Below are 69,486 nucleotides of genomic sequence, written 5' to 3'. Positions count from 1 at the left end.
GAAGATACTGTGTGTTTCTTGGTTTGATCTCTAAGACACATATTACAGAATGGCTAATGGAACTTTCTGAAAGAGAAGAAGTGGTTAGCTCTTTTTTTTTTTTTTTGTATAATTGCGCCATCACATTACTTGCACTACTAGTTTTGATCTTTTCCTAGCTTGAAGTTTTTTTTTACTTGGGTTCTAGTTTAGAATATGGTATACTGGATAGATTTGAATATGAGGTTCTTTAAGCAGCTCAAACTTAGTAAGATAGGTACTTCAAAAAAATCAACCAGAGAACTGAAAGGTCCTCACATTTCAATTCTGCCTAATATAATCTCAAAGCATTAACGATAGACAGATAACCATTAGAAGCAGTAAGAGTATAATTATCAATCAGCTTCCTTCGTAGTCAATAGCAAAATAATTATTCCTCAATCCCAAACAAGTTAGGATCGATTATATGAATCCTCAATGACAATATTTCTTCCATAGTCAATATTTAGCTTAAAGTTGTAACCTTAAATATCAACTTACAACAATGCATAAATTATTTATTTGAAGCATTTTGAGCTCCCTCATCAGTGAGTTTTCTTCCTGGTACAATTTACACTAATTAATATCTCAAAACTTCATCTAATTAGTGATTCATCTAAGTGACACTAATTATATTCGATTTACTAACTTTAAGAAAGCATTGTGCTACTAGATTAAGATTAAATTAGTTCAATCATAATCTCTAATGCCTACTAATAAGCATTGTTATTGATGAAGTTTTGAGCTCTGAACAAATAATTGTTTTAGGTTCTCTTTCTTAAATGCAACAGGTTTTCAAGAGAGTCCATTCTAATTTTCAGTTCATTATTTTTTCATACATAATTCATGTTTCACTATCTAACCAAACAGAATAACCTAGTTAGATAGTTAATCTTGTTATAAACATTCGAGACAAGATATTTAAACTAAAGTTTTTCAGAATTTGATAGTTTTTTCTATTGAATTCGAAATTTAAGTTGGTTGCTAATTTTACCTTATTATTTCAGAATCAATATCAACATTCAAAGGCGGAGTTTCTTCGTACTCAACCACCCAACACACAGCTGACAGAAGAACAAATAGAGGAAAGGTGGCTTGAGAGTGTTGTGGATGTTTACGAGGGGTGAAGTAGTCTAATGTTGTAGACTAACTTAGTGTAGACTAGTTTAATGTTTTGTGGATGTTTACAAATGTTGAAGTAGTTTAATGTTGTTTTGATGTTTGCGAGGGGTGAAGTAGTCTAATGTTGTAGACTAACTTAATGTAGACTAGTTTAATGTTTTGTGGATGTTTACAAATGTTAAAGTAGTTTAATGTTGTTTTGATGTTTGCAAAGGTTGAAGTAGCTTAAGTCTCTTGTGAATGTTTGATTGATGTTTTTATTCAACTTTGAAGTAGTTTCAAATTGAATTTGATGTATTGGTGGTTATAGTATATGTGTTGTAATAGTAGTTTAATGTTTTATGTATTTATAGTGGTTTGGTGTATTTTTGGCAGCTATTTGAGCTGGTTTTAGTTGAAAGTAAAATTATTTTCATCTTGACAAGGGAGCAGCTGGAAAAACAGCTAGGTGCTGCCATTTTTCTTGCAGGGTACCGACCTCATGAGGTCGGTTTTCTGTAAAATTTTCCAAGGAATTGCAAATTACCGACCTCATGAGGTCGGTTTTCTACAAAATATTTCCAGAAATTACAAATTGCCGACCTCATGAGGTCGGTTTTCTGCAAAATTTTCCAGGGAATTGCAAATTACCAACCTCATGAGGTCGGTTTTTTGCAAAAAAAATCCAGAAATTGCAAATTACCGACCTCACTGAGAAATACCGATCTCACGACGACTGAAATCTAAAACAATATATTATATATTCAGATAACTTACCGACCTCAGGAGGTCGGTAAACTAATATCATTATATTATTAATATAATTTACCGACATAATGAGGTCGGTATTTCATATAATTAATATCCGACTAAAAAAATATTACCGACCTCATGAGGTCGGTTTTTGGCGACCTCATGAGGTCGGTAATATTTCCGACCCACTCTTTTCCGACCTAATTTTGAGGTCGGTTTTGAGGTCCGCTTTTGCCCAAAACCGACCTCATGAGGTCGGAAATGACCCTTTTTTGTCGGAAAATACAGTTTTTTTAGTAGTGGGTGGGAAGAGTTATCTGATAGTAGGTCACTTGTACTAGTGGGAGTTAGCCAATACGGAATAGACTAGTGAAGGTGCGTACAAGTTAGTAACTTTGAACACCTGTCATTAGGGGTGGAGCTACAGTTCTAATTACGGATTCGACAAAATCTAGTAACTTTGATCAAAACCTTATGTTTATATTAAGAAAATCCACTTAATATGTATAAATAATTCATCCGGAACCAGTAAGTTGCTTTTTCTAGAATTTAGAAGTCATAAACTCAAATTTGTGAATCGTATCTACTAGGTGAAAATTTAATGGGATATCCTATTTAAACACCAAGAAGTCACGGGTTTGAGCCGTGGATACAACCTCTTGCATAAATGCAGGGTAAGGTTGTGTACCCTTGTGGTCTGACCCTTTCCCAGACCCCGTACATAGCGGGAGCTTAGTGCAGCAGGTTGCCCTTTACCCTGTTTAAACACCGTCATTTGAATTACACCCACTTTTTAAAGATTTTGCATATCTAACCACAAAGAAACACCTCTTCTCATTGCCACCTTTGGTCTAATACACTGAACTCTTCTCATTAAGAAGATAACATACAAATAATGTTAGGTAATCGTGACATTGATGCATTTTTAGTTTTTGATATTTTTCTCTCTACATAAAGAAAGCGGATAACTTTGCTCAATTCTGCTAATATAAAATTATAAAGCGAGATTTAAAATTAAAAAATTGAAGTCACTTTCAATCGGTCTTTTCACAATGGGGTCAGTGACCAATTAATTGAATTCAATTGATTTTAGTGGATGTCCACCTAACTATAAAATTAATTAACAAATATAATGCATGCACTACATTAACTCCATAATTTCTCTCTCAAAACAAGCAATTAAAAGCTAAAGAGCATGTGACCTTTCTGAAACATAATACAATCAAGTTTTAGGTGATGTTTCTTTTATTTTTAATTTACTAGTATATCTGGAAAGCGTATTCAATATAAATGAGTATAAGATTTAAAACTTACATATTTATTATTGAACAATGTATTAGGGTTTATAAAATAAAAAATCAGCTATTGTCAATGTATAGCTTCATCATTGATCCTATACATCGTGTTTTATTTCTCTTTGAATACAAGAGGAAGGCGAAGCTTAGCAAGTTTTTCATAAAATTGCTACGTACTTAATTAGTACAGTAATATTGTCCTTTGATTTTGTGTTGGTTGAACCTTGGGAAATTTAGTCCATTCCTTTATACAATATCATGATTTAATTTATTGATCTGTTTAATAATCTACTGCACTTTGCAGATTAACTAGAAAATCGAAGCAAGTCTAAGATTTTTTGAAAAAGAGGGCTAAGATTAAACTTTTATGGCTCTGCCATTTTGCTCCACCAATTTTGTTCTCAATGAAATCGACCATTTTATATCCTCTTTCTTCTGCGACGGATACGAAAGAAAAGTAATGAAACATGTGAGGGATACCGAATAACCTCCTTTTACCTTTTCAGTAATAAAGCCTTCGTCACTCCCGGAACTTTTTCGTAGTGGCTTCCTTATATCCTTCATTTCAGAGGGGACCTTTAACTGACTCTATTCTTCATTTCAGAGGGGACCTTAAACTGACTCTATTCTATTATTTTTCATTCATATTCCAATTACATTCATTTAATATCCCTTTGGTATCATTGACATAAACAGATGTGTATGCATGATTAAATAAAAGTAATTTTAAGGACATCTTAGGTTTGCTTTAATAATAACTGTAGTAAAATAAATGGCTTGACCAAAAATATTGAAAAGAAATAAACTTCACAAACGACGCCAAAAGTGAAGCAATAATTGTCAAGTATTGAGATTTACCTTTGTATTAACTAATTGTTGCTTAAATTCTTTCGTGTTGAAGAACTAATCCCTAAAAGAAAGGATTTATCTCCGTAGAATTTTATTAAATTTTATAATATTAATAATTTCTACATTGTACAAATAAGAAACAATCTTAGCCAAAAAATGAAAAGAAATAAACTTGACAAATTACAAAGAGACAGCAAAAAAGAGTACAAAACAAAATTTTCACAAAAGCAGAAGAAACAAAACGGTACACGGATACTTGTTGATACAAACCCTTGAAAGAAGCAATCATTCTCAAGTATTAAGTTTTTTGCCTTTTTATTTACTAATTGTTGCTTAAGTTCTTTGGTATTGAAGTACCGAACCATAAAAGAAATGACTTGTGTAAGTAAAACTTTATTCGATTGTAAATTTACAAATATGACCTAATTTTTAATTATATAATTCAAAAAAAAAATTACATTCAAAAAGAAAAGAAATAAACTTCACATAGAACAAAGAGAGCGATAAAGAATACGAAACCAAAATTTCATAAGAACACAAGAATACAAACATTCCAAATAAAATAGTAACACGGCCAACTGTTGATACAAAAACTTAGAATACAGTAATAATTCTCAAGTATTAAGATTTACCTTTTTATTAATTAATTGTTGCTTAAGTTCTTCGATATTGAAGTACTTAATCTTTAAAAAGGGATTTATAAAGTAAAATTTTACATTGATTTCAAATTTCTAAATTTTAAGAATTTCTCACATAGTCACTATAAACAAAGATATTAATAGTTAAAGCTAAAATTACTCTCAAATTTTAAAATATTAAATCATAAATTCCTATTGTGAACTTATTTTTAAGGCTTAAAATGATCGATCAACATTTATACTCGACATATTGTATTGAAGCTTGGTGTCCTTCTATTAGTATAGATCATTAGATTGATAATCGAGAAATCCGCAAAGGTTAGCTGGTGCACAATTCGAACTTCAATGGATAATGAACTCATCCCTCTACCCTTTCTCTACTTAAGTATCAACCTTTTGTCACGGTAAACCAGCTACGGTTCGAAATTCAACAGATAATGAACTCGTCCCTCCACCCTTTCTCTACTTAAATATCAACCTTTTGTCGTGGTAAACCAGTTGCGGTTAGAAATTCAACGGATAATGAACTCGTCCCTCCACCCTTTCTCTACTTAAATATCAACCTTTTGTCGTGGTAAACCAGCTACCGTCCCTCCACCCTTTCTCTACTTAAATATCAACCTTTTGTCGTGGTAAACCAGCTACCGTTCGGAATTCAACGGATAATGAATTGGTTCCTCTACCCTTTCTCTACTTAAATATCAACCTTTTTGTCGTGGTGAAATTTGAACTCGTGAAGTACGTCTAGCGCACATGTTAAGAACCTACTCCTACCGCTGAACCGAAATCCTGAACGCATTCCACACAAAAGAAAGTCTCAAAATAGCATGTCTTTAAATGGCCAATATATATGTCTTTTTACGCATATCTTTAAAGATGTGTAACAATATCACAAAACTATTCTATTATTGCCCAATTAATAACAACACTAAAGCCATTTTCTTGGTCACTATCACTTGATGTGCAACTCCCATGATCACATATGAAAAGTTCTACATTCAATTTCAGATGCCCCACAAAAAGAAATTTTCTCAATTGTTGTCCCTTAGTTAATTAAGAACACCACTTGATTAAAAAGACAACCGAATATTCCTCTTGTCCCAAAATAATATCTCTGAATAGAGTCCGTTTTTAAGTCAAAAAAACATTGTCAAATTTAACATGACTAGTAGTTTCAAATAAGTGTACTACATGTGTAGGTTTTCAAGGATTTATGCTCAGAAACCCAATGGGAAAATCTCATTAGTGAAGTGATTGCCCTTTTCATGTAAAAAACAAAAAGCAATATTTTTTTTACAAAATGTAACAGTATTTTTCTTTCAAAACGTAGCATATACACTATGGGTGCGCATAGTCTCAATGTACATATATTGATACATTGTATATGCAAATGTATAAACACTGACGGCATACACACAATATGCACGCGCATACAAGAATTGTGCCTACAATTTAGGAATACGTGTATCAATATATATCAGCTATAAAATGTAAAATATAGCTATGTTTTGTAATTATTTAAAAGCACCACTATAAAGTGCAATTATAGAGCATAATCAATTACATGGTGATTCTTCCTTCTTTCATTTATAACAATTAGATTAGGGCCAATTTTATGTGTTGAAATCGATAAGTGAAAGTCATAAAAAGAGCGAAAAGCAATGAAGTAGCATCAATAAAGCAAAAAGAATTGATCGATCTAATTTCTTTCTTCATTTGTTATAGCCAAATATGAACTTAAACTAGGTCCGTTAACGTATGTACAAACCATATAGTATTATAAAACAAAAATGTATGGGCACGTGATTTCGTGGAAGAACTCACATTATTTCTACAATTATACTATCTATCATCTTGGACTTAACACCATAGAAAATCAAGAGACATAGACAAACAGGAATATCTACCCTTGATCTCCACCAACTCCAGTGAGGGTCCCAAAAGAAAAGAAATTAGAAAGAAAAAAATACACACATCAAGCACTTTATGTTCTATCATTTTTATAAACAAATTAAATCCTGTTTAGACTATTAAGACAAAATTATTATAGCAATTAATGGGGGAAAGGGTCAAAATTTGGCTGCACATGTACACAATAGATTAAAAGGAAAGCAAGCCAAAACAGAAGGGGGCACCAGTACCCATAAAAACAAAAGGCCAAAGACACATTTAAGTATGAATAAGGCTCTATGGGACTTGAAAGTGAAAGTAGTGGACTGTGGGGGGTGGGTACCCTTGGTACCAGTCAAATGGTGTCAGTAGCCCATGTGATAGTATGGCCCTTAAACCCTTTCATGTCCACCTAAAAGAAACCACAAAATGAGACAAGAGTTCCCTTAAAGTAGCCTTCGATTGCACAAAAGAACACACTTTTCTTTAACCCCACCATCCCCAAAAACCCCTTCCTTTTGGTAGGAGTTTTGTCCAAACCAACTTGCAATGATCATCAATGTTGCTCGGACTCTCCAAAAATGTCGATGAGTGTGTGTTGGATACTCCAACAATAGTACATTTTTAAATAATCCGACACGGCTGCTAGCTAAACAGATGATAAGAAATCACCTAATGTTTATCTTTGTATATAAGAATTCAATTTTATTTCCCTTTTGAGTTCCTAGTTCAACCAAGTAGTAGATGGAATGCAGTATCACCTCAATCTTGATAATTTAGGAAGCTAAATGTGGAACCCATTTGGGGGAAAGTGAGATCTAAAAGACATTTTCATTTTTCAACTTTAACTTTTTACTTACATCATAGCAAGTTACAACAGTAAAAGCAGAGAAAAGATGGGGAGGAAGGGGAAGGAAACTACTATTATCATACTAAGGGTTACTGCTAGTCTGCCTTTTGATTCTTTTGCTATTGTTCAGTGTGGTCCAACACACAACTACAAAGAAGGTACACAAAATAGAGAGATAGAGAGAGATACCCCACTCCCATTAATCAGTTCATCTGTCTTTTACGTATACATTATGTATTTGTTGTAAGTAGTATGGTATTGATGATGACAACAATCTTGAGGAGATCTTCCTTACCGATCTTTTCTTCTATTGTTTGGCTATACAGCTAGAGGACTTATACTTCCTTCTTCTATATGGTAGTACCACTCAAACGTTTCTGCATAAACAAACACAAACAACATTAGAGAATCTAATTTAGATCAAAAATGGAAAGTTGAAACCATTAATAACAATTGATTCTTTCACAAACCTAAGTTAATCCCTCCTAGCTAGCCATGCACACCTCTTAACACCTACATTTCAATGGCTTCTTGCCCAGAAGTAAACCTGGTCAATGACCACCTCAAATTAACTTCTTTCACTCTACTTTAAAACACAAAGATAGTGGAAGAAGAAGAGAGGTGGTGATTAAGAAGTACCTCGGCATGTGGAAGTAACATGATTTAAGAGAAGCCATGTTGAGGGTAGAAGTTGCGGGAAGCATAGGGATATTATTGTTAGAAGTAGCACTAGTTATTGGCGAACTAACGCCACCTTCAGCTGAATCACTGGAGAATGCAGCCTGGTGTTCTGCAGCTGATTTTGTAGGAGAAGCAAAAAGGTTATCAGGAAGGATGTGTTCCATGCTGCTTCAACACCAAACAAAAGTCAATAACATTAGATAGAATCCAAAAACACTAATTAGCAATAGGTTAGAACCAATCCCAGCAAAATTTGACATAATCAATGGGGAAAACAAATCACTTGAACTTGGAATTTATGCTGTTAATAATCTTGAAATTCCAATAAAGAAATTGCTGTAAGTACCTTTCATGAAAATTAGAGTTGTCGGTATCGGTGGTCTGCTCTTTGCTGCCATTTTCGTTGTCAATATCGCTAGGCAGCATTTCTTCAGGCACCTTCTCATCAGCTGCAAGAGGGGGGGTCTTGGTATCTTCATGGGTATCATTACTTTCTGTAAAATGAAATAAAATCAGTAAACACTAGATCTATTAAGCTAAAGTAGAAAACTAAAAAAAAAATGTCTCAAGGTTAACCTGCAGGGATTTCTTGAGCAATGCCATTCGACACAGGAACAAAACTATGACTGTTTTGAGAGTGAAACTGCGGAGAGAGGTTGGGTGGGAAGGGATCATTGCGATGTTGATTCTTCAGGTCGAGCAGTTGCAAATTCATTAACCTTCTGCCTTGGAGCTCAATGGCTTGCTGTAATTCAGCCTCCTGCTCTATTTTTCTTCTCAACATCATCTCATGTGAATTATAGAACATTCTTCCTCCTATATATGAAGATAAGTATCAAACAATCCATCCTACTATCGACAAGAAAAATAGAAATTTAGTTCATCTTCTTACCAAAGGGAAGGTCATATGGCTCCCTAGATTCAAGCCCAGATGGGCTTAAACAGGTAGACATCTCTCCTCTATCAATTGGATGCTTCCTTTAGTTCAATAAAAAGTGAAACGTTAGCCATGAGTAAAGGAGATGCAATAACTTGAAATAACATAACAGGATGATAATCTCAACATACTTGTCTGCGATTTTTCCCTTTTCCTTGTAGGGCTTTACAAGTACCCGAGAATCACACACAAAATGAGGGTTTCCTTTAGCCAAGATCAGCTTTACAGTTTCTGGGTAGACAAACGTAACGAATCCAAACATTCGCTTCTGCTGATACGGAATTCTAACATCTTGGACCAGCCCATACATACTTCACCAAAAAAAAAACAGGCGATTTACCATCAATTTTCATCCCAATTTCAAGATTTTCAAGAATCCATTCTACAATAAGCACTTACCTAAAGTAATTAGACACATCCTCTTCCTTAAACGTGCTATCAGCAGGAAATGTTAGGTAAATTTGTCGCATACTTGAATTTGAAATACCACCTAATGCCATTGCTGAAAAATCATTTCTATCAGAGCGGCACCTACCAAATTTTTGGAATTCTTCTCCCATCATAAATGCTGCAGCGGCAGCTGATCTGCAATTCAGACTATACATCAAGATACCTTAAATATCCAACCAATATTCCAAATCTCAACCTCCAAATAATGTCCCAATAGAGTATAACTACCTAACCTTCAAAAAAGAGTTGCTATTGAAATGTTTTTTTAACACAAGTACATGCCAAATCAAGCTTAAGATTAGACCACAAAGAGCAGCATAATACCAAAAATACATTCAGAACACCAAAAATTGGTTTCCAAAAAAAAAGTCAATTTCAGGAAAATTACTAGCAAGACAAAAACATTTACAAGTTCATAACATGGTAGATTAAAAAAAAATACTCCAGATTCAAGGAACTTGTGAAGTCAATAACTTTCCTTCAAGAAACAAACACAAGCAAACATACCTTTGTTATCATCCAAGAAACAAACACAAGCAAATAGAGTATAACTACCTAACCTTAGAAAATGAGTTGCTATTGAAATGTTTTTTTAACAAAAGTAACATGCCAAATCAAGCTAAAGATCAGACTAGAAATAGCAGCATAAGCACATCCAAAAATTGGTTACCCAATAACAAGTCAATTTCAGGAAAATTACTAGCAAGACAGACATTCACAAGTTCATAACAAGGTAGAGTGAGAAAAAAAATTACCCCAAAGTCAAAAAAGTTCTAAAGTCAATAACTTTCCTTCAAAATACCTTTGTTTACCCAAGAAAAAGAGTAAATTGCAGGAAAATTACTAGCAAGACAAACATTTACAAGTTCAAAACAAGGTATAGAGTAAAAATAATACTACCTCAGAATTCAAGAAAGCTCTAAAGTCAATAACTTTACTTCAAGAAACAAAAACACAAGCAAAAATTATACCTTTGGTTATCATTCAAGATATTCATACACTTGTTGTAAGCAATAGGATGATGATGAGGAGCACCAGAAGCCATAAGAGAAGCAGCAGCAAACCTTTGTTGTTGTTGTTGTTGCTGCTGCTGCTGCTGTTGTAAGGCTTTCATCCTTAAAAAATGATCAAAAGAGTCAACTTTATTACTACTGGGAGAACCAACAACAACACTAGACCCTCCATCAGGTGAAGAACAAGAATCACCACTATGCATAAACTTGCAAGTATTCCCATTCTTACAAAACCCTCTAGCATAATACATGCAAGGTTTCCAACCACCAAACCCCACCACACTAGTATTATTATTATCATCACCAAAAACATCATTAACTGAACAACTCCTCCTATGAAGATGTGGGGTTTCCTCAAAATTGTTCCAAACTAAAGAATCACTTCTTCCACTTGGACTTATAATTGATTCATCAAGAAATGACAAGTCATCATTATTTTGGTCATTATTATTATTACTATAAATAGAACCATTATTCACAACAGCAGCATAAGAGAGGGAACTATTAGTAGACCAAGGTGAAGTAGTACAAGGTGAATGTGGAGAAGGAAAACCAACAACACCACCATTGTTGGGAATCAAGATTCTTGAACTAGTTGCAGATGAAGTGTTTGATGAAAGTCCTAAATGAGATTTGGCTTGATTTATTAGTGAAATTAAATGGGTTTCAGGACCAAAAGCTAATCTTATCATTTCTTTATCACCTTGGTCTTGTATCAAAATATAACCCATGATTTTTGATGCATTTTCTGGATCTAAATTTTGAATTCTTGATAAAACTATCTTTGTTGCTTCATATGCATCCATGCCTAAAACATTCACCACTACTACTATAACTATACTACTTCACTTGTTTGTGTTTTCCCCAAAGTTGGAACCTTTTTTTTTTGTAGAAAGAGAAACAAGAGAGAGAGAGAAAGAAAGGACAATGATAGAGGATAGTGGACTTTTAAATAAAGATTTTACAAAACCTTTTATCATTTGTGGATTTATTAGAATGGCGTGGGTGTCAGGGGGTGCGGGGGGAGGGGGGTTGGTTATTCTGGGGAATTATTAGAATGGTGTAGAGCGGCGGAATCAGAATTTTTATCGTGAGGGCTTAAAAATATGGCGAAGAAATCGAGAGAGTTCATCATCTACGATATACATAATATAGAGTGTAACTTTCTGCCCAATGAGGTTCGGATGAACCTCTTCAACCCTATCTACCTCCGTCCTTGGGTGTGTGTGTTTTGTGGGTGGGGGTGGGGTAGTTTATTTTGGGGGAATTATTAGAATGGGTGTGTTCGGTGGCGGAGCCAAAAAATTTGTTAGGAAGGTTCAAATTTTGGCGGAGAAATCGAGGGTTCTGCATTTATTATATATGGATAAAAATAAATTTTAACTCTATGTATACAGTGTAATTTTTATTGAATGAGGTTCGGATGAACATTCTTAACCGTACCTAGCTCCAAGCCTGGGTGTGTGCGCTTCGTGGGTGGGGTTTGGGGGGTGGGGGTGGGGTAGTTTATTTTGCGGAAATTATTAGAATGGTGTGTCCAGTGGACGGAGCCAAAAAATTTATTAAGAACGTTCAAAAATATGAAGAAGAAAATACACGAAGAAGCCGAGAGTATTCAACATGTACTATTATACATAAAAAAATAATTTTAATCTTGTATATATAGTGTAATTTTCTGCGGAATGAGGTTCGGATGAACTCCCTCACCCTACTTAGCTTCGGTTCGTGGGTGTGTGTGTTTAGTGGTTGGGGTGAGGTAGGTTATTTTGGGAAATTATTAAAATGACTTACTAGGAGAGTTCGAAATATGAAGAAGTCAAGAGTATTCAACATGTAATATATATACATAAAATATAATTTTAATCTCGTATATATAATGTAATTTTCTGCGAAACGAGGTTCGGATAAACCCTTCAACCCTACCTTGCTCCGTTCCTGGGTGTGTGTGTTTGGGGGGTTGGGGTAGGGTGGGGTAATTTATTTTGGAGAATTATATTAGGAAGAGGTGGCAAAGATACAAACGATGTTTATAAAAGGTAATGATAGGGGTTTGTTTGATGTTATATTTGTGCAATCATTACGTGCCTTATTCAACGTGACACTTGAGAAGAATATAATAGACCTTGGAAGGAAATAAGTGAATTCATTTTTTGTCTCAATTTAATTGTTTTTAATTTGGTATTCATAAAGAATTGTTAATTTCTTTCGGAGCGTTAGTGTTTACTGTTTACCGTCTTGATTATTTTCTCGAAAATTTATTATATTTTTGGCTAATACAAATGTAAAGCGGCTCTAACCATCAAGACTTATATATATCTTTAAAAAAAAAAAAAATAGTATAATTGAACCTTTGTCATTTATGATTTTCACAAATTTTATGGATAGTTAGGTCACACCTTTGAGGTCAAAATCAGTTGCATATTGTGTAAGATTTCATTATATATGAGGTTTACTATTTTATTTTAAATATAAAGGCTACTATTGATATTTGTGTCAGTGTTACATTTTATATTGGATTTAACTGTCTAATTTAATTATGCACGAGATGTATCTGCCATTAAGCATATTATAATGATGCTTACGAAAATTGGCAGTTGACTCATTTTAAATTACCTTCATATTTCGAAACAAAAACTTTAAAATGTATTTAGAAACGAAAAACTTTTTTAACTCTGCTGATAAATGTTACTTGCAAATATAAATGCATGTACTGATACAATCTTTGTTCCAAAATTTGGTCAAATTAATAATGGACAAGTCCAAAATCGACAGTAATTTTAAATATTAAAAGTTGCGGGCTAAAAGTAAACTCGTCAATCGGTTCAAATCCGTAACCGGACCGGTAAAATTGAAATCGGTTAACCGAATATGAACTACCGGTCCGGTTTCTACTTTTTTGGAACCAGAACCAGTTAAACCGGTAAAACCGGTCGAATTAAAAAGAAAAAAAATAAATTGTAGCCGTTGGGCTGCTAATTTGGACCGTTGGCCAACGATCCATTTGCAAAAATGACCGTTGCCAAACGGTCCCAAACCCATATTTTGGCCCCTCAACCCCCCAAACTTTTTTTTTAACACTTTAACCCATCCCCCACCCCTATATAAATCTCTATCCATTTCCATTTTAATCCACACCAATTCACTCTTCTCTTTCTCTCAAATCTCAATCTCTCAATTATAGTTACTTTGCAACAATTAGCCACTTTAAATTTCTCTCAAATAAATATTATAAAGTCTTATTATAGTTTCAATTATTAATTTTGCAATTATAATATTGTTGGTGGAGTTGGTGATTTTGCAACAATTCGAAGTAGCTTTGGTGGATTTGCAATTCTAGCCGCCTTCACTTTGTTGGAAATTAGTCCGGCAATTTGGTACCTTCGCTCCAACTCTATCTTTATTTTTCGCAATTTAATTCTAGCAATTTAATTTGTTGCAATTTATTTTGTTGTGATTTATTTGAGTGTGATTTAAACTATTTCTATTTAATAATGGCGAAGAGATTTAGACATGGTGCCGGTGGTAGTGGTATTGTTGGGGGTGGGCTTAATGAGGAAACATTTGTGGAAGAAACACCTAATTTAGGTATTGATGTTGGTGGAAAGAATCCACTTTTAGGTCATGAGGCAATGCAACAACATTATACCGACACTTTTAATGAAATTGATGATGATGGTAATGATGATGAAACACAAGCCCCCGAAAATCTCATAGGAGATACAGGTCTTGCACAATCACATACACAAGATAAACCACCTAGAACTCGTAAGCCAACCGCTAAAATTTGGAATTTTATGACTAAGGATAAGGAAAGTCAAACAGTTAAATGTAACATATGTAAACAAGTATTTGTTTTTAGGCAAAGAACTAGTAAGGATGGTGGAACGGGTACACTAAATGGTCATATGAGAAAGAAACATATGGATGTTTGGGGAGAGCAAACGTGTTCAAATGTGGGGGGTATTCAAATGACGATAGACCCACGAACCGGTAAAAATTTTATGTATGACAAGAAAAAAGAGCGTGTAGAAATAGCTAAAATGGTAGCTTATGATTGTTTACCATTTTCCTTTCCTTCGGGTTTGGGGTTTGTTACTTACACTCAACGTTGTTATAATCCGTTATTTGAGGGTATTCCTAGAAGTACTTGTAGAGCGAATGTTATAGATTTGTATAAAAAATATAGATTTTATTTGCGTCATGTATTTAATTCTTTAAATTGTAATGTCTCTCTTACCGCTGATTTGGATTTTAGTCTTAACAAGTTAGATTTTTTTGCTATTACATGTCATTGGGTTGATGATAATTGGGTTATGCAAAAAAGAATTATAGCTCTTTTATATGATGGAGGGAAAGGTCGTCACGATGGAAAAATTTTAGTAGATTCAATGTCTACTATTATGAGATTTTTTTAACATTTATAGAAAAACACTTTGTATTGCTTTAGATAATGCTTCTAATAATGCAAAGGCGATTGGTCTTTTAAAAAGAGAATTAAACCCTCAGCTAAAAAATATTTTTCATGTGAGATGTAGTTGTCACATTTTAAACTTAATTGTTAAAGATAGTCTTGTATGTTTTGATGATTCTATTCAAAAAGTTAGAGATACGGTTGCGTTTCTTTTTTGTAATGCTAATAGGGGAAGACTTAGAGATTTTAAGAATTGTTGTGTGGAAAATAACCTTAAACCTAGAAAAATTCAAGTAGAAATTGAGACTAGGTGGAACTACACTTACATTATGCTACAACAAGCATATGAGTACAGGATTCCCATACAACAAGTTCATAACAAATATAATATTAATAATGATGATTGGTTAAATTTTACGCATTGGGAAGATGTTAAGGAATGTGTTGAACTCTTAGAATTTTTTTATAATGCAACTCTTGCATTCTCTAAACAATTCTATCCCACGGTAACCGGAATTTTAGCCTACTTAGAGGAAATAGCTAGAGTTTTACAAGAGTATAAATATAAACCCGGTTATCAAGCGGCTATTTTTGATATGATAACAAAATTTAAGAAGTATTTTTTTTCCCATCCAACTTTATTTATATTGGGTTCTCTTTTAAATCCTTGTTTAAAAATGTCTTATACTAGAGCATTGGTTGGTCAAATTTATATATTTTTAGAAATTGAAGAGGGAGTTCAACCATCTTTAACTGAAGCCGAACTCGCTATTGATGCCGAGTTTAGAAAAAAATTTAGTCATTATTCTAATTTGGAAGAACATACTACACCCGTTGCTCCACGCCCTACTACTTCTCAAAGTAGCAAAAAGGGCTTGTCGGGTTTGTCGCATTTAAAAGTTTTACATTCACATCCAACTCCTTCTTCTAATGCAAACTTTGATGAATATAACTTTTATTTGATGCAGCCAAATGTGGATATCAAGGAACTAGATGAGTTGGACGTCTTAGCATGGTGGAAGAAATACAAGGCAAGTCATCTGATACTCTCAAGAATGGCTCGAGCTATCCTTACGGTTCAAGTATCAACCGTGGCTTCGGAGAGTGCATTTAGCCAAGGAAGACAACAAATTGGAGACCATATACGCTCATTATTCGGCTTTAGCTTGCAAGTACTAGTGTGTATTCACGATTAGATTAGATCGGAGCGACGCAACCAAAACTTAGAAGCGGAGGAAGGCGAAGAGGAAGAGATTGAAGATTTGATAGCAAGTGGATCAGACCAAATGGAAGACTTTGAAGATATCTCCATGACCGAATATGATATGGGGGAAATTAACCAAATGATTGAGAATTGGTGATTTTATTATTCTACTATTTCTTTGCAACTCATGTATTATTTGCAAGTTAAAAAAAACTACAACTTGCAAATAAATGTTATCCAAGAATGAATAAAATATATGGCTCATTGAGCTTTCTTCTATTTACTTGTGTTCATATTTTTACTTACATTCAGTTAGGAATATATCTAAAATATACTAAGAATATACTTATAATATACATCTACTTAAATTAAAAACTAGAAAGTTATATACTTGAAAAATAACTAAAATATACTAAGAATATACTTATAATATAAATATACTTAATTTATAAAATACGAATTTATAAATTTAGAAAAAACTTAAGCTATAAATAACTTAAGTTATAATATATAAGTTATAAGTATACATATAACTTAAACATATATATATAAGTTATAAGTATATGTAGTATACTTAAACATATATATATATATATACGTATATACGAATTTATAAACTTAGAAAAAAAATAAGCTATAAATAACTTAAGTTATAATATATAAGTTATAAGTATATATAGTATACTTAAACATATATATATATATATATATATATATAACTTATAACTATATATACTATACATATAACTTAAACACACACACATATATATAAGTTATATAACCTAAGTATATTGATATATATAAGTATATTTTAGGTATATATAGTATAACTTAAGCATATAACTTAATATATATATATATATATATATATATATATATATATATATACACACGTATATACTGTATTGCTGACTTGCTGTTAGCCTATTAGTCAGTAAATATATAAACTTTACTTATAAACTTATATAACATATGTAAATATACCTACAATATACTAATAAATATTATAATATATATACACTATACAAAAAACAAAAAAAAAGAGGTTTTGGACATGTTTGAACCGGACCAGTCCGATTTCGAGTTTTTAATCGGTAAATCGGAACCGGTGGCCGGTTCCGATTTTTGAATCGGAAACCGGCTGGTTTGTTAACCGATTACCGGTCCAGTCCAGTTCAAACCGGTTAACAAGCTTAGCTAAAAGAGCTAAAAAACCGTCGTCTTTCTAATTAATTTAAATGGTATAAATACTTATGAATAAGTCTTGTTTAGCCTTTTGAGTTACTGCAACTTTCAAAAGGTAAAAGAGAATGCGGTATAAGATCTTCCATTTAAAAAATTTATAAGGGACAACTGCACTTTTGATTCCTCAATTAATGATAAATTTTATTATTGATTCTTCCTGTATATGACTTAATATATTTAATTTTTAACTAATTAAAATTTATACTGGGGAATATGTTAATCTTCTCTATATCGCTCCAACTTTATCGGATGTCCCAAAGAGACAAAAAACACACATTTTAACTTTCTTTTTTTATTCAAAGTGAATTTCCATTGTTCATTGATGTGCAAATAGTTACAATTTGAGTATAGGGTAACCCACTTTGAATTTAAAGAATGTGTGATTTGGTCCCTTTATGAAGAAAATATGTTATATTTGAACTATTTAGAATTACGTACATTACGTCAAACATGGTTAATAGTTTAAACTTAATATAACATATGTACAATTAAGTGGTGGAACAGTTAATAAATTTGAAAATATTCACAAGCAAAGGATCAAACGTGCTCATTTTTATTAATTAAAGTTTAAATGTGTTTAGTCAGATATCATAAAGACAAAAAAAAAAAAAAAATCAATAACTAAGGGACCAAAAGTGTTATTATCCGTTTTGATAAAGTTTTGAAATTTGGATCCAAAAATAGCATATAAGAATAATATTCTTTCTTAGCATCAACTAACTATTTTTTTATAAGTTTAGTTGTACGCGATATTTACACTGACTCAGTGAATAAACAACACATATTTTCACAGACACACTTATCCTTAAACCATAATTAATTAATATGTATTCTTACTAATGATTTAATACAAATACTGAATGCGAGTAAAAAAAAAAATTATCTTTTTAATTGAGAGTGTGAATAAAGTCTCACATTGATAGCTGAAAAAAAAAAAAAGGTACATATAAAGTGTTGTGATACTCTTAATTGCATGAGTTTTTTTTTTTTTTTTTGGGGGGGGGGGGGGGGGGGGGGGGGGAGAGGGGGGGAGGAAATCGTGCAAACTTGGCCTGAAAGGGATAACATTATATCATGTTAAGAATATCTTTAATTATTTTAGTCTTACAAATGGTATGAGAGCTCATAGTCAGCAAGACGAGTGTTGAGATGACTTAGTGCTTCTCTCGTCTACGAGCCGATTTACTACATTTATCCGTGGCTTAGTAGGAGTTTGGACATGCGATTTCATCTCATGAAATGAAATCCCAAATCATCCAGAAAAGCATAATTTGGGATTTCAAATATGATTTTAAAAATTTTAAATGTAAAACTTGACCTATAAGTTTATATTTTGTAAAAAAAAGACCCATAAGTTGGTAGATATTTTTAACAATTATTCCCACCAACCATTTACCAACCTCATTAACTTCTACCATCCATTATTTATGTTTGTACCATGTGGGAGGATTATATTAAAGAGTAGATACATTATTATTCATGTTAAATTTTCTTTTTTATTGAACTAAAGTTTGATCAATTGATGTTGTTTTTTAGAAAGGCCTTCTAATAGCGTATTAATTTTGTTATGAACTATGACTTGCTCATTTGCTAAGATTGTATAAGAATTGGGAAAGTTTTGATAATTTTCACAACTTGTGGGGTTTTTACGTTTATATAAAAAAATACAACTTAAGAAATTCAAATTGCACGTGCAGACATGATTTCATCTCATGATTTCAAATCATGTCCAAACGGCTCCTAGTGTAGACGCATACATAAAGAAGAATCAGCTGGACTTTGGTTCTTAAGAATACTTGGTTCATTTAGGCGGCACACATTTAATCTCCAACTAAGTTCATTAGGTGATGAGTCAAGTGGAACTTAATTTGAGGGAAAGATTGTTGGGTGTACGAACAAAGTCTTACATTGATAGCAAAAAAGAAAAAGAAAAAAGTTACACATATAGCGTGTTTGGTATTGGGGAAAACTTTTTCCATTTTTTACGTTTTGGTTGGTCACAATGTTTTGAAAAACATTTTCTCTAGGAAAACAAATTTCTTAAAAATGAGAAAAATCACTTCCCAATAAAAGTAGGGAAAACAAGTTCCACAAGTAACATTCCAAGTTGATTATAGCCTCCCCACGCACCAAACGCCCCAACCCCTACCCCTTGACCATCTCCCCCCCCCCTCCCCCGCCAACCCCACAGCATCCCATCCCCATAGTGTTTTGCTAGATTACATGTAAATATTCCTGAAATAATACTTTTTTGCTTACTTACCAAACAGTAGAAAATAAATAAGAAATTCAGTTGTTTTCCAAGAAACATTTTCCTTCGTACCAAACACACCCGTGAGACATAGTAATACTTTGAATTGTATGAGGCTTTTTCGAAAAAGTCATGCAAGTTTAGCCAAAAACAAAATATACAATGGAAAATATTTTCCAGGATACTAAGTGAATTTCTTACTTATTTTTTTGTATTCGGTACGTAAGTAGAAAAATATTATTCTAAAAGTATTTGTATATAATGTAGACAAAAACTATGGGGGTGGAGGTGGGAGTGGTGAAGTGGGGTTGGGGTAAGTGGTAGAATGTTACTTGTGAGACTTGCTTTAATTTTTCTACTTCCATTAAAAAAGTCATTTTCGTTATTTTTAATTATTTTTCTAAAGAAAATATTTTCCAAAATTTTGACCAACAGAATATAAAGAAGCCTCCGTACCTAACACACTCCATATATTAAAATCATCTTTGAATTATTCCAACCCAACATTTTCTTCCAAATTTCCTTCGATCACTTGCAAGAGCGAAAGCCTTCATGGTGTGTTTGGATAAGAGGTGTTGGTGGATCATGCACTATACTTACTACTGTTCCTAATGAAAAATTATTATCGTACTTAAAATATCATTCCCACCATTAAAATCCTACGATATTTGTCTAGAATCGAATTTGCAAAAATTATAAATGTTGAAATAAATAGTTGTGCTTCGTAAGGTGAGCACAGGAACCGCATTCTCATTTACCAGGAGCGTATAACTCAATCCTCGGAGAGAAACGAGTTATTTTGAGATTGTAGTGTCGAAATTATATGAAATTAAACAATAATGAACTTAGGTAAGATATAGTTTTCATTTATAGATGATTAGATTTTTTAAAAAAAAAATAGATGCTTAGTTTATTGGACTAGAAGTGGGATATGCTAGGTATAATATAAAATATGTGCTAGGTATAATATAAAATATGTAATTGGTTTCAACTGAATAAATTGGTATAAGCATTTCTAATTTTAACCTGATCTTTCTTACGAAAAAACTTTAGAATAAACGACGCGAAGAAGGGCAAATATGTTATTTGATTTCGAAATTGTTATCTCACATAGAGTGTGGTATAAAAATAATACCATAATTGTGATAAAGAGCCCGAGATTGTTAATCCTAAAATAAAATATTGTATCAAACGTGAGATAAAATTATCCCTCAATTCATCCTGTGATTATAATCTCTTATTATATCAACCAAACGATCTCTATAGATATTGTCCTCTTTAAGTCTAGGTCAACACAATTTTAAAATGTGTCATTATTGATGAGAGTATTACATAAAACTCCATATGAACTCAACGTTCTCGTTGGATTTGCCCCATCATCATCTCAAAGTATGAGATTTGTCTAAATGCAATTGAACGCTAAAGTTTACCCACCATCGCTCAGGTTACGCTTGAAGTGCCAATAATATCATATGCAACAACTTAACCCGTTGGCGATATTGTTCGTTTTGAATCTAAACTAACACAATTTTAAAACGTGTCATTGGGATTTATTGAGTTGTTTCGTTATGTGACTAAGGTGGTTTGCCATTGTAGGATTTATTCTCTAAGAAAGACGTTTAATAGCATCAATCTAAAAAATTATCTGGTTAATTTAGTTAACCTTATTTCTTCTTAAATATTTTGTTTAATTAATATTTCACTAATTGAAACAGTGAAAATACATCTAAAAAAAATAATCGACTTATTATTTTTGTGAAACCTCAATATCAGAAAATAAATTAGTCTGATAAAACAACTACTTTTTGAGATTCAATATAGTTTCAAATTAAAAAAGAATTCAAAGAATATATAATTGCTTTAAACTAAACATAAAAAAATGGTGGAATCGATGAGATTCCTCCAACCTTCTAGGGTCGAAATTTGTAATGAAGAAATTTTTGGTAGGAAGTATTTTCTCGTTAAGTAGGCCTTACATAGAGCCTGTTTGGATTGACTTATTTTAGGTGCTTTTAAGTCAAAATAGCTTTTAAGCACTTTATTTATAGTGTTTGAGTAAATTAAAAAGTGATTTTAAACACTTGTATTTGAGCTAAAATGACAAAATAAGCCAAAAATCATAAGTTAAAATGATTTATGACTTTTCACGTATAAGTCAAAAGCCATAAATTTATCCGACCGTTCTTATAATGTTAATTTGACTAAGTTGGAAGTCGAATATCAGATGATTAAACTTAAACAGTCTTCCACTTTGGCTAACATAAATAAAATAAGGGGTAAATAATTGTGTTTGAAGGGGGTGGGGGTGCACTAGGAAAAACAATTTGCCTTGATGATGGTGCAGCACAGGTAATGAGAACCACAACTTTTTGTAGCATAGGGGAAAGAGTAAATGACCTTTATTTCTCAAGTCTAGTCTTTATCTTCCCTTATATTTTGTGGGGCTCTTTTTTTCTTTCTTTTACAGAAATGGACAAAACAATGCTGAGTATTCAGAACTGCTTCACAGGGAAATGTTCCCTCTTTCCCACCTTCAAATTTCTTTATTTTTTTCAAACTAATAAATTGTTGTTCAATTACACTGTAGACCATGGGTCGGGTCAAAACATTTTGGATCCTACTAACTCCGAAAATTTAAGTAAATGTGACTTTTAAGTTTGGAATTATAGAGGTGACTTGTAGGGACCACATCAAGTCAAAACCCAATTAAATTTGGGATTAAGAAAATTAGGGTTGAAAATATATTTTACCAAACTTGTTAATCTTTTATAAAATACAAAAAAGACCCCAAACCATTTAATCCAACCCCCTATTTATTTCAAACTCAACATCGGTCCAATATCAAACCACACGAACTTCATTCAAAACAAGAACTGATCTCAATTGCTCCTTCAAACTTTCAACTTCAAACCCACGAACTGATCTCAACTGCTAATGTGCTTCTTGAAACCGTCTTCAACTTCTTCAAAAGCTGACTCTCATACGAACTGCTGCTCTCCATTTCTCTCAGGTAAAATCGCTCAAATTTTTCTTCTTTTAAAGTTAGGATTTTGAAATCAAAGTGAGAAAATGATGATTTTGGTCAGAGAAGAAGAAGAACAACATGGGTTTGTCTGCAATGTTGTTTATTTTGTTGTTCAATGCTTGAGAAATCCTTATTTGCTGTATTTGTTCGAGTTGTTGGGTTTGTGTGTTTGTAAATAGTGTATGTGGTTGTGAAATTCTGGTTTTTGGTGTTGTTTGTGTTCTCGTTCTCCTTAGGAGTTCGAAAAAAGGGCTTGTTGGGCTTGACAAAACCCGTATTTGCTCTATTTGTTCCACTTGTTGGGGTTTCTGTGTTGTTAAATAGTGTATGTGGTTGTGAAATTATGGTTTTTGGTACTGTTTGTGTTCTTGTTCTCCTTGGGGTTTCGAAAAAAGGGTTTGAATTTTTTTTGGATTTTTTCCAACAACTGAGTAAGTTGTTGCAGCAACTTCAGCACTTGTTTGACAGTTGAGGTTGGTTTATTTTGTTTAACTTGTGATGGTTGTGTGTTTGTATTGAAACAAATGTTTTTTCTGGTTCAAAAGTTAGGGTTTTGAAATAAAAGTACGAAAATGACTAATTTTGGTTAAAGAAGAAGAGGAAGAACATGGGCAGGGTGTCTATGCAATGCTGTGTATTTTGTTCAATTTTTTACTGTTGTGTGTTTGTAATATACTGATATTGCAGCCTGATAGTAAAATAGATGTTGTTGTCCTATTGTTGTCCTTGTAAGGCTTAGGAAAAATGCCAAGGGCATATTTTGTTTTTTGTTTTTACCCAACAGCTGAGTAATCTGTTGCAACAGATTTCTAATCTGTTAGTAAAAATCCAACAGTTGCTGAGGTTGTTACAGCAAGTGAATATGTTGTTGCAACAGATTTAAAATCTGTTGAAAATTGTTAAAACAGTTGCTGAGGAAGCTGCATCAACTGTTCTGATGGTTTCCAACAGATTAGTCTGTTGGAACAACTCAATCACATGTTCCAACAACTTTACCAGTTGTTGCAACAAATTATCCATCTGCTGGAATTAATCAATACAGTTGCTGAGGAACCTGCAACAACTGTATTGATATTTTCCAATAGATGTATAATCTGTTGCAACAACTTATGAAGTTGTTGGAACATATGATGGCGTTGTTCCAATATATTACACACTTGTTGCAACATATGCTTCAGCTCTTGTAAAAATTCATTATTTATTTACTTTAAATGGTGCACAAATCAATTGAAAGTGTTTTTGCTTATCTCCTGTGTGCAGATAAAATGTCTTCACAAAAAAAAAAAGGGGAGGAATCATCTACAGTTAGTAAAAGAGCTAAGGGGGCATCATTAGATGATCTTGCTGAACAGGCAAATATTCTTTCTGAACAAACTGCTGAACAGGAAACCTCTCAAGTAGGAGTTTCTGGCCAAGAAAGTAAAGAAGATCAAGTAGATGAACAAGATAAAGAAGAAGAACAAGAAGAAAATAAAGAAGAAGAAGAACAAGAAGAAGAAGAAGCCGAAGAAGAAGAAGAAGAAGAAGAAGAAGAAGAAGAAGAAGAAGAAGAAGAAGAAGATGATGATGATGATGATGTAAATAATGATGACAATGAAGAGGATAAAATTGCATATTTTGAAAGGTCGGCGACCGGGGCTGTTGATTCTTCTATTGGGACTGATATTGACAGACCTTCCACTGATGAAGTTGTCAAAACTTTCAGTATTGAGAAGTTCCGTGTGCAGATGCCGATGGATAAACTAGGTGATTTGAATGGTGATATTGTTGTAAAATCAGTCATGGGCAAGCCCTTTGATTACTTTAGGAAGCTACTTCAGGAGGAGGACTTGGAGGATTTCTTCAGGGCCACATGTTTTGGCATGTATCTAGATTTGCCTGAGGACAACAATTCAAGGTTTCAAATGACCATTGTGTATGGTCTTCTCAAACGAAGAATTATTTGCAGCAAAACTGATGAGATATGGATAAACTACCACGGCATGCCAGTTTGTTTTGGCATCAAGGAGTTTGCCATAATCACCGGACTGAGGTGTCATGCTCCTTCTCAGCCTCTTCCTACAGTTACATTAAAGAAGGGAGCCATGACACCCAAGTCATCTAAGGGAGCCAAGACACCCAAGTCATCCAAGGCAGCCACGAAAGGCAAGAAAGGCAAAGACAAGGTTGATGATGATTTGGATTTAGTGGATGTTTGTGGAAAGAGCTACAAGGCAGCGGATTTGCTAGCAGACTTGAAGTCAGAAACTATGTCAAGAAAGCACAAGGAGTCATTGTGCTTAGTTTGGTTTGTGAATTCTATTCTTTGGGCAAAGGATGTAAAGAATCATCTAGAACTTGGTTTGATTAAACTGTCGGAGGATCATGAGGCATTCAATAACTATCCACAGGGTCATAAAGGTTTTAAGTTGACTGTTGAATATTTGTGCAAAGCTTGTAACCCTAATGTGAAGACTTCCAACATCTATGGCTTCCCTTGGGCCTTCATGGTAAACTTTCTTTCTTCAATGTTTTATCTTTTTAATTCTTTCCCTTCATTGATTATTCTGATTTTTGGTGGAATAATTTTTTCTAGGCTTGGGCATTTGAAGCCATTCCTCACCTACGGAGTCAAGTCAGGGACTACTAGGAAGAAGTTTGTTTTCCAAGGATCCTCAGATGGTTGACTACCAAAAACAGCAACAAAAAAATGAATCTTGATCCTTTTAACCCCCCCCAAGGAAGCAGTAAGTCAGAATCTGTTGGAAAATATCCCTGAATAGTTTTATAACAAGTAACTACTTATTGCAACAGATACATTTATCTGCTGCAACAACCTCAGAATATGTTGGAAAAATCAAAACAGTTGCTGAGGAAGTTGCAGCAACTGTTCTGATATTTTCCAACAGATAGTGAATATGTTGCAACAACTCCTAAGATGTTGGAACAAGTTGCTCAGTTGTTGCAACAGGTTCACAATCTGTTGGAAAATATCAGAACAGTTGCAGAGGAAGCTGCAACAGCTGTTTTGGTTTTTCCAACAGCTAAAGAATATGCTGCAACAACCTAGGAGGTTGTTGAAACATATGTGGGGGTTGTTCCAACAGATTACACACTTATTGGTTGAATATATCTGTTTGTTTGTTGTAGGTTGTACATCAAAGGCTTATCCCGACAAAACGAGAGGTGCAGATGTCATGCCTTATTAGTTTAGGGCATAGGGAATCTGTGCATGATGAATTGATTGATCAGATAAAAGAAGAATTGGCTGAAGCCACAACCATCATAAGGGCTGGTGTTGTTGATGGTGGTGGTGATGGAGTTGGTGGTGGTGATGGTGATGGTGTTGGTGATGCTTTTGATATGAATACTGTTGTTGATGTTGCAAGACAAGCGGTGGAAGGTCTTGCTGATAAAAGAAGAGATGATGATGGTGGTGGTGACGGAGTTGGTGGATATACTACCCAAAGTGGTGGTGGTGGGCAAACCACATATATCCCTTATAGGTTGGGTAGATATTCTTCAGTTGGTGCCGGTTCCTCCAAGGTGTATTCTTGTGCTTGTGAATGCAGTACTTGCAGGCTGAAAATGGAAGGTTTGATAAACAAGGTTGGAGAGTTGCTTCAGGCACAAAAAGATACGAATTCAGCTATAAAGAGTTTGATATCCAAGAAGGGTGTCCAGTCATCCAAAAAGCCCAGCTCACCCTATACTTCAATTGGGATTCGTAAGAGGGCAAAAACAATTTCCAAGGCACTTGCTGATTGTAGAGCAAGGAAAACAAGTACTCCACAGAAGTCTATTGCTGCTCCTCCTGCTGAAGTTGTGCCACAAGTGCTGAAAAAAGTTGATATTTTCAAGCATGTAAACCCCCCAAAAAAGAAGAAGCTTGAAACCTTGATCAAATCCAAAAAGAGTGGGAGAGCACTGTTCAATGCATGAATTTGGGGCCGAAGACTTCAAGGTTATGACAAACATGCACGAATGGTGGGAGGATTGGGTAAGTTTCAACACTCATATATATGTATATAATTCAGTATGCTGTTTGAATAAGTCATGTAATTCGATGAACTTTTTGCAACAAGTTAACTAGTTGTTACAACAAGTTACTAACTTGTTGCAACAAGTTAACTAGTTGTTCCAACAAGTTAACAACCTGTTGCAGCAAGTTCACTAGTTGTTCCAACAACTCTAAATACCTGTTGCAGCAAGCAGCTGACTGTTTTGATACTTTTACTGCAGTATGTAGATGAAATCTTGTTGCTGATGCGTATGAGGCAGCTCAATTTTCCTGAGCATTATGATTCCTCTGATAGAATCATGGACCTCAACTTCTACCATCACTGTCGCAACAGGTACTTAGGGTTGTCCGATGAGTCTACAAATGTGGGTGCCGTGCCCTATGATCAAAGACTTGCTCTCTTTAGGTGGGAGGATGATGGTCTCGCTTTTCCCAAAGGTAGTGTGCCCTACCCAGGTGGCTGCGAGTGGATTGGTGCCAAAAGGATCATAGCTGTCATGAATATTAATGACAACCATTTTTTCACTGTTGAGATCATCATTGAGGAGGGTATCATAAATGCTTATGATTGCAATATCCCATGTAATGAAGACAGTACTTTATTCTGCTACATGCAGCCGTTAATGGATTTGTTCCCCAAGTTGCTAAAGCAGAGTGGCATGTTCTCACACTTACCTGAAAAGTTGCTAAATGAATCATGGAGGTTTGTTCGGAAGAAGGATATCCCCCGCAATGAGACCAATAAGGCATGTGCTTCCTGGTCACTTGCTTTTGTTGAAGTTTTGCTTACCCGCACGAATATGACCAAGCCCGATACCTTATTGAGTGACAATACTGTGGAGAGGATGCAATGGAGGTGGGCTTGTGGAATTATTGATAAGGTGTTGGAGCCCTAATGTGGGGACAAACAATTTCTCTTAAACTATGTTTGCATTAAACAATTTCTCTCATATTTTGCTTGCATTTGAATTATGGTGGATGAACACATTATGTAAATTTGTTAAATATATATTATATGCTCAGTACCCTTATATATTGCTTAAGTTGTTTCAGTAGTTTTACGCAAGTGACAGATATGTTGGAACAAATACCTAAATTGTTGGTAAAAATAAAACAACTAGTGCAAATATTGCAACAGATGTGAAGATGTTGCAACAAGTAAGAATCTGTTGGAACATATGGATCTTCTGTTGCAACAATTTACTTAGTTGTTGCAATAAGCGAGGAATCTGTTGGAACATATGGATCTTCTGTTGCAACAATTTACTTAGTTGTTGCAACAAGTAAGGCATCTGTTGGAACATATGGATCTTCTGTTGCAAATAATCCAGCAGCTGCTGAAGATGTTGCAACAAGTAAGGAATCTGTTGGAACATATGGATCTTCTGTTGCAACAATTTACTTAGTTATTGCAACAAGTAAGGCATCTATTGGAACATATGGATCTTCTGTTACAAATAATCCAGCAACTGTTGAAGATGTTGCAACAAGTAAGGAATCTGTTGGAACATATGGATCTTCTGTTGCAACAATTTACTTAGTTGTTGCAATAATGCACTTGCAAATTGATTAAGTATTCCATTGTTTATCACTAAATATGGTTGATTTCCTTTGTTTATCACTAAATATGGGTGAATCGAGTAGTTCACATCAATTCACTCTAATGATCGCTCGATTTAGTGCATGCTGGCTTAGGAGATCCTCTTCGCTGACTCAAAATACATTAAATTGATTAAGTATTCCATTGTTTATCACTAAATATGGTTGATTTCCTTTGTTTATCACTAACTATGGGTGAATCGAGTAGTTCACATCAATTCGCTCTAATGATCATTCAATTTAGTGCATGCTGGCTTAGGAGATCCTCTTCGCTGACTAAAAATACATCAAATTGATTAAGTATTCCATTGTTTATCACTAAATATGGTTGATTTCCTTTGTATGGGTGAATCGAGTAGTTCACATCAATTGCTCTAATGATCACTCGATTTAGTGCATGCTGGCTTAGGAGATCCTCTTCGATGACTCAAAATACATCAAATTGATTAATTATTCTATTGTTTATCACTAAATATGGTTTATTTCCTTTGTTTATCACTAAATATGGGTGAATCGAGTAGTTCACATCAATTCGCTCTAATGATCACTCGATTTAGTGCATGCTAGCTTAGGAGATGCTCTTCGCTGACTAAAAATACATCAAATTGATTAAGTATTCCATTGTTTATCACTAAATATGGTTGGTTTCCATTGTTTATCACTAAATATGGGTGAATCGAGTAGTTCACATCAATTTGCTCTAATGATCACTCGATTTAGTGCATGCTGACTTAGGAGATCCTCTTCGCTGGCTAAAAATACATCAAATTGATTAAGTATTCCATTGTTTATCACTAAATATGGTTGATTTTCTTTGTTTATCACTAAATATGAGTGAATCGAGTAGTTGATCACTAAATATGGGTGAACCAAGTAGTATCTGTTGCAACAAGTATAGTATCTGCTGCAGCATGTGAGGAATCTGCTGCAACAACTATAGTATCTGTTGCAGCATATGTAGAATCCATTGCAGCAAGTACAGTAGCTGTTGCAGCAAGTACAGTATATGTTGCAGTAAGTATAGTATCTGTTGCAGCATATGTAGAATCTGTTGCAACGATTGTATCCTTACTCGTGTTGGATAAAACACAAGTTGTATCCGTTGCAGCAAGTACAATATCTGTTGCAGCAAGTACAATATCTGTTGCAGCAAGTACAGTATCTGTTGCAGCATATGTAGAATCTGTTGCAACAATTGTAATATCTGTGCAGCAAGTGATTAAGTTGTTGAACAAATCCTTACTCGTGTTGGATAAAACACAAGTTGTAACACATAACTTAGTTGAAAAAACACCAACATATAACTTGGTTGTTGCAACAGATTTATTACTTGCTGGAAGTTAAACATTAATTACCATGCTAAGAAACAATAACATTACATGTCATAAAGTTCCAACAGATAACTATTATTAAAGCATAATGCAATTTACAACTATGGAGCATTTAGGCTTGGACATGTTGTTTTTTTTGTGGCCAGCTGTTTTGCATAAGGAGCATTTGTTTTTTCTCGTTGGAAATGATTCCCCGATTCCACGCCTCCTCTTTGTCCGCCTTCTTCCGGGTTTGCTTGGATCATCATATGGAGGAGGTATCTCTCTCTCTAAAATCTCCAAAGGAACTTCCCAAGATTCTTCAGAAAGCACAGGACAAATTTCCTCACAATATGCAATTATGTAATTCTCCACCTTATAATATGGAGATGAGTAGTCATAAATCCGCCTTCCAAAGTCGTCACCATATTGGACACGAAGCGCTGCCATTGCATGTGGACAAGGTATTTTGTCCAGGTCAAAAACTCTACAAGTACAAGATCTACTTTGCAGATCGACTGTCGCAACTGCACCGTGACCGATGACGCTGAACTTGTAGTTGGCTATTTGATGGGCTAACAAATTGTTCCCCAAGTTGACAAATTTTGAAAAAAAAATTTCAACTGAAGGAACAAAGATGTTTGGTGAGTCGATGAACTCCATACGTCTCTCATGAAATTTTTCTGCAAATCTCCTGTTTGTGGCATCAAATAAAGCAGTAATGGGAAACTCTCTTTCAACATTGAACATTGAATTCACCGACTCAGCAATGTTTGACGTCATAAGATTATACCTGTGAAAATAAAGAGCTTCAGTTATGGTCTCTGTGTCATACCATGATGCAACAACTAAGTGAGTTGTTGGAACAACTAAATTACCTGTTGCAACAAGTGAGTTAGTTGTTCCAACAGATGTGTTACTTGTTGGAGAGAGCTTCAGTTATCATCTCTGTGTCGTAAAAAAATGCAACAACTAAATTACCCGTTGCAATAAGTGAGTTAGTTGTTCCAACAGATGTGTTACTTGTTGGAGAGAGCTTCAGTTATCGTCTCCGTGTCATAACAAAATGCAACAACTAAGTGAGTTGTTGGAACAACTAACTTAGCTGTTGCAACAAGTGAGGTAGTTGTTCCAACAGATGTGTTACTTGTTGGAGAGAGCTTCAGTTATTGTCTCTGTGTCATAACAAAATGCAACAACTAAGTGAGTTGTTGGAACAACTAACTCACCTGTTACAACAAGTGAGGTAGTTGTTCCAACAGATGTGTTACTTGTTGGAGAGAGCTTCAGTTATTGTCTCCGTGTCATAACAAAATGCAATAACTATGTGAGTTGTTGGAACAACTAACTCACCTATTGCAACAAGTGAGTTAGTTGTTCCAACAGATGCGTTACTTGTTGGAGAGAGCTTGAATTATCGTCTCTGTGTCATAACAAAATGCAACAACTAAGTGAGTTGTTGGAACAACTAACTTACCTGTTGCAACAAGTGAGTTAGTTGTTCCAACAGATGTGTTATTTGTTGGAAAGGTAATGTATGAATACCTATTTCCGGGGAAGAATACCCTGCTCCATCTGTGGAATCCAACACGTTCAAGATGTTCGGCGGCCCCTGGGACGGTATCTCTGATTTGATTGAAATGGTCATTGAACTCATCTATATTGTACGATTTTGCTGCTTTATAAAACTGAGATATGACCTTCGTATTGTGAAAGGTGGTTCGGAGATTTTCCCCAAGGTGCTTCATGCAACAACCATAATGAGATAAAATGAAGACAATTGAAACTGCCTTTTTGATACTTGGATGCCTATCAGAAATTATGCACAACTCTTTGGTATCATCTACAAAGCTTCCCATTTGTTCAAAAAAATATTTGACACACTCTTTGTCCACTACACAAAATGCCACAGGAAAAACACGATTCTCCGCCTCTTGCGCCACGGCTGACAATAACACTCGTTCGTACTTACTCTTCAAGAATGTCCCATCGACAGCTATGACTTTCTCATTTGCGCAAAACCAAGCATCCAAGCCTTGTAGGCTACAAAAAAGTACTTGAACTTCCCATTAGCATCAACCTTCAATGTCGTCTTACTTCCTGGATTTGCGGAACGAAGCATATAACGGTACGCATCAAACACTGCATACCCGTGCTTATTTTTCCCCCTTGTCAAAGATTTTGCAATCTCTATGCCCTTCCAGACCTTCCAATAACTTACCTTACAACCCAATTCTGTGCGGAATAATTGGCTCATATCTTTTGTAGATGGGCCTTTACCATCGGGAAACCTATCTTTGAAGTATTCACCAATGACTTTCGCTGTGGCGTGTGGATTATGGCTAGTAATATGCTCAGAACCACATGTGTGATACTTTACGTAGGTTGTAATACAAAATCTGTCAGAACTTAAAAACTTCATAGCCCTCAGCCACCACTTGCACTCCGGATGTACACATCTAAAGCAATACATAGAGCGCGAATTAATCACTTTCTTGAGTGTAAAATCTTTCTTCACGCAAGCAAGTTTCAACATAGTTGCTAGTTGTTCCTTGTTCTTGAATGACATTCCTTTATAAAAGCCTATTTCATCATCTTGAACATGGCTGCACTGTGAAGATTGTGTAGAACACGGTGTATTGCTCACAACTTCGGGTGTAGGAATCGGCTCACCCCCACTTCCATTATCTGGAATATCCATATCCATAGCTACCCCATCCAATTTATCATTTAACACATCTTGTTGGTCTTGACCTAAATTATGGTTCTCTATCGGGCTTCCAACCACGTATACCCTTAAAATGGGCCTAGATACATCATTCAAATAAGTACGCAAACGATCCTGATCGGTTATCTTAAAAGGCAAGACCCTCTGGTTTTCAAAAGAGATATGCATGTAAGTGATGGCAAGATCTTTCGGTTCACAAGTTAATTCACAATAGGTGATGATTAAGTCCACAAAATCATCAAACACAACATCTCTTTGGACACTCATCGCTATCGTCTCTAACATGTGACTACCCTTCCATCGCCAAATATATCGATTGTTCTTCTCGATCCATTCGCCATGGCAATCAACACCTATTGTTAATGAGTACCCCATTAATGCTACCTGAATATATATATATATATATATATATATATATATATTTTTTTTTTTTAAAAAAGGTCATGACAGTATAGTAACAAAATACAATAACTTAATGACTTGTTGGAACAGATGAATCAGGTGTTGCAACAAGTGGATTACCTGTTGCAACAAGTACTATCCTTGTTGCACCAACTAACTAATCTGTTGGAGTCAGCTTCAGTTTTTTGAGTTCTGTTTAATCCAAAGACAGTTGAAGATGTCCAACAAATTAGTGAGTTGTTGCGTTGTTGCAACAAGTATATTACTTGTTGCAACAGGTAATACACTTGTTGCAGCAACTAACTAATCTGTTGGAGTCAGCTACAGTTTTTTTTTTGGGTCCAGTTTTTGGGTTCTGTTGGACTGAAGCTGAATCCAACAGATCAGTGAGTTATTGCAACAAGTAAGATACTTGTTGCAACAGGTAGTACACTACTTGCAACAACTCACAAATCTGTTGCAACTTATTCATACTACGTATTTAACAACAATTAGTATAGAAGTTGCAACAACTACATAATCTGTTGTAGTTGTGGCAGCAACTACAATAGCTGTTGCATAAACTACAACAGTTGTTGCAAAAATTTAGAAGCTCTGATACAGCAGCTTTAGCACTTGTTGCAACAAGTACAATTGCTACTGTAAATTGTTGGAAAATCAGCAGCAAAAGCCACATAAATAATTGAAACAAAACAACAATATTTTACTTAGCAAATGAGCGGAAATTACTTCTGAAGTAATGCCCAGCCAAAAAATTGCAAAATCTGTTGGTTTTGTTTTTTTTCTTTGTTGAGCAAATTCTTCAAAATGCCGCACCAATGGAAGAAGAAGTAGCAGGGGAAACAACAGTACTTATGAAGTAATGCCCATGCAGACACTAACGAAATCCAACCAAAAAAATTGCAAATCTGGTGGTTTAGTTTTTTATTTTGTTGAGCAGATTCTTCAAAATGGAACAACAATGGATGAAGAAGAAGCAGGGGAAGCAGCAATGGAAGATGAGGAAGAAGAATGGAGGGAGAAAAATAATGAGAGCAGGCGGATGGAAAAGAAGAAGAAGAAGAAGAAGGAGGAGGAAGAACGAATCGAGGAAGGAGAAGAAGAACAGAGGAGGGAAAAGAGCAAAAACGGGTGCAGCTATTGGCGCCCTTTTTTTGGACCCATTTTGGTATTTTAGGGTTTATATTGGCTGGGTCAAAGTGTTAAAAATAAAACTTGAGGGCAAAGTGTTAAAAATAAAGTTAAGGGTCAAAGTGTCAAAATAAAAACTTTTGGGCAAGGTCAAAACCTCTTAATCACTAATAAAAACATCACCTCCACTCAATAATTAAAACTTGAGTCACCTTCACTCAATAAAAAGACTTAAGAGTCACCTATAACTAAATGCCCCTACTAACTCATCATTTAATAGCCAAGCGACTCCTGCAAAACATTTTTTCTTCTTTCTTTTTGTTTTTTCTAGAATTAATTTGACTGGAAAGGACGTTTGGTTTAATGTGATGGTCAGGGGTGGTTCTACATGGTGTTTAGGGGGTTCATTCGAACCTCATTGTCAGAAAATTACACTATATATATAGATATAATTGTTATTATATATGTATATATTAAAGGGACTATATTAAATGTTGAACCCTCTTAACACAGACCAAAAACTTAGCTCACTGGTAATGGGGGGTTCATTTGCATAGAGCACCTACTTTCAAGTATAGTGTCTACGTGTTCTTTCAATTATCGGATGTAAATTCGACTAATTGAACCTTATTATTTCATGACATTTTAAGGTGCCGTTTGGCCATAAATACCAAAAACTTTTTCACTTTTTTTTTGGAATTTTTGAAGTTGGAGTTGTGTTTGGCCATAGTTTTTGAAACTGTAGTTTTTGGTGAAATGTAGTGTAAAAAAGTGAATTTTTTTTGAAAAACAAGTTTATCTTGTTTTTGGTATTCCGGAATACAACTCCGGAAAAAAAGTGAATAATTTTTATGGCCAAACGCTAAAAGTAAAAAAAGTGAAAAAAAATTCCGAAAAAAAGTGAATAACTTTTATGGCCAAACGCCCACTAAATTTTATAATACAGTCGAAGCCCATAACAAAAAGTATTACTTACTAAAAGTTATAACAAAGTCAACTGCAACTTAAAATATTTCAAAACTTAATCTGAATTTAACTGCAAATTAAACGGGTGATTTCATGTCAACTTCTAATATTACTGCATTACAATTACGGAATTGGGACACATTCCATGGAATTATGATAAACATTTATAAGAAAGAAACAAATAAATATTTAAATAATTGCTAAAGCTTAAAAAAAGAAAAAGAAAAATGCTACAGCTACTTTTCTTGAGGATGGCTAATTCTCAAAAACTTTTTGGTTTAATCCAAAATTCCATTAGCATTAACCCTCCTTTTCATTGTTTTTCTTTTCTTGATCGCTTGATCCATCCCCAAAAGAATACTTTTAACTAGGCTTGTTTATCGGTCGTGTTGGATCGGGTTTAGTACATCTCGGATTAGAATTTCAAAATTTTAATTTCTATAAAATGCAATTTGAATTCAATCCAAATTAATCTCGGATCAGATTTTTGATGTTTGCTTTGGGTAAACACTTCAGATTTTTGGATCGGATTGTACTCCTAATTAATTTAGTGATACTTAGTTTATTGTTAAATATATAAGTAGGAAATAGAGCCCGTTTGGATTGACTTATAAGTTGCTTATAAGCTGTTTTCAGCTTTTTTGCGTGTTTGACTAGTCAGCTTAAAGTCATTTTGTGCTTAAAATAAGCTCAAAAAAATAATTGGGCCCATTTGACTTAGCTTATCTAAAGCAGCAAAAAAAAAAATAAGTTAGACTACCCCAACTTATTTTTTTTTAGCTTATAAGCTGTTTGCAGCTTATAGACATAAGCCCATCCAAACAGGTTCATAACAAAGAAGAACAAAAAATTGTTTGTCAAGACATCAAAATAAAAAATATATTTATTTTGATATAATTCTGTATTCATACGTATACATATGGATTCAATTAATTCGGTACTCATACGAATACGTATGGATTCAATCCGAACCAAATATCCAAAATCCGAAATCCAATAGCGTGAATCGATTGGATTCTTGGATATATCCGAACTGTGCACACCTCTGCCTTTAACCATAAAATAAAATGAAAAAAGAAAAAAGAAAAATAAAAGGAGAGGATAGATTAGCCCATATTTTATGAAGAGAGAACTCCGGGTCAAAAGGGCAACCCGAAACCTATACACAGACAGAAGTGTCGTTATCCATTTCACATCCCCAAAAATCTAGTCAAGATTTTGTGTTGCGTGTGACAAACGCGCTGTGAACGAGAGTGTGATTAATTCTATCACTGATGATGTACGTTGGAATAGTGCACGTTCACTTTAAAAAGCAAAATATACTGACAAACTTCTTCCTTCTCCCTATTTTTTCCAATTCTCATAAATTTTAAATTTTAAATTAGACTCTCCTTTTTTTTATTATTTCCTCCGTTCGCTTAGACTTTACAAATTCCTTAAGAAAGCTTAGACTTTACAAATTCCTTAAAAAATAATAAATGAAGTAAATAATTTATCATAATACTCATATTAATTAATATATAGTCTTAATGGATTTGAAATTTTTTGAATGAGTAATTAATATTAAGGCTAAAACAGAAAAAATAATTTTTTTTCCTGACATGTAAAAGTGGACAAGTTAAAGTAAAAATTTATTTTTGAAAATAAAAGTGAACGGAGAGAGTAATTCAATGAGTAATAAAAAGGGAGCAATTTTTTGCTGCTTTTCAAGAATCAAGAGTCATTACTTCTTTCCCACATCATCCGCCCTCCAAAATAACGTGGTGGAATGGATAAAATCCTTCATCTTTAGAGATTTCAGGTTCAAGTTATGTTAGTAATGAATGGAGTTCCTTTAACTTTAATTAGAGTTTCCGAGTTTGAATTTTCAAAGAGAAATTATAATAGGAAATACTCTTTTTAATGAGTATACGTGGTGCAAATAGGAATTAATACATATTTTGTGGTGCAAATTTGAATGAATTTAATCAATACATACCGAATACGGAGAATTCTACCACAAAGAAGTCATTTTTTCTTTTTGTGTCCGGATTTTTTTCCCTACTTTCATTTAAGATTTCACTGTACCCTCTCGTCAAACTTTTTTAAAATGAAACCCTTTTTTTGGAGCTTCTTTTGTCAAAAAAAAGAATGATATATTCGAAATATTGAGTAAATGCATCTGAAATATAATCGGATATAATGACATATCTAATTGACATCTAAAAGCCGTACGGTTCCTTCAATTAGTCTTTACATTACAATGAGTATTTGTTTCGTTAAAAAAAAGGTCACTTCATATTTCATTTCTTGTGTTTTATATAGACATCTCACAAAGGAAAAATATAACTCTAACCGTGAGAGTTTGCTCATATTGTTAATTCCAAATTTGAATAAAAAGAAGGTTATGGTAGATTAACAACGGCCCACATAATCTGTTTTTGTTATTTTATGATAGAATTCTCTCATAATACTTGGGACGTATGATTGAAATATTATGCATCCCAATAGATCATTTATAACAATGAAGACTAGTATAACCGATCTTAACTAGCTCAATATTGATGTGTATATCACGTATTGAAAGGGAAAACATATATTGTACTTGATATTTTATACCAAATAAATTAATGGAAGAAATATATGCTCCTTGTATGTATGTGTAACGTATTGAAAGAGAAAACATATATTGTACCTGATATTTTATATCAAATAAATTAATGGAAGAAATATATGCTCCTTGTATGTATTTGAGTTTACGTTATATATACACCTCAATATAATGAATTTTACACCATCAGATCCTTTTATCTATTAATAGGTAAACATTCTTTTCGATCGCCATGATAATATAGCCACCATAATAAGAAGCAGGCGTAGCAGCTAGAAGTATTCGCTTCACGTCCTTGAATTATTATTCATGAATGAATTGGGAAAATCGGCAGAAAGATACGATTTTCACTTCGTAGAGCCGACGCTAGTGTTGCCTACTGGTAGGGCCGTCTCTCACTCCCATCCCGGGGCGCCATGGGGCTTTTGTTTTGGAACAGACGACAGTATTTTGCTGACGCTTAATTACTTTTAAGACTATAAATTTCACATTTTAATTAAAGAGCACTCATGGGTAATCTAACAGTATAAAAAATTCTTATACTAATGATATATGTAACTTAAACTCTATCCATTTATTAAGATTGAATAGCTTTTATTTTCATTTTAATTTGTAAGTCTTAAATTATCTTCTGGCAGACCTGAGTTTGAATACTGCCTAACAAAGTTTCTGTTGAAGTTATTTTGGTCAAAGGTATTCCAACTACTTCACCTTCCATGTCATTATGCCATTCATATCAGAGGCATAATTAATGCATGGAGCGGGTAAAAGAGCAAATATGAAGAATTCCTTGGGTGAATAAAAACATTATTGGAATTTGTTACAGTATATATATGTAAATTGTTTAGTGTTGTGTCCAAGAGACCACCTAACCCTGCAACATTAATGTTTTTTGGGGTTTGAGGATTTAATTAACTCTAACATCAAACAAGTGGGATTGGGACATGGGTCTATTTAGAGGTTTTAATTATAACATACTTCGAGAGTACCACATTGTTGCTGGGCAAACAAATATAAGTACGGTTATGCCAAATTAATGAACACTTAATCATGTTAGACACACGTGGATCTAAGTTTGAATTTATGGATTCAAATTACTGATTTTACAAAGTTTATTTCATTTTTTGGACTTAAAATTTATTATTTGTATATATTTAGTGAATTTTTAATACGTACCCTAGGGGTGAATCTGAACCCCTTCGTCGGAAAATAACATTGTGTGAAACGGATATTATCAGCACTATTTCCTAATTTAATCTAGTACTCTCACAAGAAAGATCCCTCTTAAAAGAAATTATAAAAAACTAGTAACCCACAGGCGTGATAGCTGCCAATAGATATATTTAAGATTTTACATTTAAACTATTCATAAAGTGTTCGTCTTTGCTTTTCATGTTTTTGTAATCCAATGATATTTGCAGTACTTAAGACATCTTATGATACATTAGCAAAGATATAACATTAATAAATGAAGTGGTATACATATGCAATTTTATAGGAATTTTGTAAGGATTTGATCCAAGATCTTTTAGCTCGAACACTTTCATTTAAGATTGTTAATTATTAAATCAAAATATCCGGAGTGAATTTCATATATAGTGATGAACTTAATGATCGTTATAATAATAAATTTACAAAATTATAAAATAACTGAATTTATCTACTACAACAGTAGTTACAAAAATATTTTTTGTGATATGAAAGTAATTAAATAACGTTGGCCACTAACAATAAAGTCACCAAATATTTCTTTTATACTAACAAAAAACCACCTTTATTTATATAAATTTTGTCGTTATAGACTTATAGTCTGTAACATATAGTGATTTCACTGTTACAATAACCCAACTCAACTATTTCAATAATTTTCTTTAATGTCATAAAATGATTCATGATCAGCGACGGAGGGATAAAAAACAATATTATTCATAACAATAATTCATGATAAATGAATGAAAACACAAAATAAACTCACCACAACTTATGAGTTGCGCTACTTATATTTTTGTTTTTCAATCATGCTCTACATAAAGATTAATTTAACTGTATATAGTTTTTCATTTTGTATCAACTTAGATTTTTTTTTTTTTTTTTTGGGTTAAATGTCTTGAATTCGTTGGACGTGTTTATCTCTCATTGTTTACGTACCTTTGTTGGACAAGCATGATATGAGTGTAAATAATTCTATTCTTCCAAATTCCAATCACACGAAAATTTATCAAAAATTAGATACTTGTAAACGAGCTATATAACATAGAATTTCACCAATGCTGTAGACCTAGCTAGAAGCATTATTTTAGTCTAAGGAGTTATACAGTTTCTGTACGCAGAGACATGTTTGAAAACTGTACAAATTTGTTTATTTTCTAATTTTTGTTTGGTTCTTCTATATATTTACATGTATAGTTATTACTGCTCGATCATTTCCATGTCCTGCAGCTATTGTTGACAATATCTTTTCATGTTATGATGCTAAAGTTGCCCAGAAACTTGATATGCAGAGGCTAGTAGGAGTGCCAATGGTACGTGACCATGTCCAAGCTGTATCCCCTGTCCGTCGCATTTCTGCCAACTAAAATCATGGGAGACCAGAGTTCAAATTCAAAAATAACTTTAGGTGATTTCTTCTAATTTGCTTAAACCTTGAAAGATAGAGTTACTTGGTCTCTATGCTGGTAAAAGGTAATAAGTACCTAGTGAAATAGTCTGGTGCAACGTTACTTTCACGTATGGTCGCTCAACTTTACCCATTAATTGTATAGTAACTTTGTTATTATAGTGTGTAAAGTAAAGTTGCTTTAGTTGACAACAAATAATGTTGTAACTTGACTATTGTAGTGGATAAAGTTCAGTGACTATACGTGAAATTAACTATTGAGTTTTCAAACCTCAAAATATTTAGTGTTTCACCAGACATATAAGCACCTTTTAGAAATGAGGTTTTAGTGATTGTTTAAATTTGGAAACTCTACTTAGCAATCCAACGCTTTTCTAAGTGATTGACTTTACTGAGTAGAGTTCAAGTTACTTACTCTGCCATCTCTGAGCTCAAATATGACTGAATCTTCAGTAAAAGGAATTGGTCTTGTAATTGCCACCTGTTTATAGACCAATGTTAAACTGTGAGTCTGTGACAATAAAGACTTTGTTGCATGGACTCAGATAAAACTATTTGATTCAAGTGAATCCCCTACCATATATTAGGATTGACAAAATGTCTAAGGCTTGGTTTATACCTCGAGTTTTAAAAGTCTTCATATTTTTCTTAAATTTCATGCCCGGTCAAATGGTGCCACCAACTATGTGTATAAGTGATTCAGTACTGTTTAGGATTCAGAAAGGTGTGCCCATACTAATGTTATACCTATTGGACTATAAGTCATTCGACTCATTCACATCCGGATCATAAATGTTTGAAATCAAAATTATTGCAAACGGACGGATCAGCGTCCATGTAACATAGTCTAAAGATTCAAGAAGCAAGTAGAGGAATTTTCAATAAATACTAACCTTGGAGTCACAGTTTTTGTTTAAGGCTTGCAGGTTTTCTTCAATTTTCTCTAAACGAGCTGCAAGATCTTCGTAAGTACAAGTTTCTTTATGATCATGTTCTTCATTTTCCTTGACTTTATTTTCCATATATGGAAAGCCACAGCATCTCCATTTCCACGTCCCATTGTCCAAAAACCTCAGATACACTTCTCCATCTGAACCTACTAAGAACAAATGAGCACCTTTGAAGCATGGTCCCGGTGAACCAACAAGGATAACACTCGGCTCTGGCGTTCCATGTTCAATCCAATTCCATCCGTTGGATGGATTCCAATTATATTCAACTAGTCCACCATTTTCCGAAAGCATGAAAATAGAACCTTGCAGTGACAGTGAAGATAACCTCATTGCAGTTCCAGGAGACCTTGATAGAACCAAATGTTGGGATTGGTAATGCTCGTGCCATAGTTCAGTCACTTTGTTATACTGGTATAAGCGTCCGTTCCTTCCAATGACAAATACCACGTTCTCTCGGAGCAGTTCCTGGTCAGCAATGCTTGCGATCTTCATATTGCCTGGATACCGACAATCTTTCCATTTGAACTTTCTCAGTGCAACCTAAGAAACAGGTTTTGACTCTTTAGCCTTTGTTTTATCACTATTTAGACTGAAGATTTGAAATTTCAAGATTTCGAATCTAATAATATGTTTAAGGCTACTCATTTTAGCCTTCATTTTAAATCACCATTTCGACTGGAAGAAATTTCAAGATTCTAAATCTAACAGATGCTTAATGCTACTCATTTTAGCCTTCATTGTATACTACTTAGACCAGAAACTTATGAATTTCAAGATCTTGAATCTAATATATGCTTACTTCCACTCATTTTAGTCTTCATTTTATCAGTATTTAGACTGGAAGCTTTGAAATTTCAAGATTTTGCATCTAATATTTGCTTACTGCCACTCATTTTAGCCTTCATTTTATCACTATTTAGACTAAAAGCTCTGAAATTTGAAGATTTAGAATCTAATAGTATGTGCTTATAGCCTCTCATTTTCTTTCTGATACTCACCTTTTGGACTACTAAAACTAGAAAAATTAACATAGTATAATACTACTTACTGCAAATTGTAGCAATCTCCCACTTTTGCTTACAAAGAAAAGTGCATCTTCTTGTCTAGCTTTTCGAGATTTCTCTGGTAGATCATCCCATGGAGGACCTCCAATTACCTGCCTCCCTTTCTTCATAGCAGTGCAATTAATCCATGCTAGTTCATCACTATCTCTTTCTCTGATGTGCAAACTCCTTTGTTCATCAACCAAAAACAAACTTCCATTGTAGTTCCCAAGGGCACCTCTCATAGCTGTTGAATGATCATGCTTAAGCCAAAACCACACATTTTCAGAATTTAGATACTCGAAAATTAGACCACCTTCCGTTATTAGGAAGAATGATTTGCCTTCATGCATCACCCTCAGATGGAAATTTTTGTCCGGGATATTGTAGTCTCCCTCGGGTTCAGGAGCTTTTTTCCTAGCTGACATATCAATTGATATGTAACTTTGTTGTTCTTTGCTATTCCTTGATCTCCTTCGCTCAGGTTCGTTGATTTCATCTTTGATGCCTGCAATGCAATTCAACGGTCCATGTTCTTCAGTGCAATATTCTGCATTCCATCCTTCAGTTTCTGGGGCATCTATTAGAGACCAGACATATTTCTGGGATGATCTTCTTCTAGCATTAATTTGATAATTCGGTCCGGAATTTTCATCACCTAGGCCAGATAGGTGAAGCTCTCCAAGCCTACCATCATCAAGTGGGAAAATAATTCTGCCAGGTTGAAATTGCACTCCTGGAATTCCTCTTGCAGCCTTGGCATGAGGGGGGTAGACGTGATTGATCCAACTTTCTCTAATATCATCCTCTTGGTCAATACCTGTTTTCATGTCAAAAGTTCAATTTTTCGTGGCAGATTTAATAAAGGCCTTTTTTCATTTTTGGCCTGTCGGCCGAAATTAATTACGGGCGCTAGCCAAAATACACAAAGCATATACACTGATTATGTATATTGTGTATATTTGTGTATGTTATATGTATATTTATGCATACAATATGTATATTCATGTTAAAAATTCAATTTTCGAGGCAGATTTACTAGACTCACTACAACTACATTCTCAAAATATTGATGTTTCCTTAATGGTTGGATACTGTGACTGTTGCTAAGCAATGAACTAACACATTTAGAAGGAGAAGAAAAGTATGTCAGAGACATACCTGAATGATCTGGAATTCGATATTCGAAAATGTAACCAGCTGCAGTTGTAAGAAACAATGAGTTTGAATTTTCAGCCAAGTTTTCTTCAGAAAGGCATGTAATGGAAGACACAATATGATCTTTTGGATTTCCATGATTGATCCATTTCCATTTCCTTCGTTGTGACCGTCTCTCTATTAGATATCCTCCCTTCATATGTTCAAAAATTCATAAGAAGGAAGTCAAAACACGATATGTGTTGCATCAAAATAGATGGTGATGCTGAGGGAGGGGAAAAGAGCTTGCACCTTAGTCAAGAGAAACAAAGATTTTGAAATAGCTCCATTGACTCCTTTTAAACTGCAACCTATAGATGGTTTCAGAGAAGTATCTTGTGTAGAAGACTCTTTTCTTATATGCTTCTTCCATGATGGCCTTGAGCTCTGATCATATTCATAAAGATCACCTGCAGTACTATAGAATAAAACATTACATCCATTAGGCAAAGCACAAGGGTTATTTGAACAGTTGAACCAAAAGAATCAGGATGCTTTCTGCTGTTTCACCTAATTGTAAAGACTACTTCTGATCTAAATGTAGATACGTCCGCGATTGCTGCAACATTTGCTCCAGGGGGTTTTCCATGATTGGTCCACCTAATAGCATTTGTAAACAAATATTTAGGTCTGTAATAGCCAGAAAATGAATAGCTTTGTATATTAAGAATAAAAATGCATATAACATACACATATAATATACACCACATATAATATACACAATCAGTGTACTTGCTTTGTATATTGCGCTAGTTAATTTCGGCCGACGGGCCCAAAATGGAAAAATGCCTAAATAAAAGTGTGTTGTTTCAAACGGTTTAAGATCTTAGATGTGATGATCACACACTTCAACAATAGAAATTTAAAGACCACTTTAGTCAATCATATACATGAGTGGTTCTTACCTTATGGGATCAACCTCAGTGAGTTCTAGTAAAGTTCCATTCTTTGTGCAGAAATACATTCTCCTGATGTTGAAGGACAAATTCAAGGTCTTATTAGCATGGACTGGAGCTCAGACAAGTCACAACTATCTGCAGTAACATAATTTAACTTCGTATTTTCCTCAAGAAAATCCTTCAATATTGAAATAGTCAAGTGAATATACTATACTCACCTCCTATCATTGGAGACAACTCCTGATACAATTTGAATTACAGAACTTTGTTCTGCTACTTGACTTGTTTGGTGATCATTTGGTGGTGTAATATCTATCCAGACTGGCTGATCATCACTTAACTGCAACTGAGTAGATAAACAACAATTTTTATTGAGAATCATAATCTGATAAAACAACAACTGCGCTTCAGTTCCAAGCAAGTTGCGGTTGGCTACATGGATCCTCACTATCCACGTCTCAAATTATAAAACAGAACTAAAATAGGATATTCACTAAAATTTACACAAAATGAAGACAAACAGAAAATATTGATTGAGAATTATAATCTGATACTACTACTATTATAACAACAACAACAACAAAAACAATTATGCCTCAATCCCAAGTAAGTTGGTGTTTGTTATACGAATCCTTACTGTCCATGCCGTTCCATTTAAGACAGTCTATTTCCAACATTACAAAAGAGAATTATGATCCAATATTCACTAAAATTTATCTGATACTTGAATGATTGCCTTGTATGTTTTTTAAAGGTTACCTGATAGAGATATCCTGATTCTGATAGAGCAAGAATTGTCTGATTGACAATGAAAACAGAAATTGCATATCCTGCTGATATTGGCAAATCATGAGGTGCTATTACCCACTGCAATCCATTCCAAAATCTTTCATAGATTGATCCACTTACACCAGTGATCCAAATGGATGTTTCAGACATTTTTTTCAAAGAAACTCTTTTTCTCAAAGGGAGATAAGAATAAGATTTTTTTTCCTCATCCTTAACTTTTGTAATAACTATCTCCCTTTGTTTTTCAGGTTCTTGAGAAGTAGTTTGATCAATTCTATTGACTTTTGTACAGTTATCATTGAAACAAGAAACTAAGTCATAAGGCAAATTCACTTGAATCCAACTGTTGGATTGATCATCATACTCCCAAAACCTGTTTGTTTTCTGCTCAAATTTCCTCTGAGCTTGTCTTACATATTGGTTAACAAAACATGACTCTGACTCTAAATTTGAAACAACAAAACCACCCAATGAAGACAAGATAATGAAAATCTTGAAGAACTTGAGCAACATGGTTCTTGGAGACATAACCACATACATGGACTGTTAATCTAGTTTTCTGTATCTTTAGTGACCCATATGGGCCATAGTAGAATAGACTTCACTTGTACCATTCTAAGGGACAACAGGTACCATTTTTGGAAGTAATACATACTTCTAGCCAATATTCTTCAAGAGGGGTTGGGGTGGCGTAGCTGCGGGGAGGGGGGTTGCCGGGGGGTGGAGTAAAGGAGGGGGTTATGTTTTTGTATTTTTGTATGTATTAAAATAAAAAATATCAAGTAGTTTGTTCCAATTATGATGGGGGTAGTTTGAAACTGGTATATATATATATATATATACTAGCAACACATGCCCGTGTTTCACTTTAATTAGCCAGTCTTTAAGGTATGTATTTTGAAAATAAATTTTAAAAATATTCTAATTGTTATTATATATACAAAATGTATTTTATATACTATCACTTTAGTTGTAATTAAAAGTCTTTGAGATGGAAAGAGTCAGACCTTTTTATCATTATCAGGACAATAAAAGTTGTTCATTGATGTAAAAGAAAATTAGTAAGAATATGAGAGAAAATAAATATTTTGGTTCTAAATTTTTTCTTTTAAATTCTTCAATATTTTATATGTATACCAACAGGTTGATATCCATTTCAATTAAGTAACTGTTCATATCCAAACATAAGAACTATTTTGTTGTATATATTGGATTAAAATATTTTTATTAAATTAATTAAAAAATATATTATAATTTTTTATATTAATTGTTACAAAGAAATCAAAATTAGAAAGATATATGTTATATCATTAATCACCAAATTTTAATTCTGAAATGAAAATATAAAGTAATACATTTTATAAATGTAAAGAAACAACAATCAGAGACTGCAAAAGAGAGTAAATAAGTAAAGTATTAACAATGAAGGAAAACAGGGATAATTGTCACTCTCTCCCTTTACTTTTACTTGTCGACGTTAACATATCAAGGAAAAAATCGAGGAAAAAAAATCTTCTTTTTATTTTACCTGTCACGTTAATTATTCATTTTTAAATCATTTTCTGAGGCTATTGAGACTATATAGCAATAAATATGAATATTATGATAAAATATATACTTTATTTATTAATTTTCAAAGAATGTGAAAAGTCAAAAGTGAACAAGTTATGTATAGGAGCATTAAAATAACTTTTGGTACAAATGTCAGTGCTATTGTTTGTTCTCTCTTCACATTTAAAGTAGACATATATTTTTAGTAATGTGGCCAAGTAATAAGGACGAACGGAGTACTTCATATTTTTAGTAATGTGGCCAAGTAACATGGGACGGAAGAAGTATTTCATTTATTAATTCTTAAATAACGTGAAAAGTCAAAAGTCAAAAGTAAAAGTGCACGGAGGAAATAAATATGTGTTGGAGAGTTAAAATAGAAGTGTACACTTGTATACATGAGAAGAGAATAAATATTCAGTGTTATCTCATATATCCACATGAGATTTATTAATTCTCAAAGACTGTGAAAAGTCAAAAATGAACAAATTAAAGTGCACGGAGGAAATAAATTTGTGTAGGAGAATTAAAATTGAACTACATATGTCTATAGATGAGAAAATAATAAATATTCAGTTAGAACACGAAAATCAAAAGTGAACAAGTAAAAGTGCACGGAGGAAATAAATGTGTGGAAGAGTTAAATTTGAAGTGCATACATCTATACATGAGAAGAGAATTAAATATTAAGTACTATGACACATGTCTACGTTAATATAGACGATGAGAGTACTTCATTTTTATTAATTCTTAAAGAACGTGAAAAGTCAGGTATAGTAATGTGGCTAAGTAATAAGGAACGGAAGGAGGACTTCATTTATTAATTCTTAAATAACGTGAAAAGTCAAAATGAATAAGTAAAAGTGCACGGAGGAAATAAATATGTGCCGGAGAATTAAAATAGAAGTGCACACGTGTGTACATGAGAAGAGAATAAATATTCAACACTGTGGCATATATCCACGTGAGATTTATTACTTCTTAAAGAATGTGAAAAGTCAAAAGTGAACAAATTAAAGTGCATGGAGGAAATAAATTTATGTAGGAGAATTAAAATTGAACTACATATGTCTATACATGAGAAGAGAATAAATATTCAGCTAGAACACGAAAAGTCAAAAGTGAACAAGTAAAAGTGTACGGAGGAAATAAATGTGTCGGAGAATTAAATTTAAAGTGCATACGTCTATACATGAGAAGAGAATAAATATTAAGTATTATGATACATGTCTACATTGGATATAAAAATAGTTGAATAAAGTGTACAAATTATATAGCTCATGGTACAAGAATTTAATGCGAGTATAATTCGTGAAGTTGTTGGTACAAGCTTGGGGAGCCGTGTTCGTTCTCCCAAGCCGCTTATATATAATAGAAAGAAATATAATAGAAATGTAAAAAGCCAAAAGTGAACAAGTAAAAATGCATGGAGGAAATAAATTTGTGTAGGAGAATTAAAATTGAATTGCATATGTCTATACATGAGAAAAGAATAAATATTCAGCTAGAATATGAAAAGTTAAAAGTGAAAAAGTAAAAGTGCACGGAGGAAATAAATATGTTAAGAATGTAAAAAGCCAAAAGTGAACAAGTAAAAGTGCATGGAGGAAATAAATTTGTGTAGGAGAATTAAAATTGAACTGTATACGTCTATACATGAGAAGAGAATAAATATTCAGCTAGAACATGAAAAGTTAAAAGTGAATAAGTAAAAGTGCACGGAGGAAATAAATATGTCAGAGAATTAAATTTGAAGTGCATATGTCTATACATGAGAAGAGAAATAATATTAAGTACTATGACATGTGTCTACATGGGATATAAAAATAGTTAAATAAAGTATACAAATTATATAGCTCATGATACAAGAATTTAATGTGGGTATAATTTTTACAGCCCATGGTATTCGTCCCCTTACGGGGCTTATTAATAATAATAATAAATAATAATAATAATAGAAATAGGTTCTTAAATTGTGACTACCTGTCTAGTTCAACCAGTGGTTTCTTTGTCAATAGAAATGGTAAGTAAGACTAAGGTGATGAAATCTTTGATGGGGTGGTTGTTTAACCCTTTTTTTTTAAAATAACTTTGTCTATGTGTTTTCTTGTAATTGCTTCCTGACTTTATCAGATGCTTTAATGCTTTTCTTACCTAAAATTGATGTCTTCCCTCAGTCTTTTTAGATTGTGATATTATTCTAATTGGAATTGCTAGCATGATGTGACTTAGTAATCGAAGAAATGTGTAAAAATTATGGAAGACTTCAAAAGAGCTAGATAATTTTTTTTCCCATTTATCTAAGCATTAGTGAGTAAAATTATTTAACACCTATACCGGTGGGAGGTGATATATCCTTAGAGAAATAGTTAAGTTGTACGCAAACTTATCCAAATATAATTATTATTAAAAAAAAAAATCTAATAGAAATAGCTAATAAGAAAGAGCCTGTTTGGATTAGCTTATAAGTTGCTTATAAGTTATTTTCAGCTTTTTTGAGTGTTTGACTGACCAGCTTAAAATCATTTTGTGATTAAAATAAGCTCAAAAAATAATTGGGCCTATTTGACTTAGCTTATCTAAAGCAGCTTATAAGCTGAAAAAATAAATTAGACTACCCCAACTATTTTTTTTTTAAACTTATAAACTGCAAATAGCTTATAGACATAAGCCCATCCAAACAGGCTCAAAGCCTGTCAAAGATTTTTATCCCATATTTTCATAAATCACATTAGTGAATACGATAGATACAATTTGATTCTTGTGGACCTGATTTTTTGTGGAATCTTTCAAGATTTAATAATTGAGGATCACTTTTGGCCCCACTATTCCCTCCCCCGCGCCCCACCCCACCCCGGCCCCGACAGACTCCAACCCCAACTAAAAGCAGTATTATTTCATATCTAACTTGATGTTCTGTATAGGCAGTGTAGAGTTGGCACTTGGCAGCAACAGACAGAATAAGATTCAATACTACTATTTTAGTCCTAGTATTAGGTGCTATTCCCTAGTGAAAGCCATCAAAATTGATACTGTCGTTGTAAAAGAAGGTTAGGTAGTGGTACCAGGAGATTTTGCTTATGACTTTTCCAAATTGAGATATATTCATTTGAACGATCTATATGAGTTTGCTCGTCACTTGCAAGGAAATACTATTTTCAAAGGATGGGTAATTTTTAGCTGGATTTTATGCATAATGTTATGTTAGGAAAAATAGCACAATATTGATATTAAACTTGGAATTAAAAAAATACTAACCAAATTATCACAAACACTATGTCATGGCAAGCTACTGCCTTGAAAGCGATTTTCGGCCCGACACCGATACAAATCGTTCACAGCCGGTCGCTTCCCAAGGTTTCACAGTTCTTCCAGAAACGTGTATTCGTGACTGGAAGTTGAAGTATTTTGCACAAAATACAATTGTCTAGATTTTTAGAGGAAACAAAAAGGATAAAGAAAAAGTTTTTTTTTTTTGCGTGTTGATATGTTCTCAAAGGTCTTCAATTTATAGGAAAATGCTAATGCGTAGCATTTATAGGCAATACGTTATTACAAAAATCAATACACTAGTTATTGATGTTTAATAGCATGAGTTATCGTGAATGAGTTATTCATCAATTCAACAAAAAATGCATTGAAAGATCAGGAGTTTGTCATGAATGAAAGAAATTCATTCATTCAAAGAAGTTAGATTACTCCAACAATTAAAGATTTTGCATTAATCTCAACGCGTTAGTCCATTAACTTCTGGAATTTGAAAGACGTGAAAAGGTAACACTAGGTACTTTCTCTTGACAATCTACGATTTGACGTATAGAGTTACTCCGCACTACTATAGTCATGGGAGGAAATAGGTACGTATAGAGTTACTCGTCACTACTATAGTCATGGGAGGAAATAGGTACGTATAGAGTTACTCGTCACTACTATAGTCATGGGAGGAAATAGGTACCGTTGAATAGTTAAAGGTACATACAAATTGATTAGTATACAGCTGAGATTAAAAAAAGGGCGATGGCTCCACATGAATTTGACTTTTGTAAATGTTAGAAATAATTATTTGAGTAGTGTATTATGTATCATGGGACCACTTTCTGCATTTTTATACCTTTTTATCAATTCAACATGAGACTGGTTGTGTTTTATCAAAGCAAAACACTTCTGTACAGAAGAAAGCAAAAAAAGACAATAAAGTAATGCAACAATGGCCAGAAGTGCCTCGCAAAAGACTAGAAACTCTAATCTCAAATATCAGTCATTCCTTCATTATAAGAATTGATACCACTATTTCCTGTAGCATTTTTTTTTAAAAAAATGATACCGCTATTTCTAAAGTCACTGCTTGCCCATAACACCTGTTGTATCTATAATGGCATTTTCATATAAAAAGATAACAAGTGATGAAAAAAAAATATAAAAAGATAATAAGTAGTGTTCCCTTGTACTGAAGCACAATTTAATTTTAATTTTATTTTATTTCTATTGTTCGTATTTAGTTTTTGTCCCTCAAATTACTGGTCTTTAACTTTTGCCTTTCGGCAATTTAACTACTAATAACAAAGTGGATGAAAATATCCTTGACATCGGAAAAAAATATCGACCTTGACCTAATTTCGCAAGACATAAGTTGTCACGCCCCGAACCATGGCCCGGGCGGAACACGACACTTGGTGTTTAACTGTATGTGACCGAGCGAACCACATGACTTGCTGAATCAACACGAGGCATAAGCATGAGCGGAAAATAACATGAAACATGATGAGCCTTAATGAAACATGAGAAGTCATAATATTTAATAAAATGCTCGTATAAAACGTGAATGCGGAAATATCATAAACTGAGCCAAAGAATGCTACACAACTCCGAGTATCTGACATAACTGATTGCCTAATCTATGAAACCTCTATCATGAATCTGAACTGTAAAACGCAATTGCTGGGACAAGGCCCCCAGCGTACTTTAACTGGCTAAACATGACATGGAAATAAATAAGGATAATGATACGCTCAAATTACACCTATTAATGGCGTAAAGCGGACGTTGTCAAATATAGTAACCCAACAAGGTTGGGGTCGAATCCCACAGGGAATATGGAGAGAAAAGAGTACTAATCGTATGCGATACCGGTCTTTAAATGCTTTAATCCTATTCCGGATAGTTTGAATTGATTGTTGAATAATGTAATTTAATACTTTGACTTAAAATGTAATTAATGTGAGAGAGAGAGACTAAGGTTGTGTTCCCCAATTTGATTAGATATTATGCTTCAGGTTTCAAAGTGATATACTTCTAATGGTTGTTCTATGAATATGCACTTGGTCTCTTAAAGACTTCTTAATGTTTCCCAACAGTTAAGCAGTATTTCCTCTTTATGATTCTTCCGAATATAAAAGAGTTACAATCGAAGAGCGACCAATGATGCCAATTTAGACTTATTCTTATTCCTAAGTTAGTCTATTAAACGAGGGTTAACGCCTCGAGTCATTGTTATTCAATCTTACCAATATTGACTCTCTTTCCCAAGAAAAGTCAATATAATGGCTTCGGCTAATGCTTGCAATCATTACCCAACGTTACAACTCAAAAATAGAATAAATAACAACAACCATTATGCATATATCAATAATAGAAACCCATTCACATAATACCCATCATGGGATTCACAACCTTAGAATTGAAATTAGCTACTCATAATGTTTCTTGACAGAAAAAGCTTAAAGATTAACATAATACACTTACAATACTAATAGAAGATGGAATGAGAGTGAAGTTGTTGCCTTAAATGCTCCAACCACTTCAAGATTAAAAACCTAGGGTTTATGCCTCTAAAATAAAATCTGAATTATGAATTAAAACCCTACATTATGTATTTATAGAGCCAAAAATCGCGCCAAGTTTTTGGACAAAAATGCCCTTACGCCGCATTGTTACGGACCGTAACTCAGGTTACGGTCCGTCCTTCATTTCGTCATTTGACCACTTTGACGTTACGGCCACCATGCGACGGACCGTACCCTGTGTTACGGTCCGTCCTTCTGAAGCGTAAGTGGTGACAATTACTTGGCAACTCTCTGGAATTTTGGATGATGTTACGGTGAAGGGTTACGGACCGTAACATGAGTTACGGACCGTAACACTAAACCGTAACACTGAAGGTTTTATTGAAACTCTCTGGAAATTTAGCTCATGTTACGGTGACATGTTACGGACCGTAACATGAGTTACGAACCGTAACACTCTACCGTAAAACTAATGGTTTCAATGAAAACTTTCTGGAAATTCAGGCCCTGTTACGGTTCAAAGGTACGGACCGTAACATGAGTTACGGACCCTGTTACGGTCCGTAACATGAGTTACGGTCCGTAACATGAGTTACGGTCCGTAACATGAGTTACGGAGCGTCGCTTAGCTCCAATTTGTCTGTTTTTTCAGCATTACTTCTCATTTCCGATCCTTAGTTAATCAACCCTATAAAACACAAAAATAACATAAGAAACAATTTAAAAACACTTAAAATCAAGCAACATGTCTAGTTACAAAGGCATAAAATGTGCTAAAATTCACGGCACATCAACACCCCAACTTAAGCTTTTGCTTGTCCTCAAGCAACTACAACAATACTCGCTACTAACACACGACATCTTAGCAAAATAAGAATGACTATGGTGGGTTTGGCATGTGTTTCTAGCACGGACTCTTCGATCCAAGAAAAATATTTAGGCTCTTATCCATCTCCTGTTTGTGGCACAAAACGCACATTTCAGAAAAAATTCAATTAACTATGCAACCTCAATTAATGACACAATCATAGTACGAGGGTCTCTATGCACATGAATTTCAACTTCCGGAAAGCCAGTTACTTTGAAACCTACAATCCTTATGCCCTCACATAGACCAAAAAATGTCCCAACACACATTTACGACATAAATGGGACAGAAGACTAAAGAGACAGAAGAACACTCACACTCACAAAGAAATTTGCATACCATGCGTGCACAAACCATAGGCTTGCCTTTATTTTCCATGCATTCAACTCCGAACAATTTGATCGTGATCACATTAGGACTTTTTGGGCTTGTAACGTTGGCTTAGGGACGGGTAGGATGAATATTTGGGTATCGGTGACTCACTCTCCTCGACACTTCTTTTTGACTTCATTCATCATTCTTCCTATCATTTCCGACCCTCCATCTTTAGCGTGGATTTATTTAGAACTTATATACCTATATATCTAAATTTTTTTTTTTTTATATCCACGCTGAATTATGTCCCTTTATATTCGTGATCACCCCCAACAGGCCTTTGGCCTCATTTTCCGCATCTTGACTTATCACCCCCAACTTAGGCTTTTAGCCTCATTTTCCGCACTTTTGACTTGTCACCCCCAACTTAGGCTTTTAGCCTCATTTGTCATTCTTACGTGTCAAGGAGGGACTTGGTGCCAAATGGGATTATTCACAGAAGGGAAATAGGTTAGTTCATGGTTAATCGAAGAAAAAGTCTATAGGCTCAAAAATGGGAGACTAGGGATCATTTTCTGTACGGGCCAGACTCATTTAAGATACTTGGGGGTTAATACAAAGAAAGCCTAAGATCACTTCACAATCAAATTCTCCTTAGAATTCACGCACGACCAACCGGGCAAGTTCTAGATTGCAAGCATCATATGCAAATAGAAACTAAAAACTCACCACACAATGGTATAAGGATTGTTTAAATATTCCGACTTCATTTCCGTTTGAAGATTTCATATGCATAAACACCCTTTCTTTGCAATGTCATTAAAAGAACCATACATGTCAATATCAACAACTCATTTTTGATGTATATCACAAATTATTTTTCGGAGGGATATCATTGAACTTGTAAAAACCATTTATATCTATGCTAGAAACACGGACCACTACCACTTAAGTCATCATTAATTTACTTCTATATTAAACATCCTAAACATGCTAGGTTTAACATACACATAGCATTTTTCGGGAATAGAAACACATAGCAAAGAACAGCCGAAGAACGTCCTAACACATACTTGCTAATAAAAATAATACCAACAAAACAAAACAATAAAAATTGTCTTAAAAACATGCTTATTATCACAATTTTGGGATAAAATACCGATCAAAACAAAAATACTAAAAACAATCTCCAGTATACTAAAACAGCAATCCCAACAACCAATCAGTAAATACTACACCCCCAACTTAAAAGCATGCATTGCCCTTAAAGCATCAATATAACGTATTAAAAAAATGGAGGGCCTCCCTGGAGCGCACTAGGCACTCGGATCTGTCGCAGCATCATGGGGTGGAGCAGTGGGTGGGGGAGAAATACGGTGAGCCGGCTCAATGGGCTGAGCTGAGCTAGAAGTAGCTCCTGCGGTGTCGGAACTTAACCGGGACTCCTGGCGGATTCTTTTCAAAGTACGCCGCTCCTCTTCCTCATTCTGTGGGCGCAACTCAGCATATGGATCAAGACTTTGGAGAATGGGCTCGAGATCTGGCGATGCTCTGCTTCGCTTCCCTTTGTCCACAGAGGGGATATCCTCCTCCAACTCCTCGTCGTGCTGTTCCTCAACCGTGTCTTCGTTGTCATCATCCCCTAGTAGGCTCTGAACCGGCTGGTATAGGCTCTGTACCAACTCCATGTGTACTTTAGGAACCTGGTCTGTCGCCACAGCCACTTCCTGGGCCTTCAATTTCTGCACATCATCCTTGACAGACCGCAACTCACTCCGAATAGCGCCCAATTCCAAGGTAGGGTGTGTCCTAGTCAGCTCAGTCATCCTGCCCTCAATACCATCTATTCGGGAGTGGATTTGTAGGTGGTCCGCAGCCATTTGTTCTTTTATCGGTCGCAGCGCTGCATCAATAGCCCTTTTTGTGTATAATTTTAGCTCAGTCATGATCTGCTTGACCTGCCTATCTGTGCGATCCACTTGCAGGACCACTGCCCCAAAATTGTCCCGGTTGAACATCATTTTTCTCGCAAGCTCGGGTGAGACTCCTGGTATTGCCTACGGTGGTGTTGGGCTTGCTCCAGTGGAAGAGGTAGGACCACCCGAAGTAGGTGCGGCTGGAGGTGGCATAGGCTGTGTAGCATGATCAGCCGGTGGAGCCTCAGAATCTGTGGGCTGATCCGCAGCAGCTCCCTCTTCACCCATGATAGCCAAGGGTATAACATCTGACCCCGTAGGCCCCTCCGGCACCTCAGAAACTGATGCAGAGGGCAACGAACCCTGGCTCAACACCTCATCTTTCCCCTTTGTGATGTCATAAATATGGCTGGCAATCACACTGTGATCGATATGGGGTAGGGGTTCTGGTTCTGCACGCAAGCATAGTAGCGTAAGCAGGCATGGATGAATGAGGGAAGTGGCCGGCTGGGTGGCTCTCTCTCGGAGGTCTTCGGCTATCAGTCGTCCGAAGTTGATCTTATATCGCGACATTATGGAAGCCACAAGAACAGCCCTGTCTGGAGTCAAATAATTATCTGATTGGGTAGGACGGATGCGGAACAGAACAATTTGCCACCAAAACTTTGCCTCTGGCGTTAGGGTGTTTTTCCAAATCCGCGTGGTGGCTGTCAACTTTGGCACTATAGCCCATTCAGGATCTGTTGTCCGTGCAATAACAAAAGCTACCCATTTTCGGACGGGGATTGTATCCTTCTGTTCAATTTTGTAGGCAAACTCCCCTTCTTCCGCTGCTGTAGGCTCTATATAATCTTCCCCGAATAGTGTTTTATTTATAGCCGATGGAGAGACATCTATCTTCTTTGTCCGGAATAGAACCTCATTCATTGCCGGTACTTGAGTTGCTCGCTGCCCTTTCTTCACTACTTTGAATACAGCTGCCCCATATGAAGCGTAGAATTCCCTAACAAAAACCGGTATGTAGGACCCAACAGGGTTTTTCAAAAACTCCAACTTGTGGAATCGGATAGTATCACTAATGCCGGGATATCCTTCTATTCCATCGAAGATGACATTCCGTTCCTCGAAAATACTCCACCTTGGGTCCATTCCCTCACCTTTTACCCGCTCACACCCCTTTTTATACAAATCTTCAGATCCCTCCACATTAAACCGGAGGATCTTCTCAGTCATAGCTTGCAGCCGAATGTCAAGTTTCCTCTTTTCCTGTTCGCACTCTTTTTCGCGCTCCTCCGCAGTAGGCTGTCTAATGGGTGGTTGAGGTCGGTGTGTTGGTGTGATAGCCCGCTGGGGTTCACTTTGGCTGGACGAACTCGACGAGCTCGACTCTCTCAACTCCTCAGTCGAGGAGGAACTTTCTGATTGTGGGTCTGGTTGGCTGGGTGCAACTGGTGGGGGTGGCTTGCTAGGTGCGACCGACCTCTTTTTAGGCCTGGCGTCCTTGATCAGATCGTCGTCGCACAGCCGTGAGGTTAGCTTGCTTGCAGCACGACCTTTTCCTTTTTGCGCGACCTTAGGTGAAGCCTTCTTTGATTGTCGTGGTTTACCCATACCTGTGGAAGGAAAAGTTAGATATGATGTACGAGAAGTTGTTAAAAAAAAATTAGACACCTTATGAATTTAAGCTAAGGACTTTAATTAGGCCAGGTACCGTAACACAGTCGACGGACCGTCGATGGTGTTACGGGCCGTATCTTCAACCGTAACTCAAATGGTTCAATTAAGCAAAGGGACCGTAACACAGTCGACGGTCCGTATCGTAGGATATGGTTCGTAACGTCTCACCGTAACATGATCAAAATTTCCAGAAAAGTTACTGGAAATTTGAGAGGTGTTACGGTATGATGTTACGGTCCGTCACTCGTGTTACGGTCCGTAACACCTCACCGTAACGTCTGTCAAAATTCTAGAAGGTTTTCATGGAATCCATCGATGTTACGGTGTGGTGTTACGGTCCGTAACATAGGATACGGTCCGTAACATCCCACCGTAACATCAGCCAAATTTCCAGAAAGTTTTCATGGAAATTATCGGTGTTACGGTGCGATGTTACGGTCCGTAATGTACGTTACGGTCCGTAACACATAATGACGGGCAACAGATTAGCAAACAAATGACTTGGCCAAATTTTCTCGTTTTAAGCACGAGGCCAAGATTTTCGACTTAATGTCCCATGGGTATATTGTAAAACAATATTATATCCCCTCACATGCCTCGGGTTACTCAGACTTCACCCGGTTTTATTAAAGTTTTCATTGGGGACTTTTATCGAACAGTTGGTGGGCAAACCGATTTAGTAATTTCACAAATGAAACCTTTAACCGGATTTACCCTCCAATTCAGTGGGAAGCAATTGCTTGTGCCCACGAATCTTTTAAACAGCACCAATACCAATCCCAACCCCCAACCATTGTCAAATCCCCCATAACTTATCAATTGAAATTCAAACTCAATCAACACAGCCCAAAACACGAATTTCAACGCATATTATACGAAATTACTCATGAGCATCATAGAACTCGCATTGATAGCTAAAAGAAAAGAGCAAAGACATGTAATACCTGATCGTTGGCGATTGTAAGGATGAAACTCAAACTTACAACAGGGATTGTGATAAAAAGATAGTAAAGAGATTTTTAGAGAAATATGGGGGAGAATGGAAAGATGAAGAGAGGAGGATGTGAAGAAGAGAAGAGAGGATTTATGAGGGAGAGGGAGTTGAAAAACGTTTTAAGAATCCTTTTAATTTGAAATGGGAACCGTCGGTAATGTATTTAAACATTTCCGACAATTACGTTACCTGTTACGGACCGTATCCTGAGATACGGACCGTATCTTGTGTTACGGTCCATCAAACGACCCCGTTTCACTTATTCATTAATGATCTGGCAGTCCAATCGATGGACCGTAACTCGTGTTACGGTCCGTATCACCTGGCGTAACATGTTGAAAATTTCCAGTGAAGCCCAGATTTTGTATCAAAGTTACGACCCAGTGTTACGGTCCGTAACACGTACGACGGACCGTAACTTGTACCGTAACACTCTTCCTCATCCTTCAGTGATTTTTTATTATTTTGTTTTTGCCTGTTACGCTTCATGATACGGACCGTAACATGAGTTACGGGCCGTAACATGGAGCGTCTCGCCTTGGATCACTCAGCAGTTATTTGGTCCCTTCAGTTCTCAAAATCCCACCACATTAGCACATCAACAACACAAAAGAATACAAGGAAAATACAAACTTTAAACTACTTACAAAGCAGTAAATGTGGGTTGCCTCCCACACAGCGCTTGGTTTAACGTCACAGCTCGACGTGGTACCTCATTTTCGAGTTCAGGAGCCATATTTCAAACGATACCTATCCACGACCTTACCATCATCAATACACCAATGGTAATGCTTCACTCTTTGTGCATTCACCTTAAAAGTCCGAGTGCCATCCTCGGATTTCACCTCAATGACGCTTCCATTTGGGGACACACTCACAATTTCAAAAGGACCAGACCAACGGGACTTTAACTTGCCTGGAAAGAACTTCAGGCGTGAATTGTACAACAAGACCAAGTCTTTTGGCTGAAAATCCCTTTTTAGGATCTTCGTGTCATGATAGTATTTCATCTTTTCCTTGTAGAGTGTTGCACTTTCATAGGCATTGTACCTAAATTCATCCATCTCGTTGATTTGAAACAACCGCAGCTTGGTTGCTTCATGCCAATCCATATTCAGCTTTTTCAATGCCCAAAGGGCTTTATGCTCAAGCTCAATAGGCAAATGACATGCCTTCCCAAATACCAACTTATACGGTGAAGTCCCTATAGGCGTTTTGAATGCCGTGCGATATGCCCATAAAGCATCATCCAATTTTTTAGACCAGTCAGTGCGATTCACATTGACCGTCTTTGCCAAGATGCTTTTTATTTCTCTGTTTGAGACCTCAACCTGACCACTCGTCTGAGGATGATATGGAGTGGCAACCCTGTGATGCGCGCCATATTTTTCAAGAAGATCAGCAAATGGTTTATTGCAGAAATGAGATCCACCATCGCTAATAATAGCTCTAGGAGTGCCAAATCTAGTAAAGATGTTCTTTTTGAGAAACACATTGACTCTCCTACCATCATTGTTAGGCAAGGCCACCGCCTCCACCCATTTGGAGACATAATCCACTGCGACAAGAATGTATTTCTGGCCGTAGGAGCTCACGAAGGGCCCCATAAAATCAATTCCCCATACATCACATAGCTCCACCCCAAGAACAAAGTTCATCGGAGTTTCATGCCTCCGACCTATTGTGCCCTGGCGTTGGCATTTATCACAAAAGCGTGCCAACATATTTGCATCACGATAAATGGCTGGCCAGTAGTAGCCACACTCTAGCACCTTGGCTGCTGTTCGATTTCCACTGTGATGTCCACCAACTGGAGAATCATGGCACGCTTTCAAAGTGTCCATCACCTCAGGTTCCGCCACACATATCCGGATCATATTGTCAGCACACGTTCTGAATAAGTAAGGCTCATCCCAACAATACTGTCGGCAGTCTCTCAAGAACTTCTTCTTTTGATATGTCTTCAACTCTTCAGGAACGATGCCAGTTACCAAATAATTGGCAATATCGGCATACCATGGTGCCACATCATTGGAAATGACCAAAACTCTTTCATCCGGGAAAGTGTCATCAATATCTAGCACATCACTCGGTCTCCCTGGTGCTTCAAGTCTGGAAAGATGGTCAGCTACTTGATTTTCTGACCCTTTCCGGTCTTTGACTTCAAAGTCAAATTCCTGTAGCAACAAAACCCATCTTATCAACCGAGGCTTAGCATCCTTCTTCGCCATCAAATAGCGCAATGCAGCATGGTCAGTGTGAGCCACTACCTTGGCACCCAACAAATAAGCCCGGAACTTTTCAAAAGCATAAACAATGGCAAGTAATTCTTGCTCCGTTACTGTATAGTTCAGCTGAGCTCCATTTAATGTTTTGCTGGCATAATAAATTGGGTGCAGGATTTTGTTTAGCCGCTGACCAAGCACAGCTCCAATTGCAAGACTACTGGCGTCACACATTAATTCAAAGGGAAGTGACCAATCTGGGGACACAACAATAGGTGCGGAGATTAATTTTAGCTTCAACTCGATGAACGCCTTGATGCACTTCTCATCAAAATTGAATTTGGATTCTTTTTCTAAGAGTTTGCACATGGGATTTGCAATTTTGGAGAAGTCTTTGATAAACCTTCTATAGAATCCGGCGTGCCCCAAGAAACTCCGAACTCCTTTTACTGAAACGGGCGGAGGGAGTTGTGAAATCACATCGATTTTAGTTTGATCAACCTCAATCCCTTTTTCTGAAATCTTATGGACAAGGACAATGCCCTCCTTGACCATAAAATGACACTTCTCCCAGTTGAGCACGAGGTTGGTTTCCTCACAGCGTTGTAGCACCCGATCAAGATGACCCAAACATTCATCGAATGAATCTCCCACCACAGAGAAATCATCCATGAAAACTTCAAGAAAGTTTTCAACCATATCAGAGAATATGGACATCATGCATCGTTGGAAGGTAGCTGGTGCATTGCAAAGACCAAATGGCATCCGGCTGAAAGAGAATGTCCCATAGGGACAAGTGAAAGTAGTCTTTTCTTAGTCTTCCAACGCAATGTTGATCTGGTTGTATCCTGAGTACCTATCCAAGAAACAGTAATAAGATCTTCCGGCTAGCCGATCAAGCATTTGATCAATAAAAGGCATAGGGAAGTGGTCCTTGCAAGATGCGGTATTCAGCTTCCGATAGTCCATACACACTCTCCAACCGGTGACAGTCCTTGTCGGAATCAACTCATTTTTAGAGTTAGGGACAACAGTGATGCCCCCTTTCTTTGGCACACACTGAACTGGGCTTACCCATGGACTGTTGGCAATCGGGTAAACCACCCCAGCATCTAACCACTTAATAATCTCCTTCTTCACCACCTCTTGCATCGGTGGATTTAATCTTCGCTGATGCTCAACACTCGGCGAACTTTCCTCCTCCAACTGTATTCGGTGCTCACAAATTCCGGCGGGAATCCCCCGGATGTCTGCAATAGTCCAACCCAGAGCTCTTAAATGCTTCCTCAAGACTACGATGAGTCTTTGAATTTGGCCCTCATTCAGAAGTGATGACACAATAACTGGAAGAGTAACATTTTCTCCAAGAAATACATATTTAAGATGGGATGGCAGTTTCTTGAGTTCTAGTTTTGGTGGCTCAATAATTGATGGTTTTGCTGGAGGAGTTGTTCGTTTCTCTAAATCAAGAGACAATTTCTTGGGCTCATAAGAGTAAGACCCCAGACCTGTGAGTGAATTCACTGTCTCATTATATCCCTCCATTTGTTCGGCATCAAAATTTACCAAGATGGCCAACAATGCTTCGCTCAAGCATTCTTCCTCCATTTTAAATTCCACTACTTCATCCACCTCGTCAACAGAGTTTATGACTGAAATGCTTTGATAAGGACTAGGTAATTTCATGCCTTTACTAGCGTGAAAAGTCACCTCCTCATCGTTCACCCGGAATTTTATTTCGTGCTTTTCGGAGTCCATAACAGCCCTCCCTCTGGCAAGGAAAGGTCTTCCCAGAATAATAGGGATTTCTTGATCAATAGCACAATCAAGAATCACAAAATCTGCAGGCAGTAGAAATTCCCCGATTTGAACCAGCACATCATCAACTACCCCAACTGGCCTTTTTATTGTTCTGTCAGCCATCTGCAACCTCATGGTAGTTGGCCTTGGCATCGCTAGCCTCGATCTCTTAAATATTTCCAGGGGCATAAGATTTATGCTAGCCCCGTTATCACACAAAGCCCTGGCAAAATTTTGCTGCCCTATGGTGCATGGAATTGTGAATGCTCCCGGATCTTCCCTCTTTTGCACTGTAGTTTTGGAAAGGATGGCACTAACGCGGTGAGTGATACCCACAGTGTCGTGTTTCAATGGCTTTTTCTTCTTTGTTAGGAGATCTTTCAAATACTTAGCAAAGCCAGGCATTTCTTGGACAACATCCATGAACGGAAAATTCATCGTTAACTGCTTGAGTTGATCATAAAATCGCAAGCACTTCTCATCTTCTGTTTTTCTCACCAGCCTTTGAGGAAAAGGTGGTGAAGATTTGAACAATTGGCTCAAAGGGCGAAGAGCACTGGAAAGTTTTGCCTTCCCCTTTTCCTGGTTTTCCACCGGTTCCTTTGGTTTATTAAGATTCAGCTCTTCTTCAACTACAATGGGGACTTCCTCCACTGCTTCTTCCTCGACAATATCATCCAATACATTAGGCTGCGCTTCTTTTTCAACAATTGGTTCCTGATCAATTGGCTTTTTATTGTCACCCTGAAGTATTTTTCCACTTCTGGTGCTAATGGCAAGTACATTCTCCACAGAGTTCACTCCACTACCTTTTGGATTAGGAACTGTATCACTCGGTAATTGTCCCCGTTGAGGAGTATGCACTTCTCAGGAAAGGTCTCTGAATTGCGCTTCAAGCTTCTGAATGGAAGCTGAATGCGATAGTTGGACCTGGGACATTCCCTTGATTGTGCTCTCTGTTCTGTTTTGATTCATCAGCATTTTCTGCATCATACTCTTAAGTTCTGCAGAATCATTAGACGTGTTGCCAGCAGAGTTAGTAGCTGAATTATCTCTCCATGGCTGGGAATTGGATGCTTGCCCCCTAGGTGGAATGTAGGGGTTAGAGCTCTTGTTGCCATAATTATAGTTATTGTAATTCCCTTGATTGGGATTACCCTGATCAGTTCTTCCATAATTATTTCCTTGGTAATTTTGTTGAGGCCTTTGTCATGGGTGATTACCGGGACCTTGGTAGTTTTGCCGTTGATAACCCCCTTGCGAGTTATTGACATAATTCGCATCCTCATATTGTGGCTGCCGCTCAAGATAAGTTTCGTCAGAAACTTGATACATTCCGGGAGCATGAGGTGGCATCTCATCGACAGCATTTACACATTTGGCCTCTTTCTCCATAAGCCTTTTAGATAATAAATCCACGGTGGTTTGCAATTGAGCGAACGCATGATCTCGCTCATGATTTTCTTTGGCCACCGCGGCCACAGAGGGACTACCATATGATAGGATTTCGCTATCACTCGAATGCCAGGCTTGATTATGGGTAGTAAGCTTGTCGAGCAACCGGGTGATGTTGACAAAGGATTTGTCCATGAAGCATCCCCCAGCTGCAGTGTTGACAGCTATTTGATTCATTGTATCTAGCCCCTTGTAGAACTTCTCTGTGAGAATTGCATCTGGAAATCCATGAGTCGGAGATTGAGCTAGATAATATTAGAACCTCTCCCATGCAGCATATAGTTGTTCCCCTGGAAGTTGTTTAAACCCAAAAATCTTATCCCGAAGCTCAGCCTTTTTGTTGGGTGGGAACCATTTTTTTAGAAAGATATTGGCCAGCTCATTCCAGGTATGAATAGTATTGCTCGGGAGCTTTTCATACCATTCCCTAACTTGGCCAGCTAAGGAATATTTGAAAACCCGCAGTCGCAGTGCATCAGCAGGAACATCACCTTGAGATTGTTGGGAACATACATGCACGAAATTCTTTAGGTGTCGAAGTGGACAGTCCTCCGAAGAATTTTGAAAATAGCCTTCAAGTTTCAATAACTGATAGATAGAACTATCAATTTTGAAATTAGCATTTCCTGTTCTCGGGGGAACTACAGCAGAAGCATAATCAGCTTCGTCGATGAATTCTGCAAATACATTCTCATCCTCCTCTTCTTCTGGTGCAGGATGGTTCACTTGGATCCCCCCTTGGTTCCCTTGATTGTGATGGGGTCTTCCAGCCATGTTCACCTGGTTCACTAAAACAGCAAACGAGGTGTGATGGAATAGAAAAAGTTTTAAAGAATAGTACACAACAATTAGTAATTTCTGAACCGTATTCCCCGGCAACGGTGCCAAAATTTGATACGCTCAAATTACACCTATTAATGGCGTAAAGCGGACGTTGTCAAATATAGTAACCCAACAAGGTTGGGGTCGAATCCCACAGGGAATATGGAGAGAAAAGAGTACTAATCGTATGCGATACCGGTCTTTAAATGCTTTAATCCTATTCCGGATAGTTTGAATTGATTGTTGAATAATGTAATTTAATACTTTGACTTAAAATGTAATTAATGTGAGAGAGAGAGACTAAGGTTGTGTTCCCCAATTTGATTAGATATTATGCTTCAGGTTTCAAAGTGATATACTTCTAATGGTTGTTCTATGAATATGCACTTGGTCTCTTAAAGACTTCTTAATGTTTCCCAACAGTTAAGCAGTATTTCCTCTTTATGATTCTTCCGAATATAAAAGAGTTACAATCGAAGAGCGACCAATGATGCCAATTTAGACTTATTCTTATTCCTAAGTTAGTCTATTAAACGAGGGTTAACGCCTCGAGTCATTGTTATTCAATCTTACCAATATTGACTCTCTTTCCCAAGAAAAGTCAATATAATGGCTTCGGCTAATGCTTGCAATCATTACCCAACGTTACAACTCAAAGATAGAATAAATAACAACAACCATTATGCATATATCAATAATAGAAACCCATTCACATAATACCCATCATGGGATTCACAACCTTAGAATTGAAATTAGCTACTCATAATGTTTCTTGACAGAAAAAGCTTAAAGATTAACATAATACACTTACAATACTAATAGAAGATGGAATGAGAGTGAAGTTGTTGCCTTAAATGCTCCAACCACTTCAAGATTAAAAACCTAGGGTTTATGCCTCTAAAATAAAATCTGAATTATGAATTAAAACCCTACATTATGTATTTATAGAGCCAAAAATCGCGCCAAGTTTCTGGACAAAAATGCCCTTACGCCGCATTGTTACGGACCGTAATCAGGTTACGGTCCGTCCTTCATTTCGTCATTTGACCACTTTGACGTTACGACCACCATGCGACGGACCGTACCCTGTGTTACGGTCCGTCCTTCTGAAGCGTAAGTGGTGACAATTACTTGGCAACTCTCTGGAATTTTGGATGATGTTACGGTGAAGGGTTACGGACCGTAACATGATTTACGGACCGTAACACTAAACCGTAACACTGAAGGTTTTATTGAAACTCTCTGGAAATTTAGCTCATGTTACGGTGACATGTTACGGACCGTAACACTCCACCGTAACACTGATGGTTTCAATGAAAACTTTCTGGAAATTCAGGCCCTGTTACGGTTCAAAGGTACGGACCGTAACATGAGTTACGGACCCTGTTACGGTCCGTAACATGATTTACGGTCCGTAACATGAGTTACGGTCCGTAACATGAGTTACGGAGCGTCACTTAGCTCCAATTTGTCTGTTTTTTCAGCATTACTTCTCATTTCCGATCCTTAGTTAATCAACCCTATAAAACACAAAAATAACATAAGAAACAATGTAAAAACACTTAAAATCAAGCAACATGTCTAGTTACAAAGGCATAAAATGTGTTAAAATTCACGGCACATCAGATAACACCCCGAATAAGATGGGGCTCACCAAAAGCTGATACGTGGATGATCTTACTGAGCAGATCCGTTGTCCTGTAAGTCCGTACCTTCATCGTGAAATGCAGGCCCCCGGCCAATAGAAAGGGGACGTCAGCATATTGAATTTACCGGTATGTAAAGCAACTGAATGAAATAAGCATGGCACATGAAATAATAGAACTGAAACTGATACCTGATCATGAGCATGAACTTAAATACATATTTATAACATGCGAAAGTATCTGTGGGAGAGCATTAATGTAACCGACATGGAACCACCACGTTAGTACGTGGCGTCTAATCTCTGCCCGATCAGCTAAGTCATCTCATACCTTACCGGGCTACAAGACATGAACATGACATGAATGGATCCATATCCCTCAATGGGAAATATATGAAGGAATCATTCTACTGGGCTGAGAGATCCTTATCCTACGTTGGCATATGTAGTTTCAGGTGTAAAACCTTCTCGGTAATCTGTGAAACTCTCAAAAACATGAACATGATATAGTTGGCTGAGAAGCCCATGCATTGCATAAAATCATGACTTATATTATAACATGGATATCTTGTATTATAACATGGATAAAGATTATATAATTTATTTGCATGAAAATGTATATACATGAAGGATATTCATGAGAGTAAGCATAATATTTAATATCTTGCATGTAGGAACCCATGGAATGCAATATATGGGTTTTCATGGATTACGGACGGATTCTCAATAACCAAAATGGAAGATTAGGAATACAATAACGAACTAGTTATTTAACACAGTATATCATGGTACATGGACTTAGGGTTTATCATGAACTTGTCTAAAAAGCCTAATTTTGGTGAACTCTTGTATAATCATGGAAGGAAGTGACGTGGGGAAGAAAAAAGATGTTCCCACACGTAGATAGAAGCCCCACATACCTGGTATGCTCCAAACTTGTAATAAAAATCTGAACTTTGAAGAAGAATCCCAAAGCTTAAATCTTAAATCCCTCTAATTGGATTTTCTTAAAACCCTAGGTTAAGAATAATGGTTTTCTTGTTTAGATTACATGAATACATGTTAGAATTTGACTTGGAATGATTGGAATAGTCTTACCTTAGAGTATCTTGAAGGTTGGGAGAGAAGAACTTCGAGCTAGGGCTTGAGAATGTGAAAAGTGAGAAATAAAACTGAAGTCTCGAATTTATACTGTTCACTGAAGCGGGAGATGTAGGGGCGCAAAGTACGTCCCGTACTTTGAAGTACGGATCGAACCTGGAATGCAAATTTCAGTAGCTGGGTTAAAATCACTGCAAAGTACGGGATGAAAGTGCGTCCGCACTTCAAAGTGCGGCCGGCACAATGTGCCCGTACTTTGATGGCAATTTCCAGAAACTTCATTTTTCCCCATGCCAAGTGCGACTTAAAATTACGATCCGTACTTCGAAGTACGCCCCACACCTTGACCGTCGAAATCCAAATTTCAATTTTCAACACTTTTATCTGATGTTCTAAGTCCCAAATCCTAAATCATAGCCTAGTTTAATGGTACGAGGTGCTATAATATCTCTCCCTTGGGATCATTCATCCTTGAATGATGGGTCGTGGTTAAGAATGGAACTGGACATGGCTTGAGTACATGAACGTGAAGGAAACACGACATGAAACATGGAGACTGAATTAGCATCACATGGTTACATGGAAACATGTATACTAAGACCTGGAACATAGGCACTGGATACATGACATGAGCGTGAACATGAGACATGACATGGACTATGGAAGGTTACCTTAAGCGTTATCTGCTTGCTCTTCAAACAAATGGGGATATCTGGATTTCATATCCTCTTTGGCTTCCCATGTAGCCTCTTCGACTTTCTGACTCCTCCATAACACCTTTACTGAGGAAACCTCTTTAGTTCTCAATTTGCGAACCTGACGATCAAGGATGGCTATAGGGATTTCTTCATAAGTTAAACCATCCTTAATCGTTATAGTATCAGCCGGAACAACCAACGACGGGTCTCCCACACACTTCCTCAACATTGACACATGGAAGACTGGATGAACATCAGCCAATTCTTGTGGCAATTTAAGCTCATAAGCTACTTGACCAACCCTTCGCGGGCTTCTATAAGATCCAATATATCTGGGACAAAGCTTTCCTTTCTTGCCAAACCTCATAACACCCTTCATAGGTGAAACTTTAACGAACACCAATCATCAACTTGAAACTCTAAGTCTCTTCGCCTTACATCGATGTAAGACCTCTGGCGACTCTGAGTCATTTTCAAACGCTTCTGAATTAACTTGACTTTCTCCATAGCCTGGTAGACCAAATCTGGTCCTAGCAATTCTGCTTCACCTACTTCAAACCAACCAATAGGTGACCTACACCTTCGCCCATACAAGGCTTCAAACGCTGCCATCTTGATACTAGCATGATAATTGTTATTATAATCAAACTCTGTCATGCCCCGAACCATGGCCTGGACGTAACACGGCACTCGGTGCCTGACTGCATGTGACCGAGCGAACCACATGGCTTGCTGAATCATCATGATACATAACATAAGCGGAATATAACGTGAATGCATGATGAGCCTTTATAAAACATGGTAAGTCATAATACTTAATAAAATACTCGTTTAAACATGAGTGAGCCAAAATGGCTATACGACTCCAAATGTATGACATGACATAACTGACTTGTCTATTCTATAAAACCTCTATCATGAGTCTGACTGGAAAACATACTTACTGGGACAAAGCCCCCAACATACCTTTAGATGCAAAACTAAATAAGGAAATACAATGTCTAAACCCCGAATGAGATGGGGCTCACCAATAAGCTGGTACGTGCAAATCCTAATGAGCAGAAGCGTCGTCCTGTAAATCCGTACCTGCATCGTGAAATGCAGGCCCCCGGGCAATAAAAGGGGACGTCAGCACATTGAATGTACTGGTATGTAAAGTAACCGAAAGAAACAACATGGAACATGGAATAACATGATAAGATAGGGAGAGCAATAACATAAGTAAAAAACATGATAAGTAGGGAGAGCAATAACTTATAACCGATCCATGGTCTGGTGCTTGCGTCCCGCCAGCAGAACACTCAGTCCTTGCCAGGGAACATGAGATTTGATAAAATATGAAAGGATCCAGTCATTATGAGAGATCGTCCGGGACATGGGTGGAGCGATCCTCATCCTACGGTGGCTACGTAGTTTTAGGCTATCTGAAGCCCTCCTCGATAATTAATGCAACTCCCAAAACATGAACATGTAAAATTGTGGCACTTGCTGCCCATGGTATCTCATGAATCATATCTTGCTTGTACATAGTGTTCATGAATCATAACTTGCTTGTACATGGTTTTCATGAATCATAACTTGCTTGTATAGTTTCATAAGATAACTTGTCATAGTCTTACAAAACATGTTTTTGGTTCATGAATAATAACAATAATTCGAAATCATATATATACTTGTCTTGAAAACATACTTGTAACTTGCTGGATGAAATCATAAAGTTTCATATAAACATAATGAGAACACATGAGGAAGAATTCATGATTCATGGATTAAGCTAGGATTCCTAATATCCGTAATGGAA

The 69,486-nt window shown here is 35.8% G+C and overlaps 2 protein-coding genes, 1 long non-coding RNA gene and 1 other non-coding gene across 10 annotated transcripts in view; 2 read left to right on the top strand and 2 right to left on the bottom strand.

Moving 5' to 3' along the window:
* Positions 1 to 1,433, top strand: part of LOC132599641 (uncharacterized) — a 4,149-nt gene extending 2,716 nt beyond the window's left edge. Inside the window, exon 2 of the long non-coding RNA XR_009566909.1 lies at positions 1,026 to 1,433. This is a non-coding gene — a long non-coding RNA (uncharacterized LOC132599641). The remainder of the gene's footprint in view (positions 1 to 1,025) is intronic.
* Positions 1,434 to 7,356: 5,923 nt separating this feature from the next.
* On the bottom strand, positions 7,357 to 11,427 carry LOC132643612 (zinc finger CCCH domain-containing protein 46-like). 6 transcript variants are annotated; one of them, XR_009583676.1, is made up of 9 exons: positions 10,434 to 11,427; positions 9,412 to 9,609; positions 9,144 to 9,323; positions 8,968 to 9,053; positions 8,652 to 8,891; positions 8,422 to 8,569; positions 8,034 to 8,243; positions 7,865 to 7,921; positions 7,357 to 7,771 (listed from the first exon to the last, which is right to left on the bottom strand). XR_009583676.1 is itself a non-coding variant. In XM_060360080.1 (9 exons), the coding sequence occupies exons 1-8, from the start codon at positions 11,279 to 11,281 to the stop codon at positions 7,908 to 7,910; spliced, it is 1,944 nt and encodes a 647-aa protein (XP_060216063.1). In that variant the 5' UTR covers positions 11,282 to 11,427; the 3' UTR covers positions 7,357 to 7,771; positions 7,865 to 7,907. The 6 variants fall into 6 exon arrangements, 5 of the variants coding, with proteins under 5 accessions (XP_060216063.1, XP_060216064.1, XP_060216065.1 ...); XM_060360080.1 differs by having other exon boundaries at positions 7,865 to 7,941; XM_060360081.1 differs by having other exon boundaries at positions 7,865 to 7,941; positions 8,034 to 8,240; positions 10,434 to 11,426.
* Positions 11,428 to 39,582: 28,155 nt separating this feature from the next.
* On the bottom strand, positions 39,583 to 45,557 carry LOC132643611 (uncharacterized). Of its 2 annotated transcripts, none has more exons than XM_060360079.1 (10): positions 44,806 to 45,557; positions 44,265 to 44,386; positions 44,053 to 44,115; positions 43,658 to 43,747; positions 43,400 to 43,565; positions 43,112 to 43,301; positions 41,956 to 42,770; positions 40,848 to 41,447; positions 40,370 to 40,435; positions 39,583 to 39,909 (listed from the first exon to the last, which is right to left on the bottom strand). In XM_060360079.1, the coding sequence occupies exons 1-10, from the start codon at positions 45,373 to 45,375 to the stop codon at positions 39,802 to 39,804; spliced, it is 2,790 nt and encodes a 929-aa protein (XP_060216062.1). In that variant the 5' UTR covers positions 45,376 to 45,557; the 3' UTR covers positions 39,583 to 39,801. The 2 variants fall into 2 exon arrangements, with proteins under 2 accessions (XP_060216062.1, XP_060216061.1); XM_060360078.1 differs by having other exon boundaries at positions 44,265 to 44,392; positions 44,806 to 45,556.
* Positions 45,558 to 63,642: 18,085 nt separating this feature from the next.
* On the top strand, positions 63,643 to 63,749 carry LOC132600993 (small nucleolar RNA R71). Its single transcript, XR_009567447.1, has one exon. It is a non-coding gene; the product is annotated as a small nucleolar RNA R71 (small nucleolar RNA).
* Positions 63,750 to 69,486: the final 5,737 nt, after the last annotated feature.

This window comes from Lycium barbarum, chromosome 6 (assembly GCF_019175385.1).
Source record: "Lycium barbarum isolate Lr01 chromosome 6, ASM1917538v2, whole genome shotgun sequence".
NCBI classification, from domain to species: domain Eukaryota; kingdom Viridiplantae; phylum Streptophyta; class Magnoliopsida; order Solanales; family Solanaceae; genus Lycium; species Lycium barbarum.
The sequence above is the reverse complement of the archived record's forward strand: the minus strand, read 5'-3'. Positions and strand labels throughout refer to the sequence as shown.

What these genes read in the sequence shown, in the direction of transcription:
- LOC132643611 (XM_060360078.1), bottom strand. Translation starts at nt 45,375, where the DNA reads ATGTATGTGGTTATGTCTCCAAGAACCATGTTGCTCAAGTTCTTCAAG. An exon ending in AATCAGGATATCTCTATCAG is followed by an intron (nt 44,393 to 44,805) that starts GTAACCTTTAAA and finishes TTATCTACTCAG; the next exon opens with TTGCAGTTAAGTGATGATCA. An exon ending in GTTGTCTCCAATGATAGGAG is followed by an intron (nt 44,116 to 44,264) that starts GTGAGTATAGTA and finishes CTTCAACATCAG; the next exon opens with GAGAATGTATTTCTGCACAA.
- LOC132643612 (XM_060360080.1), bottom strand. Translation starts at nt 11,281, where the DNA reads ATGGATGCATATGAAGCAACAAAGATAGTTTTATCAAGAATTCAAAAT. An exon ending in GATGTGTCTAATTACTTTAG is followed by an intron (nt 9,324 to 9,411) that starts GTAAGTGCTTAT and finishes TTTTTGGTGAAG; the next exon opens with TATGTATGGGCTGGTCCAAG. An exon ending in AAGGGAAAAATCGCAGACAA is followed by an intron (nt 9,054 to 9,143) that starts GTATGTTGAGAT and finishes ATTGAACTAAAG; the next exon opens with GAAGCATCCAATTGATAGAG.